The 62,115-nt window shown below is 47.7% G+C and overlaps 3 protein-coding genes across 8 annotated transcripts; 2 read left to right on the top strand and 1 right to left on the bottom strand.

Moving 5' to 3' along the window:
- MPP3 (membrane palmitoylated protein 3) lies at positions 3,573-31,284 on the top strand. Of its 3 annotated transcripts, none has more exons than XM_018065185.1 (20): positions 3,573-3,637; positions 3,950-4,026; positions 4,844-4,900; positions 5,144-5,262; positions 5,430-5,507; positions 6,746-6,826; positions 7,072-7,209; positions 10,790-10,871; positions 12,372-12,457; positions 14,211-14,285; positions 17,794-17,990; positions 20,376-20,440; positions 21,934-21,954; positions 22,521-22,562; positions 23,986-24,150; positions 24,246-24,326; positions 25,634-25,727; positions 26,249-26,357; positions 27,940-28,062; positions 30,206-31,284. In XM_018065185.1, exons 3-20 carry the CDS (start codon positions 4,876-4,878, stop codon positions 30,380-30,382), a joined length of 1,758 nt encoding a protein of 585 aa, XP_017920674.1. In that variant the 5' UTR covers positions 3,573-3,637; positions 3,950-4,026; positions 4,844-4,875; the 3' UTR covers positions 30,383-31,284. The 3 variants fall into 3 exon arrangements, with proteins under 3 accessions (XP_017920674.1, XP_017920676.1, XP_017920675.1); XM_018065186.1 differs by having other exon boundaries at positions 3,586-3,766; XM_018065187.1 differs by lacking the exon at positions 6,746-6,826.
- On the bottom strand, positions 28,381-44,558 carry C19H17orf105 (chromosome 19 C17orf105 homolog). Of its 2 annotated transcripts, none has more exons than XM_005693906.1 (6): positions 44,356-44,558; positions 43,734-43,804; positions 43,357-43,475; positions 42,283-42,406; positions 41,722-41,778; positions 28,381-28,564 (listed from the first exon to the last, which is right to left on the bottom strand). In XM_005693906.1, the coding sequence occupies exons 1-5, from the start codon at positions 44,477-44,479 to the stop codon at positions 41,722-41,724; spliced, it is 495 nt and encodes a 164-aa protein (XP_005693963.1). In that variant the 5' UTR covers positions 44,480-44,558; the 3' UTR covers positions 28,381-28,564. The 2 variants fall into 2 exon arrangements, with proteins under 2 accessions (XP_005693963.1, XP_005693962.1); XM_005693905.1 differs by lacking the exon at positions 28,381-28,564 and adding an exon at positions 41,098-41,216 and having other exon boundaries at positions 44,356-44,507.
- On the top strand, positions 45,937-59,275 carry DUSP3 (dual specificity phosphatase 3). Of its 3 annotated transcripts, XM_018065182.1 has the most exons (4): positions 45,937-46,144; positions 49,301-49,527; positions 55,549-55,781; positions 58,636-58,723. In XM_018065182.1, the coding sequence occupies exons 1-3, from the start codon at positions 46,020-46,022 to the stop codon at positions 55,752-55,754; spliced, it is 558 nt and encodes a 185-aa protein (XP_017920671.1). In that variant the 5' UTR covers positions 45,937-46,019; the 3' UTR covers positions 55,755-55,781; positions 58,636-58,723. The 3 variants fall into 3 exon arrangements, with proteins under 3 accessions (XP_017920671.1, XP_017920670.1, XP_017920673.1); XM_018065181.1 differs by having other exon boundaries at positions 45,938-46,144; positions 55,549-59,271; XM_018065184.1 differs by lacking the exon at positions 55,549-55,781 and having other exon boundaries at positions 45,942-46,144; positions 58,636-59,275.

Below are 62,115 nucleotides of genomic sequence, written 5' to 3'. Positions count from 1 at the left end.
TCATTGCTGTGGCTTCTCTTATTGTGGAGCAGCTCTAGAGTACAGGTGCACGGATTTAGTTGCTCCACAGCATATGGAATCTTGCTGGACCAGGGATCGAACCAGTGCGCTCTGCATTGCAAGGTGGATTCTGGTGGTCCCCACTGGACCACCAGGGAAGTCCCTTAATTTCCTTTTATTGCTAAATAATATTCCATTGTATGGTTATATCACATTTTCTTTATCCCTTTATCAACTGATGGACCTTTGGCTACGATGAATAATACTGCTTCAACATTCTTGTATAAGTTTTTGTGTTTTCATTTCTCTTGGGTATTTATGTAGGAGAGGATATATATTTTTAAAAGTTTTTGTTTGTTTGCTTACCTTGCCACACACCTTGTGGGGTCTAAGTTCCCCAGCCAAGGATCAAACCCAGGCCCTTGGCAATGAGAGAGCAGACTCTCAACCACTGGACCATGAGGGAATTCCCTGAAAGATATATTTGAAAAATCATATATGATTGCCTTTGCAGAATCTATGGACATAATAATATGAAAATTTCACTTTTTATTCTATTAATGGATTACCTTATATGGAGTTAACAGATTTTCCAGATATTAAGCCATTTAATTTCCAAGTATTAAAACATTTAGAATACACTCTATTTGAGCTTTTGTATTATTCTTCTGGTGTTTTGGGGACATTATCAGCTAATATAGTTTTTAAGTTAGTTGCTCAGTCATGTCCGACTCTTTGCGACCCCATGGACTGCAGCCCACCAGGCTCCTCTGTCCATGGAGTTCTCTAGGCAAGAATATTGGAGTGGGTAGCCATTCCCTTCTCCAGGAGATCTTCCCATCCCAGGGGTCGAACCTGCATAGCAGGCAGATTCTTTACCCTCTGAGCCCCCAGGGAAGCCCAATATAGTTTTAGGATTTTTTTTAAATAAATGAGACTGGTATCTAGGGTTGATGTATGTGTGTGTTGCTTTCTTTGGCAGGTTTTGGTATCAATGCTATGCTCACTTCATAAAAAGAATTTTGAAGATTTCCTTCTATTTCTATGTTCTAGAAGAGTTCAGGATAACTGTTCCTTCAATGTTTGGTAGAGTTCTTCTGCAGAACTATCTGGTGCTTTTTGAGGGAACAATTCTTTGACATCTCCCCTTGTATAATAATAATAATAATAATAATAGTAAGCTGAGTTTCTGGGCCAGCCAAGTCAAGGCCTCTGAGGGCAGTGACAACATCAAGATCACAACCCCACAAGAATCAAACAGTATGTATTTTTCATGTCTTCCTTCTTTCACCTAGTATAATTTGTTTTGGCAATCACCCATGTTGTTGCACTGTGGGGATAATCTTTGAATAATGTTGATAGTCTCTTTTCACTGATGAGTCAATATACCACTGTAGGATGTACCACAATTTATCCAGGCACTTGTTGATGGACATCCTTAATTGTTTCCCATTTTTGGCTATTATGAATAAAGATTTTACTGAAGATTCTAGTACAGGTGTTGTAGACAGAGATTTTATTTCTCTCAGACAAATATCTCGAAGTGGAATTGCTGGATCATGGGAGAGATGTATGCTTAACTTTTTGAAGAAGTTGCCAAACAGCTTTTGGAAGTGACTGTACTGTGAAATACTTGTAACATAGCAGTTTGGGTTTCAAATTCTCCCAGTCCTCACGTGTTCCTCATTCTAACCCTCCAGTGTATGCAAAGTGGTACCTGCTTGTGGATTACTCTGCATTTCCCTGAACACAAATAATGTTGGTTGAGCACTTTCTCATATGTTTGCTTACTGGCTGTTTATACATCATCTTTCGTGAAGCGTGTGTTTATATCTTTTGCCTGATTTTTGGTTGGGTTGTTTATCCTTTTTATCATGGAGTTGCAGGAGTTCTTTGTTCAGTGTACAAATCCTTTGTTATATATAAATTATGAGTAGTCTGCTGCTTGCCTATTTATTTTCTTGACTGTTTTTTTGATGAACAGAAATTCAAAATTTTGATTGTCAGATTTTTTTTGAGTCCATGCTTTTTATGACCTTTCTAGGAAATCATCGGCTTCCAAAAGATTGAAGATATGCTTCTATTCGTTCTTCTAGAAGCTTTCTCAATTTAGTTTATGTTTATGCCTATGGTCCCTCTCAAATTGAACTTTGTACATGGTGTGAGGTTGGGCTTGACTCCTCCATCCCAGAATATCTAGAATTTTCCAGCACATTTTTTGGTGCTCATGTCAAAAGTCAGCTGCTATCTCTCTGACTAAGCATCCCTGGTAAAAACGTTTCTCAAGTAGTCTTTCCATACTCAAAGTGAGGTCCTAAGACAAGAAGCATCACATCACCTGGGAGCTTGTTAGAAATGCAGCATCTGGCACCACGCCAGCCCTACACAACCCCCAGATGATTTGTAATCACATTACATTTTGAGAAGCACTGGTGTAGATAATTTTTGAGGAAGGAGGGGAAATGTGATCATGACATATTCTGCCACTGACAGCCTCCCCAGGCACCGCGGGCTGCGGGGGCCTGTAGATCCATTTCCTTTCCATGAAGAAGCGCTAGACGGACTCCTATGCTTAACCCCTGCGTCCACGCTCGGGGTGCATGCTGCGTGCTGGGGGCACGGGGAGGGGGCTCAATGGCCTATTCCTCACTCTCGGATACCCACAACCACGGGCTCACTCATCCCGCAGCTCCTACCCTCTCCTCCAGACGCGTCCTTTTCCCTGAGCCTCAGTTTTCCTCAATCACATAGCAGAAATAATAATGGTCTCTAGCTCAGGAGTTAATGCGATTCGAAGTGGTCTGAGGAGTATCTCGGGCACAGAGACAGCACAATAAAAGTCAGTGATCGCCAGGGCTATTTCAGAGCAGGTCCCCCAGGAGAAGCCCCTGCACACGAGCCGCGGTTTCCCGGCAGATCCACCCCCGCCTACTACAGAGGGGCAGAATCTAGCCTTGCAGCCTTCCCGACTCGACTTCGCCTCTCTCCTTTCTCCGCTCCCCCAGGGCCCGCGCACCGATAAATCTTTCCCAGCATCGTTGTATTGTTACAGCGAGTTGCCCTGGCGTCTGACCGGTCCTTCTTTCCGGGCCTGGGAGTCTCTCAAATGCAGGATCCCTGCCTGGGTGCTCGCGGAACCCCCAGCCCCTGGCACAGCGCCTGGCACTTGGAAGGCGCGCAATAAATGTTTGCAAAATCGAAATCTGTGTTAAGCAAGCGTCCACCTTTCAGCACTCGGTGTGTGTGTGTGTCGGGGGTGGGGGGAGCGGGGGTGGGTAATGTGCGGGCTACGGGGGCGGAGGGAAGGCTGGCTGTGTGCCCTGGTTGGGGACACAAGGCAGGGAGCTCCTCGAGGCTCGGGTGGGAGGATACGGAGGAGGGGGTACAACGCAGGAGAGCGAAGCCCGGGCCGGCAGGGGACTGGCGGTGCCAGACGCGGCGTGCGCCCTCCGCCCCTCCCCCTCCCCCCACGCGCCCCCTTCCCCCTCCTCCTCCCCACGCCTCGCCTCCTCCGGCTCCGCCACCCCCGCCCGCGCGGCCGCGGCAGGGAGGGGCCGGGAAGGCGGAGCCAGCGGCCGCCGAGGCTCCCGGCACCCGCGCGGCTCCGGGTCTGGAGCTGAGATCCAGGCTCGCCCAGGTAGGAACCGGCGCGGGCGATGGATCACGGACTCGGAGCCGTAGGGGCCCGGCAGGAGGGGAGGATGGGCTAAGACCCGCCTCTCCTGCACAGGCAGCCTCGCGACCCAGGGAACCCCCCCTCAGCTTGGTGAGAGCGGGGGTGGGGGGGACTCAGTCCCCGCCCCTCCGTCCCTGGCCTCCTCTCCGCGCCCACCCCCTCCTCCATGCGCACCGCTCCTTTCCTGCCGGCCCGCATCCTCCGAGACAGCCCCCAGCGTCCCCCAGGTCCTGCCTCGCCTTCTCCCAGCCGCGCTCCTTGTTGGTCCCACAGGTTCCTTCCCAAAGCGAGCCGGAGTCTGTGCTTGGCTGCCTGGGGGAGTTGGGGGCACAGCTCGAAGGAGCCAGAGGGTGAGTCTGGCGTAGGGGGGCGGGGCGGTGGCTGGAGGGCCGGGGACCATTCTTCTGCGTCTTGGTGTCCGCGGGACTCGGGCGGGCGCTGTGGGGCTGGCTCCATGTTTGCGGAATGAATGAATCATTACTCTTCCTTATCCCCTTCTGAAGGAGGACTTTTTGAGATCCACGTGCTGCAAAACACGCTGGGGGGCCTGCCGAGATAGGGCTCCCCCCGCCGGCATAGTAGACACGACTCTCCTCTCTCCACCTCCTCTCTACGCTCTATTTTGGGGGCAGGATCGCTTCTGGTTGGGGCTTGGGAATGGTGGGAAAGGAGGGGCTTGTAGGCCCAACCAGGTACTTGTTGACAGTCAGGAGACTTGAGAGAAGCCCCTTTAGAAGGCCACAGAGGAGGGGGGAGCTGTGGAGGAGAGCACCCGCTGTCAGGTAGGGACCACTTCTCGCCTGATAACCGCCTGGAAGGGCCAGTGGAGTATAGATTCTAATCTACAATTTACTGAACGGCCCTCCCCACAGCCTCTGTTTCTTCATCAGGTAAATGGAAATATTAATGTCCGTTCCTCAGGGCTTTGAAGAGATTAAGAAAAATGTCATATGAAATCACCAGGACAGTGCCTGACACATTGGGAGCACTCAGCAAGCTTGGTTTTCTTTCTTTCCTCTCTGAAAAAACTGAGTGGAGAATTTGTTCCCATCCCTTCTGTCCCCGAATTGGTCATGGACAGTCGCAGTACACGTGTAATCACTGTTTGTTGAATGAATAAGCTTGCCAGAGTTTCACATCCCACCCCATCCCCTCTTTTTCTCCCAGAATCCACAGACAGAGATCGAAGCAGCACAGACATGCCAGTGCTGTCTGAGGACTCCGGTGAGTGTCTCCTGGGGCCGGGCCTGCCACAGTGCTGAAGACAGGAGCCTGCCCAGCAGCCCAGGGCAGCAAAGAAAGCAGCTGCTACCGGTGTTGGCTCGGAGCCCTGGGAGTGAGAGCTGGGGGAGAGAAAATGTGCCCCCGGCAGGGCTGCCGTACTGTTGGAGGGTCTGCTCGGGGTCCCATGGGGCAGGAAGTAGCCACTGCGTTGGCTCTACTGTGTTTTTCTCACTCTGTCCTCAGGTTTGCATGAAACCCTGGCACTACTGACCTCTCAGCTGAGACCTGACTCTAACCACAAGGAAGAGATGGGCTTTCTGAGGGATGTTTTTAGTGAAAAAAGCCTCAGTTATTTAATGAAGGTAAAGTCCTTTCTGCCCCAGGAAGGTCTTTCCCTTATGCTGCCCTCTGAATGACCTGGTTTGCAGCCCCAGGCATCCTCACAGCTGTGGGTGGGCTGTGTGACATCCAGGGTACATCTGGGCAGTTGTCTTGGGAGGCCGCAGCCTGAGTTCAGCTGTGTTTGCAGATTCACGAGAAGCTTCGCTATTACGAGAGGCAAAGTCCAACCCCTGTCCTGCACAGCGCTGTGGCCCTCGCCGAGGATGTAAGCCCCCAGTTTCTCCTTCTGGCCTCAGCCCCTCTCCCACCCCTAGCTCTTTCATCTGGCCTGCTTGCCATTGCTTAGCAAGGGACCATCAGGGCTCAGGAGCCCCAAGGTGAATAACGTCTCCTCCCCTTCACCTCTTCTCTGGGCCTCCTAATAGGCAGGGAGAAACTGGTGAGCCTTGGACAGGGCCAGGGGCCATGGCGACATGGTGACATCCACTTACTGTGTGTTCCCGAGAAAGTCTGATTTCCCAGCTGTGATGAGAGCAGTTCCCAAACAGTTGAGGGCTGGCGACAAGAACAGGTCAAACATGCACACTGCATATCTGTGCTTTGTGGAGGCCCAATATGAAGTCCTGGGTCCAGGGACTTGCAGCTTCTTGTTTTTTGTTGTTGGTTTGGCTGCTCCTTTGTGATTTGTGGGGTCCACCAGGGATTGAACCCTGGGCCTTGATTGCTGGGCCCCAGGCAGTGAAAATGCCGAGTCCTAGCCACTGAACCACCAAGGAATTCCTAGGCTTCTTGTTTTTTAAAGGAATCTTTCCTTGTTTCTTGTGGACCTGTCCTTTGTGTCACACGATTGAAAAAGCTGTCCTGGTTGATTACTAAAGCCAGTTTCTGAATAAAATCATGTCACCCCAGCGAGGGATGGGGGGCAGATTCCCTGCCTTTCTTGCCCGTGAGATGCCATTAGGAGCAGCTTAGGTTGCCAGGCTCCTAGGCTTAGCACTGCCTCTAATATTAGCTCTGTGACCCTAAACAAGTCACTCAACCTCTCTGAGCCCCAATTTCCTCATCTGGAACATAGGGTGAGGGTAGAGACAGAGAGCTAGATAAGCCCAGGTTCAAGTCTTGGTGGTGCCGCTCACTACCCTGGGGACCTTGGGCAGAATATTTAATCTCTCTCATTTACTTCTCACCAGTGAAATGGCTAAATAATAGTACCTGCTCCATCTAGTTTGTTGTGAGAATTAATCCACATGAGGCAAACAGCATCCAGGAAAGCCTTCATAAATTAGCTCCCATTAGGATTAGCCTATAGAGGCTTCTCATGCTCTCTGAACCCTGGAATGACTTCCCTGGGAGCCGCAGTCCTAGAGTGACTGAGGGTCCAATGCCCCCTGGTGCTATAGTCGTGGCTAGGGGGCCCAGGGAGCAAGGTTTCCCCTTGGGTGACTCCCAGGAGGCTCGCAGCACCTGCAGCCATCTGTGGCCTTCTCTCTCCTTCCCCTGCAGGTGATGGAGGAGCTGCAGGCTGCCTCCGTGCACAGCGACGAGAGGGAGCTGCTGCAGCTGCTGTCCACCCCCCACCTCAGGGTAGTCACACCACAGTCCCTGCCTACCCATGCATCTGTGTCTCCCGGGATGGGGATAGGAGGAGTGCTTGGCCGTGAAACTGAGGAAAGGAGATTTCTGAGTTAGGGTTCCTCAGCCTAAGTGTCTGGGGAGGTCGTCTCTCTGGCATGAGATCTGGGACCCCAAACCACTGCCCCCTGGCCAGGTCCCCTGGAGCCCCACGTGCTTTGGAGGCTAGCCCTTCTGTTGTCTTGCTTTCATGACAGGCCATGCTCATGGTACACGACACAGTCGCCCAGAAGAATTTTGATCCCGTTCTTCCCCCTCTGCCTGATAATATCGACGAGGATTTTGATGAAGAATCAGTGAAGATTGTCCGCCTGGTGAAAAATAAGGAACCCTTGGTATGTGGTCCTCACCTCTCTTCCCCATGCTCTCCCTGTTTCCCACCCACTCACTGAGAAACCCAGGAAGGGACCCCCCACTGCAGTCTTTGGAGTAAGTGATGGCAGCTTTGTCAGGGCTGCCACTAGTCCCTGTGACACCACTGTGTGCAGAGTACTCCTTTCTCTGGGTAGATTCAGCCTCCCTTTGCTGTGGCCAAGCTCCTTTGTGCAGTCGAGAACCTGCACAGCTGTTCAGGGCAGCCCTGATCATCACGCTCTGAACCAGAGGTTGGCAAACTATGATCCAACAGCCAAACTCAACCCAGTCAGTGTTTTTAAATAAAGTTTTATTGGTGCCTGGCCATCCAGTTCACTTAGGTGTTGTCTGGGGGCCCCGCCTTTACATGGCAACAGCAGACTCAACGGAATCCGTGTTGCCTGCAAATAGGAAAACATTTATACTTGATCCTTTCCAGAAAAAGTTGGCCAACCTCTGTTCTGAATTCTGAGGAAACCCAGGGTAGCAGCCATTCTTCTTTGCAGCTGACAGATTGTTTCATTTTGGTCCCGGTTCAGCATTGATTTATGGAGCTAAGGGACAGGTTTGTTTATTAGATGGAGGGAAGTAGCAGCAGTCCAGAGAATTGAGGGCGTGCCCTAGAGAATACCACAGCTGGCCTTCTTCACTGTCAACTTTCACCAAGTGACCTCAGATGAACCACTTCTGCAAACTGGCCAGGGTTCTCCTCTGCTTTTGATTCTTTACTTTCAAAACGGGGGCAGTCATCCAGCTACTTGGCAAACACATCGTGAACCCTCCTGTGTGCCAGGCACCACATTAGGTGCGGGCACTTCGGAGAGGGTTAAGACTTAGTCCTTGGGGTTCCCCGGTGGCCCAGTGATTAAGACTCCATCCTTCTAATGCAGGGGCTGTGGGTTCAATCCCTGGTTGGGGAACTAAGAACCCACGTGCTCCATAGCAAAGCCAAAAAAATTAATAGACTTAGTCATCACCCTCTGAGAGTTTACAGAAGGTAGTAACTGGGATGTCCTGGAAGAGGTGATACCCATGCTAAATTTTTTTTAAAAAAAGAACAGAATTTTTCCAGAGGGAAGAGGGAGAAGAAGGGCATTCTATCAGTAGAACTGCATGAGCAGAGCCATGGGAAGGTGAACAGCATGGTAGATTCAGGGAACTGGCCAAGTTGGAGGTCAAATGTGACAGAGGTGAGGCCAGATCATTAGGAGAGCGTAAAGACTGGATTGTCACCCACAGTTGCTTCCCTGGACTCTGAAGGTAGTGGGGAGCCACTGAAGGGTTTTAAGTAAGAAATAAAATGGTCAGATTTTCAGTTTGAAAGATCATCTTGGCTATGAAGTAGAAAGTTACCTGGAGGGTGAGACCGGAAGCAGAGGACTTATTTGAGAGTGGGGGCCAAATACATATGGTTCAGAGACAGAGCTTGACCTTGGTTTGTGGGAAGAGGGAAGAGGAATCCAAGAAATACATCAGAAATAAAATTAATGTCACTTTGTGACTGCCCCAGTTTGGGCAGGAGTCTGGGGAGGCATCTTGGATATAAGGCGAAGGTGTCCAGCTGGGATGACAGGTGGGCAGTGGGACCATGATTCAAAAGGGGAAATAAAGAGAAACTTAGGATCCATTGAATTCAAGAGGCCTGGGTGCCTGCAAGTGGAGATGTCCAGGAGATAAAGGCTTAGGTGTGTAGAGATGCAGACTTGGTAGCTGCCAGCATCCAGAGGGGTTATAGTCCCACCTGAGAGGCTGAGACCACCTGAGTGAAGCGTGTGTAGAAAGAGACAAGGAGAGGACACGGGCCAAGTGCTGGCCCTTTAATCAACATTTATAAGACAGATATAGGAAGACTCAGCCAAGGAGACCAGTTGATCACTGAGAAGTACTGTGAGAGAAGTGTCACCAGGGCCCAGGCTAAGAGAGCATTCCAGGGAAAGGGCAAATCAGAAGATCAGAGAGAGGAGATTGAGTGTGGTGATGGACATGGCAACTCGTGGGTCGCTGATCCTTTTGCTGGTGCACTTGAGGCCGGCAGGGAGTGAGTCAGAGCAGGTGTGTGCTGCCTCTTTGAGAAGCTTGCTCCAAAGGAATGGAGACTGGCATCCACTGGATGGGGCTGCCACATTTTTAATGATGGGACAGGCTTGATAATATTTTTAGGACCAGGAGAAGGAGTCACTGGGGAGGGGGCATTGAGAATGCAGGAGAGGGAGGGAGGGAGATGGAGGGACCAGCCTAGCCAGGAGGGTCCCCTCTGCTGACGTGGGGAAGAGGAGGAGAGGATTGACAGAGATGCTGGCAAGTTTGATGGTCTGAGGGGCAAGAAGCCACAGGGTTCTTAGCTGCTGGTCTCTCTTTCCGGCAACATTCATTTTATGGATTTCAAATGAAGTTAATGATTAAGTGTGCCAGTGTGTTTGCACTTACAGCCAATAATTAGTGGTTAGCATGTATTGAACACTTGTGCTTTGTCGCTCAGTTGTGTCTGACTCTTTGCAACCCCATGGACTGTAGCCTGCCAAGCACCTCTGTCCATTGTGATTCTCCAGGCAAGAATACTGGAGTGGGTTGCCATGCCCTCCTTCAGGGGATCTTCTTGACCCAGGATCGAACCCAGGTCTCCCACCTTGCAGGCAGATTCTTTACCGTCTGAGCCATGAGGGAAGCCCATGAATACTGGAGTGGGTACCCTGTCCCTTCTCCAGGGGATTTTCTCAATCCAGGAATTGGACCAAGGTCTCCCGCATTGCAGGCAGGTTTTTTACCAGCTGAGCTACCAGGGAAGCCCACATTGAGCACTTACTGTGTACTAAGTGCCTGGCCTGCGTTATCCTTGCAACAACCCCTAGAGTCAAATGCTTTCCCACACCCCAGAGGAAGCAGTCGCAGAGAAGATGAGGGGCTTTCTTGCTAAAGGAAGGCCATTGTTCTTAGTAAATGACAGAGCAGATTCAAACCCAGGGCCATCCAACTTCTGACTGCTGCCCTGCCCCGCCACAGCCTAGCCTGCCTGGTGCACGAGAGCTCGTTAGTGCCCTTCTCATCCTAGACATCATGTCTGCCGTGTTTTGGGGGCCAAGTCCTGGTCCCAAAGCTCCGCCTGGGGCATAGTTGGTTCCCCTTGGCAACAACAGAAGGCCTGGTAACCCCGTGATTGGCTCAAGGCAGGTTGAGAATTTGCTGGCACGTATTCTCCTCATGATTAAATGTCTTTGCAAGAGGCAAGGGCTGTGATGTGATAGAGAAAACACTGCATTTGGCATCCCAGAAAGCTGGGTGACCTTGAAGGTGCTTACCTTCTGTGTGCCCCTGTCGCTTACCTGTCACATGAGGCTGTGACAGCGTTACAATCGTGCTTTGTTTAAAGTGCTGTGCTATACTAATTTGAGATGTTGGTTTTATTTTGTCCTCAGTGTGGCAAGGTGCCTGCTGGGCTGTCCCCCCTGGGGTGGCAGAGGGAGGAACAGGGGTGGGAGGGGAAGGCTCTCTCTGGTCCAAAGAGTCAGAGTCTGAGATTCGAGGCTGCTTCTTAGGGGCCTGCCTGCTCTGTCTCTGATGCAGGGGGCCACCATCCGGCGAGATGAGCACTCAGGGGCTGTCGTGGTGGCCAGGATCATGCGAGGGGGCGCAGCAGACCGGAGCGGTGAGTGGCATCAGTGCCGGCCTGGCCACGGCCACGGCCATGGTCCCCCCAGCCTTCCTCCTTTGGTCTCCTTCCCTTCTCCCACTGGCTCGCCTGTTCGGGATGTGTTTTACTTTCTGGGAGTGGGACTGGAATTCTCTTCTCCTTCCTAAGCCCAGTAGAAAGTTTATTTGTTTGAAAATAGGTCAGGCATGGAGTCCTTTGAGGGTCATCAGGAGGGTTTGTGCATTGGCTTAGCCTGGGGATTGTGGTAGTTCAACTTGGTAGGTAAATCCTAACTAGAGAGCAAGACACCCTTTCCTGACACCCTAGATGCCTTAGCCAGCCTCAGTTACCATGGGGAGCGTGTTCATGTCCCAGATTTGTTTGAGTAGAAAACAAGTTAAGAATCACTGTTGTGAAACAGGCTCACAGATTTAGAGAACAAACTTATGGTTACCCGAGAGGATGGGCGGGAGAGGGGATAGGAAGTCTGGGATTGACATGTAAACACTGCTGTATTTACAATGGATAACCAACAAGGACCTACTGAATATAGCACAGGAAACTCTGCTCAGTACTCTGTAATAGCCTACATGGGAAAAGAATTTGAAAAAGAATAGATACATGTATGTATGTAACTGAATCACTTTGCTGTATACCTGAAGCTGACAACATTGTTAATCAACTATACTCCAATATAAAAGAAAAAAGAAAAAGGAAAACAATCTTTGGTGCGTGGGAGAACTAAGTTGGGAGGCAGATCTCCTGGGGTAGGGGAGTGTTGCCCCCCAAAATCTGGGGACCATTGTGGTGGGAGCCCTAAGACCAGTGCATCCCATTAACAAGCACAGAAATGGCCCAAGTGTCTTGTTAAAATGCAGATTCTGACTCAGCAGGTCTGGGGTGGTACCAAGACTTCTGCAGCCCTTCCTGCATCCTGGGTGATGCTGCTGCTTCTGGACTGGTGTCCATGTTGAGTGGCAAATAGGGCCCCATATGCAGAGTTGCTTGTCATTAAAGCAGAGGCCAACAGACAGGTGTGTCTAACACTCTTGACTCCATCTTCTCTGGTGCCCTTCAGTTTTCCTGTAACATTGGAGAAGGGTGTCCTTGGAGTTATGTCTGTACACCCAGGCAGGGGAAGAGTTAATGATATTTTTAAAGAAGCAGAGGTGACAGCAGAAAGAACATAGGCTTTCTATAGCCAAGTAACTGCGTCTGTGCACTGGCTCCATTATTTCTTAGCAGTGTGGCCTTGGGCAAGCTGCATCGCTTTTCTGAATCTCAGCTGACTGTTTGTAAACTGGGGGGTTTCACCAGGCTGCTGTGAGGCTGTGATTCAAGGTGAGCCACCCAGCACACCTGGGGATAAGTTCATCCCAGTCCCATCCACTACCTTTAAGCCTTGAATCTCCCCTGCTTTGGTTCTGTAGGCAGGTGCCAGAGGTGCCTAAAACTTCGCGCTCTGGGAACCTTGGCCCCCTTGCTGTGCTGACGGTCAGCCCTTGTGTCTCCTAGGCCTGGTCCACGTTGGAGACGAGCTCCGGGAAGTGAACGGGATCACAGTCCTGCACAAGCGGCCCGACGAGATTAGCCAGATTCTGGTCCGTACTGTGCGTGAGCTGGGGGTGCGGTGGTTCTTCAGAGACCTAGAGCAGGGCGCTTCCTGGAGCCAGGGCTGATCTAGCCCAGTCTCCCTGTTTTCATGGGGAGACTGCAGGCCTAGTGACCTTACAGTGTGCCCTGCACTGGGGCAGGGGTGGGGTGTGTTGGGGACAGGAGGAGGGGAGTGCCCAGACCGCCTGCCTCTCTCAGACTCTGTCTTCAGCACAGCCATTCTCCCTACCCCCAGCCTTGTTTCCTGAGGACCCTTCTAGAAGAGCCTCTTGAAAGGGTCCCCTCTTCTAAAGAGCTGAGGAACATAGAGTAAAAGGCTGTAGCACAGGAGAGCAAGGGCTTTGGGGTCAGCTGGTCCTGGGTTAGAATCTTGTCTCTATCACGTTACAACTGTGCAACCTTGGTGGTGGTGGTGGTTTAGTCGCTAAGTTGTGTCTGATTCTTTTGTGACCCCATGGACTGTAGCCTGCCAGACTCTTCTGTCCATGGGATTTCCCAGGCAAGAATACTAGAGTGGGTTGTCATTTCCTTCTCCAGAGGATCTTCCCAACCCAGGGATTGAACCCAGGTCTCCTGCATTGGCAGGTGGATTCTTTACTAACTGAGCCACCAGGAGTGTCTTGTGTAACCTTGATGGACAAGTCATCAAATCATCAAGTTTTTATTTCCTTTCCTGTTCAATAGGGGTAGGGATGGTTTCTCAACCAAGGCATGGTTAGCATTAGGATGTAAACATCTGGAAGAGGGCATTGCACTTCACAACTGCGAGGGGATTCTAGGGTAGCCAGTGCTGGGATGGAAACAACCTTCTCAGTCCATTCTGGGAATTGAAGTCAAAACTGAAATTATAAAAAGCCCCTGTCATAGTTCTGACCTCTATAATCCTCAGGCATCCTCTTCCAGCACGACACTGTTTGCTAACTTTTAATGGTTTGGGGGGTTGGAAATGGGATGAGATCTAAAGTTCAGAGGCCCACTCTTTAAGGCCCTGACTACAGGGGACCCTGGTTGCAGGCAGACCCTTCAGTCTTTCTGCCCCCTCTCCTTTTCCCCTGGTTCTGGGCACCAGCGTCCCATGTTCCAGAGTGAGGCTGGATCAGGGACAGTATTGGGTGAGATGTGCTCTAATGGGCCGACATGTGCTTCCCCATGGGCCCCCAAGTGGGGTGCAGGATCTGTCTCTGGTAGAAGGGAGGGGGACCTGAGATTGGGGAAGATGCAGGTCAACAGGGAAGTGCTGGTTGGGAACCAGCCCCAAATCAGGCAGGAAAGAGGAAAATGAAATTGAACGAGGATGTGAAAATAACCCAAGAGAAAAGAAGGGAAGTGCTTGAGGGCACTAGAGGTCAGGAGGGAGAGAAAGAGCTGTATTTGTTGTATGCATTGTTCTTAAGTTCTCATTTAGAATCTTCTGGGGACTTTCCTGGTGCTCCAGTGGTTAGGACTCCATGCCTTCAATTCTCCAGGGCCCAGGTTCAATCCCTGGTCAGGGAACTAAGATACTGCAAGCTGTGTGGTGTGGCCAAAAAAAAAAAAAGAGAGAAAAGTGTTCTGTCCCTTTGTCCCATAAAAATGCTTGAGTTAATTCATCTGGGTGCCACCACAGAAGGGCAGGTCATAGGGGAGGCTGCACATCCAACTTTCCTTCTGCATGTGAGTTTCCAGATCAGGGAGGTAACATGTGATGTCCTCAAGGGTTAGATCTGGGAGATGATATGGTCATGTGCTGTCTCCTTTCAGGCGCAGTCCCAGGGATCCATCACCCTGAAAATCATCCCAGCCACCCAGGAGGAAGACCGCCTAAAGGACAGCAAGGTATGGGGGAGCTGAAGGCAAGGGAGTGGGCAAGGAGGGCGGTGGGGGTGGCGGGACTCCAGCCCTGTCTTTGAAACAGTCACTCGGGAGGAGATCATCCATCTGGTCCTCGGAGCAAGTGCTCGGTAGAGACCTGTAACTCAGTCACCAAGTGATTCATTTGTTTGTACCCCATCTCTTCTAAACAGGATTTGACGTAGCTTGCTAATAAAAGACAAGATTCTTCTAATTGAAGTAGAAAAGCCAGGCCATGAAGAGGAGGAGAAGATACCAAATGTTCCGGCTTCAGGCCCAATTAAGTAACTGCCATTTGTTCAATTCCTGGTGGAGCCTACCTTTGGTGGGCACCTGCTCTGTGCCAAGCGCCCTGCCAGATGCTGGAGACCAGGATGATTAGTAGCTTAGTGGTTTCCTGATTCAGTAGGGGAGGCTGGGGACCCAGTGTCTCCTTGAAACGTGATAAGTGCTTCAGGAAAATTCTGTGCAGAGTTCTCAGTTCAGTCGCTCAGTTCTGTTTTACTCTTTGTGACCCATGGACTGCAGCAGAGTTCTAGGCACCTTTTTTTTCCCCTGCATTGGGTCTTCATTGCTGCATGTGGGCTTTCTCTGGTTTCAGTGAGCAGGGGCTACTCTCTAATTGTGTTTCACGAGCTTCTCATTGCAATGGCTTCTCTTGTTGCAATGCATGGGGCTCTAGGGCTCAGTAGTTGTGGCACATGGGCTTAGTTGCTCCGAGGCATATGGAATCTTCCCAGACCGGGGATCGAACCCATGTCCCTGCATTGGCAGGTGGATTCTTAACCACTGGACCACCAGGGAAGTCCCTAGGCACTTTGGAAGGTGGCACATAATAGGAGGGCTGGCAGTGAGCCTAGAAGAGGGAGAAGAGAAGGGCGGGCAGAAGGGTCTGCATAAGTGGGGGCTCACAGACATGGCAGAGAGGAGTATGAGGTCCATGAGAAAGTGCACTGTGTGGGCCTCCAGGAGGAGGGGGTGGTGTGCTGGTGAGGTGGGTTAAGGCTCTGTCTGAATGGCCTTGAATGCTTTGTTCAGAGTTTTGGCATAATCCCTGCTTAGATTTCAGAAGCCCACCCCGATGCAAGGATTCGAGTGCAAATTGTCTATTTGGCAGTGACCCCAGGAAACACCAGAACAGGGTTGGGGAAGGGAAGGCAGCCAGTGCAACAAAGGGTGTCTTCTCAGCAAGTTACCACCGCAGACAACCAGAGCTTAATCCTGCTTCAGAATTCGGGGTCCCCTGTAGACCATGCCTCCTCCATTCCTCCTAACAGTTGGGAGAGCTGGGGAGGGGAGAATCTAGACACCAACTCTCACCAGGCTGTACCCCAGGGGTTGATTCCCAGCAGTTCCTCCCTGCTGAATTAGGGGGGAGCAGATCCTAGTGGCTGGAGGAAGTCGTTAGGCAGTCAGGGTGGGGTGCACTGAAAAGGTAAGGCCCCTGGGGAATATGGGAAGGCACCCCACAGGCCAAGTAACAGCCTCAGAGGCAGTGAGAAGCTCCTAAAGGTATTTAGATTTTTGGTGTTCTTTGCTTGTTTGGTTCTGAGAGGGAAGCGATGGAAATCACATTTGTGTTTTACAAAGCTCCCTAGGGCAGTGAGTGGAAGAGGGTGGAGATGGGGTCCAGGGCGCCTGGTAAGAGTCTGAAAATTAGGAGTTAGTTAGTTATGAGATCCCTGTCCTCATAATATTAATATATGGCCAGAAAATTCATACTATTGACTAACTGGTAGGAGTTGTAAAAGCCCAGATGAGAGATTATTAAGCCCTGAGCGGAAATGGTGGTAGGGAGGATGGAAGAGGCATTACTCTGACTTCCCAGTAAACTTGGATCTGAACTTTCTGGCAGCCAAGGCAAAAAGGAGAACATAATGAATTACATACTTCTCATGGAAGATGGAAGGAAGCATGCTGATTTTTCAAGAAAACTAATTTTCCGCCCCCATCTCCCAGGACCAGGAGCAGGAAAGACAGGGCATGAAAACACTTGGCATAGAGTAGGTGTCAATACATAATTTGATGAATGGCAATTAATAGCAGACAATGTCTGACAGTTTTTTTATGCAAATGAAGAAATCATCTTCATATGACGATTTCTTATTTGCGCCTTCAGTTGAATCCCAGGGCACACATAATACCTGATGGAAGGTTGTTCTTCCTGGGACACGCTGGTATGGTCTCCGTATGCAGCTTCTTCAGGTTCTAACTTGATACAGGGAGAGGATTTGGTTTTCCTGGAGGACAAAATGGGTAGCTTATCTCTTAGTCCATCCTTTCTGAATATTTTTCTTTCTGAATATTTTCTCTTATTTTTCTCTCTGAATATTTTTCCTTGGTCAGAGCTGGCCTTCTTTTGAGTGCCTGGGAGCCTGGTGACATGTATGGCTAAATGAGGGTCCCTGTCCTCATAATATTAATATGTGGCCAGAAAATTCGTACTATTGTCTAACTGAATCTCTTTTGCTTGTCACCTAAGGGATTTGGATTTGTCTAAGGAAAACCTCTGGCCTTTTTTTCCCCCCTATTTTGCTGTTAAAGCAATTGGGCCATAATGATTTGGAAGTAGGAATAAATAAATCCATGCCACTGATTTATAGAAGAGAATGAAGAAATGGGACCCAATGCTATCCCCATCCTGTTCTCTAGAGGGATGGCTTCTGGGTACAGAAGAGAGCTGGGGGTTGGCCAAGTATGTGACTCATGAGGTAGGACTGAACTGTCAAAGACATGACTGTCAATTACCCACTGAAAAGTGACGATGAAGAATCCGTAAGAGTAGTTTCATTGATATTTGTGTTCTTATCAAAACATCTAGACTACTTAGTTAACAGATGGCTGCTGACATCATTAGGGGCAGTTAGCATATCAGAAATAACATTTGAGTTAGAAATTGTGCTTGCCTTTGGTTTTTTGCTCCCAAGACTAGTGGTTGCTTTGTGTAGGCTGAGAGGCTATTGTAAGGACAGCAGGTCAGGTTAATAAGGAGATGTTTAGGTTGGAAAGGGAAATCCGTAAATCGTTTTCTGATTCTTTCTTTTTAAAATAGCTTAGCAAGTTGATGGTTTTTAAAGCATTTATGTATTTATTTGACTGCACCGGGTCCCAACTGCAGCCATCGGGATCCTCCTTCCTCTCTGCAGCCTCATTCAGGAACTTAGTTGTGGCAGGTGAACTCTTAGTTGCAGCGTGGAGGATCTAGTTCCCTGACCAGGGATCGAACCCAGGCCCCTCGCATTTCAGAGGGTGGGTTCTTGGCTACTTTACCCCCCAGAGAAGTCCCCATTTTTTTGATTCTTGATGGATTTCCCGAGTGGGATATTAAAAATGATTGAACAACAGTAAGAAAATAGGTGTGGTGGGTTTCTGATTAGCCTTCTATTCTTGACACTGCTTGTTCTTCCTAATTGTGAACAGCCTCCTTCGGCCTTCCATGTGGCATAGATATGTCAGTGCTTTCAGGCTGTCTCACCTAGCTCCTCCCTTGCAGGTGTTCATGCGGGCCCTCTTCCACTACAACCCTCGGGAAGACCGGGCCATTCCCTGCCAGGAGGCAGGCCTGCCCTTCCAGCGCAGGCAGGTCCTGGAGGTGGTGAGTCAGGATGACCCCACGTGGTGGCAGGCCAAGCGAGTGGGGGACACCAACCTTCGAGCTGGCCTCATCCCTTCCAAGCAGTTCCAGGAAAGGTGGGTCTGGGGCGTGTTGTAAGGGGGTGTGGTTCTAGAGTGGCCGGAGGTGTAAGTACATGGCAGAGCCCCAAATCTCTGCTAGTAAACCCCGGGGTGGGGGTGCCCACACGGTGTCCTTCTGTAAGCAAAGTACCAGTGTGCTTGTGTTGGCTCTTCTCTCATCATCAGTAGTGATGTCTGTTTGAGATTTTAGTCAGTGTATATAAATCTGTACTATTAAATTAATGTATATTTTATAATGCCTACTAGGGCAAGTTGAAAAATAAAATATAAAAATACAGGAGAGGAGGGTAAGGAAAAGAAAATTACCCAGTCTCACCACTATCTGCTGCTGCTACTGCTAAGTCGCTTCAGTCGTGTCCAACTCTGTGCGACCCCAGAGACGGCAGCCCACCAGGCGCCCCCGTCCCTGGGATTCTCCAGGCAAGAACACTGGCGTGGGTTGCCATTTGCTTCTCCAATGCATGAAAGTGAAAAGTGAAAGCGAAGTCGCTCAGTCGTGTCTGACTCTTCGCGACCCCATGGACTGCAGCCCACCAGGCTCCTCTGTCCATGGGATTCTCCAGTACTCTTGCCTGGAAAATCCCATGGACGGAGGAGCCTGGTGGGCTGCAGTCCTTGGGGTCGCGAAGAGTCAGACATGACTGAGCGACTTATCTAAACAGCATGATTTATTTCCTTCCTGTGCCTGTTATGTGAGTGGTGCATATAGAATTTGAGGTCTTGCCTTTTCTTCTTTTTGGTGACTTAACATTTTGACGTGAGCATTTCCAGCATTACTATAGAATAATAGTATTTATTCTATACTATTAATTAATAGTGAACAGTGTGAAAGTCGCTCAGGGTATCCGACTGTTTGTGACCCCATGGACTATATAGCCGGCCAGGTTCCTGTGTCCATGGAATTCTCCAGGCCAGAATACTGGAGTGGGTAGCCATTCCCTTGTTCAGGGGATCTTCCCAACCCAGGGATCAAACCCAGGTCTCCCACATTGCAGGTGGATTCTTTACCATCTGAGCCACCAGGGAAGCCCAGTTAATCGCAATATAATATTAATTAATGGTAATATAATATTTCATCAGGAGATGTACTGTTTATTCACAGGCAGCAACTATGGTTTCTGCCCTGCAGGAGCTGACAGTTTAGCTGAAAAGTCACACGTGGTTCAGACGAACAGTTCATATAAAATGTGATGGATGTGAGGAGGATACCAGGTCTTAGCAGGAGGACTGGCCCTAGTCTGGGCCAGCATGGAAGGCTTCATGGAAGAAAGGTCATACCTCAAGTGACTTCTCTTCTTCCCTGTGGCTGTATGTTGAAGCTCTCTTCAATGTTTCACTGCTACAAGGCTATAATAATTATCTTGCACATAGTCTGGTCCTCGTATTTCAAATTGATTCCTTAGGCTGGATTTCCAAAAGCGTAAACCCTGGGTCAGAGGGTGTGGCATTTACACCTGCAAAGCTTCTCCTGAGATTTGGAGCCCTCTTCCATTTTGGGGGTGTGGCATGGCGCTGTATGTACAAACCTCAGGGTTCATCCATTTCAGTGGCTCTCCTGGTGTGGTCCCCAGGTGTATTAGCGTCCCCTAGGAATTTGTTAGAAAAGCCAGTCCCTGCCTGGGCCCTGCCCCAGACCTGCTAAATCAGGGCCAGAGTCTGAGCTCTACGTTCTAACAGATATTCCAGGTGATTCTGAGGGGCTGGAGTTTGAAGACTGCTGCTCTGTTTCCTCGGGGCAGCCTCAGACCCATCTGCGTCTTTGGCTTCACAGGTTGTGGGGGAAGGCACTCTAGCTGCATTTAATTGTGGAAATCTAGACACCTCCAGGAGCCCTGGGTGTCAGCTCAGAGATGAGGCCTTGGAAGCTGCTTCTCCACTGAAGGCCACATTGAATAAAGTGCCAGGCTGAGCTCTCCATTGGGCTGGGGAGAGGGTGGTTAGGGCATTAAATTAGAGTCGCTTTCACCCTTGACTTCTCCTAAGAGTCGTCCTGCTGTTTTCTGGTTTCCTCAGAGATGGGGAGGCCGGGTGACTGTGGAGAAGGGGCTTCCTTTCCTTGAAAATCAGCTTTGGGACAGTAACAACCAACCACTGATCATGGACCCTGGGCTCTGCCCCCTCTGTGTGTGAATGACCACCTGAGGCTGGGCAAGCATCTCTCAGAGCAAGAAGCTTAGTTTTTTCCTCACGGACCTGTGAGCACCTGTGCAAATGTCCCTCTGCACTGGACTCAGTGTGAAGCCAGGAGGCCCTTGGAGTGCCAGGCTGTACCCCACTGTGGGATCCAGGCCTTGGTTTCCCTGAGTTTTCCAGAAGGTTTCCTCTGACTGGTTCTCTCACCCAGCTCATTGGCCTGCCCATCCCCTTTTGTCCCCATAGGCGACTGAACTACCGGAGAGCCGCAGGCACCCTGCCGAGTCCCCAGAGCCTCAAGAAGCCCCCCTGTGAGTAGTCTGGCAGGATGGCACTTCAGGGAAGCAGTTCAGGGAGGAACTGGGGTTAGGACCCTAGGACCCTGGGACGTCATGTGGGGAAGAAGCAAGCGCTGGGCTGGGGTGGGTACTCCTGTCTGAGCTCTCAGACCTCCTGAGGGAGGAGGGGCTGGGGAGAGGGGTGAGGAGGAAAAATGGGGGTAGGTGGTGGGGAGCTATTCCCTGGAGAGGAGCTACTATATTGAGGGCCCATAGATAGCACTGCAGGGCATGGTGATGCCGCTTCCAGGATTGTGTGCAGACTGTAGGTGTGTGTTGTGTTGTGTCTGTGAGAGGCTCCACAGCTTTCCTTAGATCCCCAAGGGGCCCCCTGAACCTGGCAACGTAAGAACCACTGACGCTGGAAGGGGTTGGAGATGGCTGTGAGTGATCTCACCCTCTGTGTTAGCAGCCAGGTTTGATAAATAAAAGAAAAGGACTCCCAGTTAAATTCAAATTTCAGATAAACAATGAATCGGTTTTTAATATAAGTATATCCCATGCAATATTTGGGACATTCTCATGTAAACACTGCTACATTTAAAATGGTTAACCAACAAGGACCTATTATATAGCACATGGAACTCTGCTTAAGGTTATGTGGCAGCCTGGATGCGGTGGGGGAGAGTTTGGGGGAGAATGGCTACATGTATACGTATGGCTGAGTCCCTTCGCTGTTTATCTGAAATTCACATTTAACTTAGTGTCTTGAATTTTACCTGGGAATTTTACTCTGTGCAGCCCTTACCTTTTACAAAACACTTTCACTTACCTTCTTGCCTTGTAATCATCACAACAGCTCTGGTTCCTAGTGGAGTCAGGGTCATCCTTTTTTCCAAGATAGTTAAACAGAGGCTCATGAGGTCAAGGAAGTGGGGTTGGGAACAGGGTCCCAAAGCCCCCAGGTTAGAGCCCCTGGTGGTGAAGAAACGTCAGGGGATGGCCTCTCTAGCAGGGGGTCGAGAGTGGGGCTCGGAACCAAGTTGGGGGGTTAGAAACACACCGGGTGACTGGAGCGCAGCTGGCCGGCTGCCCTGCTCTGTGCTCTGCCATCGTCTGCATCTGTGTCTGCCCAGGCGAGTCTCAAACCCCAGAAAAGCGGGAGAGGTCCCGGTCCGCCACAGACACCCTTCAGCGAGCTGCCCCCTGGGCTGTGTGGCTGCGTTTCCAGACTTGCTCTCAAGTCGGAGGGGCTGCTGAGTACATTGGCCCTGAGGCCGCTTACTTAAGCCAGTAATGAGCGGGCTTTCTTTGGGCCGCTAATGAGACACACACCGGAAAACTAATTAGAGCAAGTCTTGGTTTAATAATGCACCGCAGCTCAGATCACAGATTTGTTGGAGGAGAGAAACAGGGGACAGATGGAGGGCTCCTGAGGACCCGAGGCTGTTGCTGCCTCTCGGTGGCGGGGCCTCCCGGTTCCCCTCTGCTAACGCTGCTCCATCTGTCTTTTGTGCAAACCGCAGATGATGAGCCCTGTGACAAAGGTAGGCCTGGTATTTGTCCCCTGTGTGCATGGACAAGGTCCCTTTTCTGTAGACTGTTTGAACAAGCCCCTTCACCCACTCCTCCTGGGGGGCGGTGCCCCTCAGGCACCCCTCCTGGCACCTCACTCCCGGCTCTGCCAGCCAGACCGATCTGCTCCTTCAGGCGTGCAGAGCTGGTGGGGACACGGGCCCAGCCCTCCCCGGATTCTGGCTGGGCTGGTCACGTGACCTGCCTGGGCAGCGGGCAGGAGACAGGAGGGCAGGGCAGGACTAGTGTATCTCTCCTCCTTATCCTCACAGGCCCTAACTCAGAGGGGCTGAAATGGGGCCTGCTGACCCCGAACCCTACCAGGTCTGGAAGGGCTGTTTGTGGCCTAAGCATGGAGCACTGGGTGAAACAGAGGAATTTGTTCACCTAGGGCTGACTGGAACATGGCATTTGTCCCAAGCCCCTCTGAGACTCCATCCCAGAGGGTCCTGCCTGGCTACCTGTGGCCAGGTACCTCTGGGCTGGGACGTGTGTCCAGCCTGGCTCACCAGCCTCCCTCTCTCTGTTTGGTTCCCAGAGACCTGTGACTGTGAGGGGTATTTCAAAGGACACTACGTGGGTAAGTAATGGGGGCTCTCCTCCACCCCTGCCTTAACACCCCTCTCCCACCCACGCATAACCTAGCCCATCGTGGGCTCTTGGGTCAGGGAGAGGTGACTGAGACCCAGGAACCCCTCAAGAGCAGCTGAGTCTGTGGGACCTACATTTCCCTTCAGTCTCTGTTAGCCAGAGGCCAAGCTGAGCCTGCCCTGGCCCCGGGGTCCCCAGCCTGCCCCCAACTTTCATCCAGCCACTGGGAGCAGCGCCCCAGACAAGGACCCCTACCTTAGTACCAATTTTATTATTACCATAACCCCAATTGTAGCTTATTCAGTGCTTCTTCCACCCCTATACGTCCGTGGCGCCTTTTACCAGTCTCCGAAGTACCTTTGCTTCTTTTATTTTGGTAAATCTTTTCAAAGGCCTTTCATTCAGGAGTGATTTCAAGCTTACTGAAAAGCTGTGAGAATTGTACAAAGAACTCCCATATACTCTACACCTTGGTTCACCAGACGTTAACACTTTTCCGTATTATCTCTATCATTCTCTTTTTCTGCATAAACACATTTTTAAGACTATTAAGTCTTTTTTTTAATTTTTTTGGAGTATTTTTGGCTGCCCTGGGTCTTCATTGCTACACATAGGCTTTCTCTAGTTGCGGCAAGCAGAGGCTACTCTCTCGTTGTGGTGTGAGGGCTTTTCACTGCGGTGGCTTATCCTGTTGTGGAGCATAGACTCTAGGTGCATGAGCTTCAGTAGTTGTGGTGATTGGGCTTAGCTGCCCCGAGGCATATAGGATCTTCCCGGACCAGAGACTGAACCCATGTCCCCTGCCTTGGCAGGCAGATTCTTAACCACTGCACCACCAAGGAAGTCCCACATATACACATTTAATCCTCCACCCTGAGTCATGTGAGAGCTAGTTGCGGCCATCATATCCCTTCACCCCTAAATAGCTCAGCATATGTTCTCTAGGACAAGGACATTTTCTTATAATCTAGGGCTATTATCAATTCTGGGAATTTCTTATATATATATATATGTATATATATATATTTTTTTAATTTATGCTGTTCGTATCAACATTTTCGCCGTTGTCCCAGTAATGTCCTTTAGAGCATTTCCCCGACCCAGGATCCAATCTAGGAGCACCCGTTGCTTTTGTAGATTTGTGTCTCCTTTCATGGATGGGGGAACTGAGGCTCAGAGGGGTGATGACTTGCCTGAGGTCAGTCACATGCCAAGTAAGATAGTAGCCTTGAACCCTAATTTTGGGTGCCAAGTGGTCCCCCTTTCATCGTATTACTGTGCATCCTGCAGCAGGAGGTGGTTGGGAGAGGCCAGTGGGTCTCAGTCGCACCTCCAGGTCTGACCAGGTAGAGAAAGTCTCTAGGGAGATGCATGGACAAATACCACGGTGTCCCCCTGCCCTTCTCTCCAAGCTGGTCTTCGGAGGAGCTTCCGGCTGGGCCGCAGAGAGAGACTGGGAAGCCCACAGGAAGGAAAGACGTCTGCAGTAGCCGAGTCTCCGGAGCTGCCGACTTACGAGGAGGTGACCAGGTACCAGCACCAGCCTGGCGAGCGGCCCCGCCTGGTGGTTCTGATTGGTAGGTGACATCTCCAGAGAATGGGCTGGTTTCCTCCCTGACGGGGAAGGGAGGGAGCCCAGCTGGAACCTGGCAGCCTTCCTCTTGTTTCTCAGGGTCTCTGGGAGCCCGACTACACGAGCTGAAGCAGAAGGTGGTGGCAGAGAACCCTCAGCACTTCGGTGTTGCCATTCCACGTAAGAGGGTCCGAGTGTGTGTGTTTGTGTGTATGTGCATGCATGCACATGTGTGTGCACACGAAAATTTCTTGCGGCCTTGACTCCAGCAGCAGTGACTTTTATGCTGGGTTTTGAAGAGTAAATAGGAGTTTTCCAGGCAGAGAAGGACGAGTTCTCTATATCAAGGGAACAAATGCAAAGCTTTGAAGATGTGACCCAGAGTAGCAGTGTGAGGGAGTGAGGAGCTTAGTGTGGGTAATTGGTGGGGTATGAAGCTGAATGGGAGGCTGGGTTGATCAAGAGGGTCTCATATACTCATCTAAGGTGTTTAGAATGTAATCAGTAAGTGAATAAAAGTATTAACGCAAGCACATGGTCACAAGTGACCCTAGCAGCTTTGCCAGAGGTTGGACAAAGAGGTCACACATTAAAGTGCAGAGCATCGCCTGGGTGGCTGCCCTCTGAGACCCCTTCTTTTCTTTCAGAATGCTCTGGAAAAAGCTGTGTACTGCTTTGAGTGTGTTCCTTGTTCTATGGGGAATCTGATTTTCCCCAGAGGTGTGCACCTTTATTATGGAAATCAGAGGGAAAACACTATGTGCTTTAAAATTGTGTAAGAGCCACCTGTGCAGAAACATCCAGTCCATAAGGGGACTGTCTGTCTTCACATCTCCTTTCCTCTCAAAATGAGAAATAATTGAATAAAGAATTAAAAGCATACAGCAGGGTTATCTGAGTTTTTGGCTCTTTGGCTCTCAAAAAGGAAAACAATTAGGAGGGACTTCCCTGATGCTCCAGTGGCTATGCATGGGGCTGGGTTCGATCCCTGGTCAGGGAACTAGATCCCATATGCTGTAACTGAGAATTTGCACGCTAAAGTGAAGATAGAAGATCCTGTGTGCCACAACTAAGACCTGGTGCAGCCAAATAAATAAATTAAAAAATTTTTAAAAAGAGGAACAAATGGGAAATTAAAACTTAGAGGACTAGAAATTCTTTTAGCAATTCTTTTAAAACCTGCAGCATCAGTGAGGCAGTTTTGCTGAGTGGTTAGGGGCATACACTTGGCCTGAGACAGTGTGTTCAGCCTGGCTTTGCTCCCTGCCAGCCTTGGGACCTCAGAACGGGGCTTAACCTCTGCACCTCTCAGTTTCCTCACCTGCAAAACTGGGGCCTCCTTTTGCCTACATCCCAGCACACAGGGACCCTTGATGAAGGGAAGTGGGTGTTTGTACACAAATCAGCGATGAACCTCTGAAAGGAATGAGAGCACAGCCTTGCTGTGACATGACATCTCTGCCCAGTGGTCCTTCTGTCTTCCACAGATACCACCAGGCCCCGGAAGAGCCATGAGAAGGAAGGAGTAGAGTATCACTTTGTCTCTAGGCAAACATTTGAGGCTGACTTGCATCACAACAAGTATGTCATCTTGATGGGCCAGTGGGGCCTCCGTGCAGCTGTGTGTCTCTTCATCTGGCCAATCTTCCACTTGACCTCCTGGGAAGGCTTCCCGGAAAAGGCAGAGAAAGTGGGGCGGGGGTGGGCGGGGGTGGTAGCCGTGGTGGGCCATTGATAAAGAATCCACCTGCAGTGCAGGAGACCCTGGTTTGATTCCTGGGTCAGGAAGATCCACTGGAGAAGGGATAGGCTACCCACTCCAGTATTCTTGGGATTCCCTTGTGGCTCAGCTGGTAAAGAATCTGCCTGCAATGCGGGAGACCTGGGTTCAGTCCCTGGGTTGGGAAGATCCCCTGGAGAAGGGAAAGGCTACCCACTCCAGTATTCTGGCCTGGAGAATTCCATGGACTGTATAGTCCATAGGCTCACAAAGAGTCAAACACGACTGGGCGACTTTCACGTCATATTTACCTTCGGTGCGAACTCAAGCGAGCTCGGGAGCCGAAAGCCTTTTTTTTCCTCTCTGATGGTTGGTGTTCTAGGTTCCTGGAGCATGGTGAATATAAGGACAACCTCTACGGAACCAGCCTGGAAGCCATTCGGGTTGTGATGGCCAGACACAAAGTTTGTTTGGTGGACGTGGAGCCAGATGTGAGTTCCTGGGGCCAGTTAGGGATTTCCCGTTAATGGAATTTGTAAACTCGGGGGCTATACATTTTATAGAACATTCAACCTCAGTGCAAGGGCTTTTTATTCCACAGCAGTGAATGTTAATATCTCTTTGGGTCTCCTTGGGACTCTGTGCTTCCACTGCAGGGGGTGCAGGTGTGATCCCTGATTGGGGAGCTAAGATCCTGCATGCCACGTGGTGCAACCAAAGCAAACAAAACCCCAAACATCTCCTTGGGTATCCCTTTGACTAATGAAAGCTTTTGTACCCCAAATGTGCACCTCTGTGCAGAAACTCCCTCAATTGAAGGGACCCTCTTGGTGGCCCACAGACCTGGGATAGATTGCATGCAGTAAGTCATGCAGCAGGTGATGGCACCAACTGGTCCCTTAGATGTGACAGTCAGGGTTGTTGTTTAGTTGTGAAGTCATGTCCGGCTCTTTGTGACCCCGTGGACTGTAGCCTGCCAGGCTCTTCTGGACAGTCAGTTAGATATAAATGCATCAATGAAAGCTGGGCCACCCCCTTCCCAACTAGGACAAGTGAAGTCAGTGGCTTAGAGGACCACTGAGGGAGGCAGTCAGGAGAGCAATTTGAAAGGGAAAATGGCAGACTTGACCTTGTGAAGTGTTTCAGAAACATTTCCAGTCCCGCACACCCCGCAGGGGCTTAACCATCTTTTTCACCTTGTCTTTGAGAAAAACTTCTAAGCTTTGAACTCAGTCTGGGCATTTTTTCCCCCTGTGTGGAAACAGAGTTCTGATTTTATCACATAAACTGTTATTTTACAGAGCTAGACTTGAAACAGATTCCCTAAAGCACCTTATGTCCAGAAAGGAAAATCCTCACTAATTTGAACTTCCTGGGAGTTGGTAGTTGAAATTAAAATAGTCTGAATTTCAAAAATTTTTTGAGAAGTGATTTTATGATTTGGGTGGGGGAATGCAAACTGTATACATAGCAGTTTAATACCAGTGTGTCCGAATAGAGGCTCACATCATAATAAAATGAGCTAATTAACAGGACAATTTGCATATGGAAAACCTTTTAAAGTCTTTACAGTTTATTTCAAGGGATCTCTTAATCTCTTCATTTGCTTAACAAACTTTTTTTTCTTTGAATATCATAAGGAGGCGGCCTGTGTGATAGCACAAATTTTGCATTAGTCCAAATTGATGACGTCTGACTAAATAGATACACCCATTGAATCCTGCTGGTTTTTCCTTCAGGAGTAGGCAGGCAAAGAAGGGTGTATGAAGGCTAATTAGAGCTTGGGGGAGGGTGGGCAGAGATAAGAGAGATGGCAGCTCTTGGAACTGAGGCTTTGGAACCTCTACTCAGCGAGTGAGCCTCCAGGGCCCAGCTGAGCCCAGTGTCATAGTGATGAGTGGGAAAATGAGCAGGTGGTCTGCGTGGCTGAAGTCAGTTGTCATATGATCATATAGTCAGGACCTTTGCCATTGGGGTGATGTGATGAGGCACACCATTATTGAGCATTCGAGAAATATATTTCACAATAAAATATTCTCGAAGTACATAACATTCCTGAACTTTCTTTTTCAGGCACTGCAACAACTGAGGACCTCAGAGTTTAAACCCTATGTTATATTTGTAAAACCTGCAGTTCAGGAAAAAAGGAAGACGCCACCCATGTCTCCAGCTTGTGAGGACGCAGCAGCCCCACTTGTAAGTTTTCAAGGTGATCATTTCATCTCCCAAGGCCTAAAAGGGCCTGTTACAGCTGCATGTGGGCAGACGTACCTTCTGCATGAGACCATCTTTCTGTTTTTGCCTGTTGCCCGGACTCAGATGTCATGTGATGATTGGAAGGCTTAAGCTGGGGCAGCTGGAAGCACCACCTGATTCACACAGGGGTGGCTTAACCAGGGTTTCCCACCCTCCACCCCTTCACATGAGCGTCCTCTCAGGAAATAAGGGACTGACCTCTTTCAGGCACCTGATCTGAGTGTGACAAACCACAATAATTTGTTGAACTCCTAAGTTAAACCCGAATAATTTTTAATTGAAACACCAACTTCAGGTCCAGAAAGCTAATCCAAGATGGAGGCAAGGGGCAGCAGGGGGAGTCTTCCCTACATGCTGCTCAGGGCTGAGGCTCTCTTGCTGAAGCTGCAGGTGGTTGAGTTCCACCTTTACAGGTCAGGAAAAGGGTTCAAGGGATTGACGGCTGCAAAACAAATGTCACACGTTTTACTCCATTACAGATTTACTTGAGTTCTTCCAAGAGACAGATATTTATTAGGAAGATAGAGGGATTTAGGGGCCGAAAAAAAAGAAAAGTCCCTTCTATAATTTCTCGAATAGATACATGCTTCCAGGATGAACCGTGAGGGTGCCCGGGGGAGAGGAAACTCCAGAAGTGGTGGACAGGTCTATAGGATGTGCGTGTGTAAGGGGTTGGGAAAAGTAGGATGTTAGATCCAAGGACAGCAGTGGGATGCTGCAGGGTGCTTTTGAGTAGGAGAGGAGCCCTGCAAGATACCGTAAAGAATTGGGAAGCTTGGCCCAATTTAATCTATTGGGTTGGCAAAATAGTTTGTTTGGGCTTTTCTGTAAGATGTTATGGAAAAATCTGAACGAACTTTTGGGCCAACTCAATAGTTTTTTTTTTTTCCCCCTCCTAGGGGGTTAGAAGTGAGGAGAGGAAATCATCTCAGCCTTCCTGTAGGTCTCTACTATCTTTGCGGTAGCAGGCAAAAACTGTTTCCTAGCCCTTTAGAACATATTTTCTGAAAGCACGGACACTGTCACTAAAGAAGGAATCTGGTTTTGACTGGTGACAGAAGAGGAGGAGGGAATATTCTGGAATGTCGTTTTAGGGGGAGACAGCTCACGCACTTCCATGACAGAATAAAAACACTGAGCCCTAGAAGCAGAGGAGAGAAGGCAACAGAGGATTGGAAAGGGATAGAAAGGGAGGTGGGTGAATGCCGGTGATAAATTTCACTTTGCAGTTTTACTTAAGAGTGGATCCTGCCACTTTCCTGTCTTCCAAAACCCAAGTTCATTGTCAGTGAACTACCTGCTTGGAATTTGACTTACTAGAGGTATTTCTGAATGAAGATTCAGACACTTGCATAGGTTGGGGGAAGGGAGGGCTCATTGGCTGTCTATGCTTTAGTGTTAGGTGTCAGGAAAGCAATCTGATAGAAGTCAGGTATCCTAAGGAAATGGGGCATTGGGTCAGGGTTGTCTCAGACTTTCTTAAATAGCTCTCCTTTGTCTGCTATGCAAGTGGTTGGCTCTGGTTTGAGGAAATGAAAAGAAGAACTGAGTTCTACAGGGTGAATTAAGATATCCTCTGAGGGCATTCAAATTACTTCTTTTCCTTTTTACCCTCATTGATTCCAGAAATGCTTGCTCGGCTTTTGTATAGTGAATACTATTTATGGTTCTTTCCTGTAATTATTTTAACCAAATTGCCATGTGCCATAATTGTACTATATTGGAAATACCTTCAGACAGAAGTGTGATAGTGGCAGATATATACACACAGATAGACTCAGCATCTCCCCAGAGCACTTCATATCGGCTAACAGGTCGTCAGTAGATATCTTCTGAATGACTGAACAGTGATTATGGCTACAATTCATGAACTGTTCTTGGATGTTGGATAGGCTAGCATCACTACACCCTTGTGTACCTAGTTGGTTCTTGTGTACCCAGCTGGTTATTCAAGGGCCATATTCATGCACTTATCGCCTATAAATTAGAGACTGCAACACTGCCCATGACAAAGGTTGTAGGTCCATTACTTGTCAGGAGGATAACAACCCACTTGTTCCGTAATTACCCCTTTTCCTTGCAGGATGAGGAGCAGCAAGAGATGGCCGCCTCTGCCTCCTTCATAGACCAGCATTACGGGCACCTGGTGGATGCTGTACTGGTAAAGGAGGACCTCCAGAGTGCGTACAGCCAGCTCAGAGCGCTCTTAGAGAGGCTGAGCAAGGACACTCACTGGGTACCTATTAGTTGGGTCAGGTAACTGTATCCTAGAACATCCAGGTTGGAGGGGACCTGGAAGACCACCTGGCCCAGCCTACCCCATGCTACCATCAAGGAATCTCAAGTGAGAGGGGCAGAATTTTCCATAAACTCCATCCTCAAGAAGAGTCTCTGTGGGAAGTCTTGTTTGTCATTGGTTTTTGTCCATTGCTTTTCACTGCACTCCTTTGGAGCAGAAAACATGAGTCAAAAGGGGGTATATATCACAATATAACACATGTCATTCATTAAAGTATCACAGGCAAGTTGACCCTGATTCTCTGTACCAAAGTTGAGTAGCCACTGTCTTTTAGCGGGGGAGGTGGTGGTGAATGTATGCAGTACCAATTTGCTGAGATAATTTAAGCTTTATAAACAGACTGACACTTCATTTATTGGGCTTTGTCCAAAGCTGAGTTGTTTTACCCAAGAGGACTTAACATGCAGTTGAAGTTTGCCTGTCTTCAGGCACTAAAATGTTGACCTTTTTAAACGTTTTGAAAGTTTGTGTTTGCCTGGCAATGGAAAATGTGGCTCTCTGCCCTCTTGAATAGTGAGCATTCACAAACTTTTTTGACAGACTAAGGTGTGCTTCCCTGTCACCCTGAGTTATTGTACATTCTATGGTACGGTGGTGTTTGCAGGGACTCTTGTGGAATGTAAGGCTGCTTGTGCCTTTTCTATATGTCCTCAGACTCCAAAAATTCACCCTTGCTTGCTTTATTCTGTTCTGTCACTTGTCTCTCTCGCTACTGACAGTTGCCCTGGTTCTCACTTGTCCCTTCCTTCAGATTATAGGAGCCCCTGACATGCTAGGTCATGGAAAACCAGATGATCCCCACACCTCCACCCCCCACCCCCATCAAATCTATGTCTAAACCGCAATAAATCAGTCCGAACCGTCAAAATCTAAGTATATAGACTCTGAGTGTGGGCCTGATGGGTTGTCTCTGAGCAAAAGTGTTTAATATCACAACACATTTGTGATACATCTTAGCTTCAGAGAATTGTATTTCTTTTTAATAGCCAATGTATATAAACCTTTACTCTGTGCCAGGAATCTACACTAAGGCCTTTACCTACATGACTTTGACAAATGCACCAAGCCTATGATTTGGTGTTCTTTTACTTTTTGGCCACACAGCATGGCTTGTGGGATCTTAGTTCCCCAACCAGGGATTGAACCGGTACCGTTGTCAGTGAGAGTCCTAACCATTGGACTGCCAGGGAATTCCTTGATGTAAGATTCTTATCATCCCTATTATACAAATGAGAAAAACAAGGCTAAGAAAAAAGTTTAAATAATGTGTTCAAGTTCACACAGCTTTATAAAAATGGCAGAATCATAATATTAGAGTCCAACTCTAATACCAGTGATGGTCATTAACCACTATACTGCCTCTCTTTTGTGGCCCCATAACTGGGGCTGCCTGTTAAGCCATTGACTTAGAAGTGAGGAATGTGCTCTCAGCTAGAATTTACAATAATATGCAGTATGGCTGCAACTTCTAAGACTTGAAAGAGGCTGCTTACAGCTCTTGAAAGAGCTCTTCCTCATGAGAAAAAAGGAGGCGAGGTAAAGTGCAAAGCACCAGGGAGAAGATCTGCTGCCTGTTTAGAAATTTCCATTTTGCCTTCTTACACGAGGATACCTTTTCCACTTTCTATTGGGTTGGCCAAAATGTTGGCTCAGGTTTTGCCATTACAATGTTGCAGAAAAACCCAAACAAACTTTTTGGTCAACCCACATAGCTCATAAACCTGGTAGGTCCACGGAACAGGATCACATTCTTCAGACCTTTCTAGCAAAAGGATGAGGACCTCTTTGTATTTACAAAGTACTGGATTCTTACCAAGTTAAATTAGTCTTAGCTGTTCCACATAGAACTAGGTGGGGAAGGCAGCTGCTTTTTGAAGCTGAGTGGCATATACCAAGTTGTGTATATTATACAGGAGAAAGAAAAAAGTAAACATGTTAGGCCCTTAGTCATGTCTGACTTCTTTGTGACCCCATGGACTGTAGCCCGCCAGGCTCCTCTGTCCATGGAATTCTCCAGGCAAGAATACTGAAGTGGGTAGCCATTCCCTTCTCCAGGGAATCTTCTGACCCAAGGATCAAGCTCCAGTCTCCCACATTGCAGGTAGATTCTTTACCTCTGAGCCAGCAGGGAAGCCCCGTTATACAGGAGAGGATTAAAATCAGCCCTCAGGCAAAAAACATGTAAGTCAAAATTACTCTTGAAAAGTCCTCTAGGGTGGCCCCTTGGTGGAGATCCTAACCAACTCTTAGCAAGGCTCAACTGGGTGGTTTTTCCCCTATTGTAGGAGCACAATGGTTGAATAACAGATTTTTTTTTTTTAATTTCAAACAACTCAGCATTTTCTTATGTTTAATATTTTCTTAATGATTTTCAGATGGCTATTTCATCTCTTCATCTTTCTCTTCATGTGTATTGTGAAGCAAGGCATTAAAATGTGATGCCTGCTTTATTTCTGGTCTAAGCAACCTCCTCACCCCAAAGGCAAACTGTGTTGACAGCTGCTTGGCTGCTACAAAATCTGTGAGGGTAGAATGGATAGGGCACCAGAGACAGGTCATTTGTAAAGTGTTTCTGCTGTTCATAAAAATAAAACTGTTGTATTTTTTTAAAAACCACAAACCTGTTTACAAATATATATTGGTGGAATGTATATAAATTCAGCTCCTAGTCCCATTCTAGCCAATAGCACTTAAGTTCCGAGCCTCTGGGCAAAATTTTTGCATGTTTGTCTTTCTGGGCCTCACACCAAGAAATCTACTTATTTTATACATTTCACTATGTCCCTTTTCTCCCACTTGGGCCCTCAATGGCTGGTAAGGTTTCTGCTTGTATCTCCAACCAGAGAGAATATGGTGAGCTCTGGAGGGCTTTTTTCTAGGTCAAGAATGTTAGACAGGCAGGGCCAATAAGCTGCCACCACGCACTCTTACACCCACAGCAGACATCACTAATTGATAATAGCACTCTCTTGCTGAATGTAGATATTGCTTTTGGATATCTGGTCTCAACTGAGCAGAACTGGCAAGTGAATTAATCTTGTTTGCCATCCTTGATCCAGCAATTTTAACCTTCTCTGTCATCCACTCCACTCCCTGCAGGAAGTGGATTTTTCAAAATTACAACCATCTGTCCTTCACAGACAGTGCTTAGCTTTGTTAAACACTGGCCGATTGTGCTTTTACCATTGAATACATACATGCTTTAAGACATGTGACTCATCACAGTTTTGCATCCACTTATGCAGAGTTACACCATTTATGCCACCAGTCACAGGATCACGTGTCAAAAAAAAAGAAAGCATTTGTTGACTCTTTTATTAACTACTGACCAGCATATGCACAAAGCCCTCTTGAATCATATAGTTTAGAAACAATAAGCAGCATTTCTCTATCTGGTGTAGTCAATATGAATCTATTTTTTTTCCCTGTCCTCTGAATACAGTCTCAAACCATTGCTTCCTTTAAAAGTCAGGCCTATGGTTTCAGAGCAAGATGATGTAGAATCATTTTTTCCCTCCTCCTCAACTCTAAATCTGGCTTCCCTGGTAGCTCAGTTGGGTCTGAGACCTAACTGATTCCTGAGTCGGGTCGGGAAGATCTGCTGAAGAAGGGATAGGCTACCCACTCCAGTATTCTTGGGCTTCCCTGTGACTCAGCTGGTAAAGAATCTGCCTGTAATGCAGGAGACCTCATTTCAGTTTCTGGGTTGGGAAGATCCCCTGGAGAAGGGAATGGCTACCCACTCCAGTATTTAAGCCTGGAGAATTCCATGGACTGTATAGTCTATGAGGTCGCAAAGAGTTGGACATGAATGAGCAACTTTCATTTTCGCTTTCAACTCTAAATGACTTCCCAAGTGGCACAGTGGTAAAGAACCCACTTGCCAATGCAGGAGACACAAGAGACTTGGGTCTGATCCCTGGGTTGGGAAGATCCCTTGAAGGAGGAAATGGCAACCCACTCCAGCATTCTTGCCTGGAACATTCCACGGACAGAGGAGTCTGGCATGCTACATTCCATGGGGTTGCAAAGAGTTGGACACTACAGAGCACACACGTGTGTACACACCACCACCACAACTCCAAATACAACTTAAAATCTTAGGAATTTATTAAAAAGACAATGATAAAAGGACTCTGAAAGATGGAAAGAAAATGGGTTGAGTAGGGAAACTCAAGATTTGAGGAACAACAATGTGGTGGCTTTCCTGGGTTTTCTTTTCATCTCCCACACCCAACTGAGATATGGAAAGGCCTACAACCCAGAACCACCAATAGCACAGACAGGGAAGGAAAAAGAATGAAAAAACTGGAGGAAGGAAGGAAGAGAAAGAAGGGGGGAGTGAGGCAGGAAGAAAGAAAGAAAAGTTTGCTTTTTCTGCCAAAGGACAGGAAAGGGGAGGGAAAGAAGCCTGGAAGAGACCTACCAGGGAGCCCCAGCCCTAGCTCCACACCAGGGTACCAGCAGGTGGCCCAGTTCATTCATAGCAGGAGTGAAGCCTATGTCTCCCTGCCTTCCACCCAGTGAAAAAAGGAGACCCAGGCCCAGCAATGTCTGCCCACCCCTCTGCAGAAGGTAGCCCAGCAACACTGTGCAGCCCAGGGAAGCACATTCCCACACTGCAGAAGACACCAGAAGGGACTGAGTGGGAGTCCTGGCAGTACCCAAAGAACAAGCAGACGAGAATAGCATTGCAAAGGCTCAGAAAACCATGCTTCATTGAAAATAAGACACGTAAAAGAAGCAGAAATTTATACCAACACCTAAACTGGACTACTATCTGCTATAATAGAAGATTTAAATAGGATTAAGAGACCCCTAAGATAATCACCCAAATATCCAGGATACAAGATAGAAATGTGATGAGATATTACTCATCATAATACAAATCAAGAAAACCCCAATCTAAATAAGAAAAAAAAATCAGCCAATACCAGTATGATATGATTCAGATGTTGGAATTTAATAAGAATTTAAAACAATTGTAATAAAAATGCTTTAACAATCAATAACAAATTTTCCCTAGAAAAAATTTTAAAAACAGATAATCTTACAAAGAAATAGAAGTTATGAGAAATAACTATATGGAAATGATATAAACATAAAGTTATTGAAAAATTGAAAACTCAGATGGACTCAGTAGTAGAGTAGAAGTGACAGAAGATCAAATCAGGGCACTTGAGGACAGATCAATAAAATTTACGCAACGTGAACAAATAACTGGAAAAAAGCATTACAGACAAAAGAGTTAACACTTGTATCATCAGAGTCCCATAAGGAGAAAGTGTGGTGCCAGAAAGTACTCAAAGACATAATAGCCCCCAATTCCCCCAGTTTGGTGAAAGATATAAATCTACAGATTCAAGAAGCTGATAAGCTCAAAATAGGGTAAGCCCAAAGAAATCCATACCAAGATACATCATAATTAATCTCCTGAAAACTAAAGACTAAAAAAAAACCCCAAAACCAAAAACTTAAGAAGAGGGAGAAACAACGGGAAGGAACACCAACGCAAATTCTATTTTAATATTACTTTAAAGGAAACTCTGCAGGCCTGAAAAAGTGACATGACATTTATCAAGTGCTGACAGCAAAGACTCGCACTCTTGAATCCTAAATGTGATGAAACTATCCCTCAGGAATGAAGAGGAAATAAAGACATTCTTCAGTAAAGGGAAACTAACATAATTTCTTGAGACTAACTCTTAAAGAATGAGTAACAAAATGGCAGAAGCTGGGACATTCAGAAAGGAAAAAAACAACTGAACTTGTAAAGCTAGAAGTAAATAGGTTATTCTTCACCCCTTGAGTTTCTTTATCCATATTTTCTGGATAACAAAAGTTATGTCACCATCTGATGCAGTGTTCGGTGTATATAGAGGAAATACATAAGATAATTATATTCTAAAAGTGAGGAAGATATTGGCAGAGTGGATTAAAAGAAAACATAACCTGAACTTCCCTGTGGTGCAATGGATAAGAATCCACCTGTCAATGCAGGGGACACAGGTTCGATCCCTGGCCCAGGAAGATTCCACATGCTGTGGAGCAACTAAACCCACGCACCACAACTACTGAGCCAGAAATCCAGAGTCCAGGAGCCTCAACTACTGAAGCTCCACGCCTAGAGTCTGGGACCCGCAACAAGAGAGGACACCACAATGGGAAGCCCTTGCACCACAACAAAGAGTAGCCCCTGCTCTAGAGAAAACAACTAGAGAAAGTCTGCACAAAGCAACAAAGACCCAGAGCAGCCAAAAATAAATAAATAAATGATCCAACTATATGTCCTTTACAAGTATACAAAAGTAGTTGGAAAGGATGGAAACACATATTATGCAAACAATTTTTTTAAAAGCATAATTTTAAAAGGCTATATTATTATCAGATAAAGTAGACTTCAGAGAAAGAAAATTACTAGGGACAAAGAAGAACATTATATAATGGTAAAAGAATCACTCCACCAAGTAGACAGAGCAATCCTAAATGTGTATGCAACAAACACCAGAGCTTTAAAGTACATGAAGCAAAAACTGACATAGCTAAGGACCTCCCTGGTGGTCCAGTGGTTAAGAATCCATCTTCCAGTGCAGGGGACATGGGTTTGATCTCTGGTCACAGAACTAAGATCCCACATGCTGTGGGGCAACTTAGCCCACACACTGTGGCAAGAGAAACCTGAACACCTAAACAAGAGAAACTCTCACACACCACAACAAAAAAAAACCCACATGCACTGCAGTGAAGACCCAGTGCAGCCAAAAGGGAGAAAAAAAAAAAAAAAAGACAGATCTTAAAGAAGAAATAGATGACTCTACGGATATAATTGGGGGATTCAACACTCTACTCTCAGCAACTGATAGAATTAGAACAGAAAGTTATCCAGGGCATAAAACAACTGAACACCATCAATTAAGAGGATCTAATTGACATTTATAAAACACTCCCCTCAATGGCAGCACAATATACATTCTTTTCAAATGCCCATGAAATATTTACCTAGGTAGGCCATATTTACAAATTTAAAAGAATTGGAAATATAGGGTATGTCCTCTGACCATAATGGACTCAAATTCAGTCACAGAAGGACGATAGGAAAATCTCCAAATCATTTGAAAGAATATCTGGTATAACCTGAACAGTTCATGGAAACTTCCTAGAGAACGGATCACTCTCTTTATAAGTAATGTATAGGTGTTGTCCAGATAAAGGCATAGAACTATGGATTTTTTGGCTAGAGGGGAAAACAGATGAATGGGATGAGAAGAAAACATGTCTTCTGTTAGTTGAAAAAGGCAAGGAATGATGAGACGTAAGGTTGCAGGCTAATCATGGCATCTGGTCCCATCACTTCATGGCAAATAAATGGGGAAACAGTGGCTGACTTTATTTTTCTGGGCTTCAAAATCACTGCAGATGGTGATTGCAGCCATGAAATTAAAAGGCGCTTACTCCTTGGAAGGAAAGTTATGACCAACCTAGACAGCATATTAAAAAGCAGAGACATTACTTTGCCAACAAAGGTCCGTCTAGTCAAGGCTCTGGTTTTTCCAATGGTCATGTATGGATGTGAGAGTTGGACTATAAAGAAAGCTGAGTGCCGAAGAATTGATGCTTTTGAACTGTGGTGCTGGAGAAGGCTCTTGAGAGTTCTTTGGACTGCAAGGAAATCCAACCAGTCCATCCTAAAGGAGATCAGTCCTGGGTGTTCATTGGAAGGACTGATGTTGAAGCTGAAACTCCAATACTTTGGCCACCTGATGCGAAGAACTGACTCATTTGAAAAGACCCTGATGCTGGGAAAGATTGCGGGCAGGAGGAGAAGATGACAGAGGATGAGATGGTTAGATGGCTTCACCGACTTGATGGACATGGATTTGGGTGAACTCTGGGAGTTGGTGATGGACAGGGAGGCCTGGCGTGCTGCGGTTCATGGGGTCACAAAGACTCGAACATGACTGAACAACTGAACTGAAGTGAACTGAAGGTTACAGGCATTTGTCATTTTTGTGAAATTCTAGTATCTGAACTAGGGGAAAATTCCCTAGTCTAGCAAGAATGAGAAGCACAACCCATATTCAAAACTGGAAAAATGCAAATACTCTTCCAACCTCCCTTGCAGATAAGGAATGGGAACATATGATCTAAGTTACACCAATCAGATACACACCTTCACTGACTTGGAGTTTAGAGCTAGTGACACAAAGACTTCAGATCAATGAGCACTTAGCAGGTCAGGAAGATCCAGTTCCATTCCAGGTAGAACAAGGGCAACTGTGTGAGCTACAGCACCACAGACCAATTCTACACCAAGACTTGGGGCATTGTTCCTTGAATGTGCTGCTTGAAGCTGGGTGCTGCAGTTTTCTAGCAAATACTGTTAGCTATTTCATTCAATAAATTATATATTTTTTCACTAAAATCAGACAAAGTCAGTTTACATTGCTTGAAATAAAAGTTCCTGTTGATAGAGGCTTCTGAGACAGAAGGAACAAGATCGTGAGGGGCCCATAGTGTGTAGGCCACATCGAAATGTGTGGCTCATTCTGGAAGGAATGGCAAGCCATTGAAGGTGTGAAGCTAGAAAGTGATATGGGCGTATTTTCCCATTAATAATACCAGTTATAAATCACAAATGCCTGAAATGGGCAGTAGTACATACAAAGACTGAGAGGATGGGTAGATTTAAAATAGGCAGGGAAGAGGAAGGGATGAAAGAGAGGGAGTAAAGGATGACTGCCAGGCTTCTCACCAGGATGTCTAGAAGAAAGGCTCCTCAGAATGAGATGAACTAGAATCAGTTTAAAATTGAACTTGTATTTGCACACACTGGTTTTTTTCTTTAAACTTTTTATTTTGAGGTAATTGTACATTGACATGTGTGAAAGAAATAATACAGAGAGATCCTGTGTACTTTTAACTCAGTTTCCCCAGGTGGTAGCCCTTGGCAAAATACACACAGCCAGGAGATGGGCATGACAGAGTCAAGATACAGAACAAGCTCATCATTGATGAACTGAATGCCATCGAAATTTAAATGCTTTACATTGTGAAAGATGAAAAGACAAATTACAGAGAAAATATTTTGCAGATCACATATCCAACACCAAGGACTTGGGTGTAAAATGTGTAAAGAAATCTCAAAATTCAATATTAAAGAGAGCAACCCAATTAGAAAATGGGCAAATATACCAATATTTTGCCAAAGAGCATATGCAGAGAGCAAATAAACATATGAAAGATGTTCAACTTCATTAATTATTAGAAAAATACAAGTTAAAACCACATGAGATGTTACTGCACATGTTATAATGCCCCAAACTAAAAATGGCAATAACATCAAATGCTGATGAAGATATGAAAAAACTGGCTTACTCATTGCTGGTGGGAATATAAATGGTATAACCACTCTGAAAATGGTTTTGTAATTTCTCTTAAAATGGACTTATCATATAATCCCATAAGTACACTCTTGGGCATTTATCCCAGAGAAATCAAACTCATTTTCATGCAGAAACTTGTGTATAATAGTGGAGAGCAGCTTTATTCATAATGGTCAAAAAACTAGAAATTACCCAAATATCCTGCAATGGGTAAATGGTTAAATAAACTGTGGTACATTCATCCCGTGGAATATCACTCAGCAATAAAAAGGAATGAACTATCAACACATGCAGCCTGGATGAACCTCAAAGAAATTCTATGGAGTGGAAAAAACAATCTGAAAAGAATGATTACATACTGCATGATTCCATTTATGTAACATTCATGAAACAAGCATAATTATAGAGATGGAAAACAGATTAAGAATTGCCAGGGTTTAGGGCTGGAGGAAGAGGCTGGCTGTGGCCAAAAGAGGTGGTACAGTATTTTCCTTAACGGTACAGTTAACTGTCTTGAAAGTGTTTGTATTAATACAAAGCCACACTTGTGATAAAAACAGCATGGAGTTATACACACACACACACAAATGAGTGCATGTATAAGTGGTGAAATTTGTGTATGCTCTATAGATTGTACCAATGTCAACTTTCCTGGAGACACCGTACTATATTTAGATAAGATGTTAACATTGGGGGAAGCTAGGTGAAGGGTGCAGGAGGCCTCACCATACATTTATTTGTAACTTTCTGTAAATCTATTTTAAAATAAAACATTTATTTCTGATAAGAACATATAAGATCTCCTCTCCTTCAAAATAAAACATTTAAAAAGGCTCAAAACCAGCATGACCAATCCCAGAAGCCATGTAACATTGTCTTGTCATGTGTTTTGAGATATTTTTGACATTTTTGACATTTTTGACATTTTGCTTCTCCCTACAAATGAGCAGAGTCCATGAAAATCTCACTGAAGCATTCTTTTCCAATCCTGGGTATTCACAGAGAAACTAATGGTGTTTTTCCTCTGTGTTGTCTGTTCCTCATGTGCTTTTTGTTTTCCATTTCCACAGAGCTGAGCTTGTGGTTGAATCATTTCACTCAACCTATTCTTCCTGCCTGGGGTGGTAGTAATAGTGTATGCTTTAAAAAGCTGTCACTTTCTCTCATTAAGACTTTTCATAGCCCCCAATAAAAGTGCTTGTTGGATCTCTCCTTCTGCCTGTCCCATTCTGTCTCCATTTGGGGATGGAACTTAATGCCTTTGGGTATTTTACATGTAACTTACTCATTTTATGTTCCAAGCTTTATTGTAGCATCCTAAGATTGAGCATTCAGCCACTTAGGAGTGCCTTGAAATCCTAAGCAGCTAAGAAATCCTAGGGCCTTCTCTTGTCTTATCCATGGTGAGTAACCTTGCATTCAAGGAGAGGAGAGGGAGAGAAATGGAGAGCCATCAATTATACAGAATTATTCTTTGAAAAGCCCGAGTGTCCATTTATCCTTCTTCCTAGGGGCAGTGGCAGGGCAGGGGAACTTAATCATTACTAATAATATGAAATAATACAAAATGCCAACGCAATAGTACTTTTGAACAGTGACAGAGACCCGTAATATAACTTCAGCATAACATTAAAGCCACGAGACCTCCTGTTTATGTCTTACGGAAACAAATCACTTCCCCTTAGACTCACATAAAGCCTCAAATCTGGTGACAAAAGGCAGTCATTTCCTACTTATATGGAGAGAAGAAACAAAAATGGAATCTAGCTCCCAAATGGTTGGCCAATCAATATTACAGAAGAGCAAAATTCACCCCTTGGTTGGGCCCCTTATTCTCCATCTACATGGGTTTTAGGGCTTTGGCATCAATTGTGATCACCGTGTTCTCTGATAAAGAGCAGCCATGTGGAGACATACCTATTTATCTCGGGAGAGAAGATATCTGGTTGTATTTCTGATATAGCGTCTTGAATTCTTGAAGGAAAAAAAAATCAGAAAGATTTATGTCAATGCCCAGGTGCTGGTGTGAAAGTTGAAATTCTAAATACTATGGGTCTTAGAAAAGGCTTACAGACCAAAGCCAGAGAGTGGAAGTTTATAAAAACACTGTGATGGCTTTTTTCCCACCTCTTGCAGGATTGTCCCTACATGAAACAAATCAACCACATACTGAATTGTATACCCTTCATCTTCTTTGCTTGCTCATTCAACCTAAATGAATTAAGGGATGAGGGAAGATGTTACCAGATATTTTCTGAAGCTGTCACATAATGGCTTTGCTACCAAGATGTCCTTAGCTGGTGAAAGGTTTGCTCCTGTTGTTAGCTTTGTAGGCTCTGGGCAGTTTTTCTTTTACAGATTGTTACATTCCTCATGATTTTGTCCTCCAACAATCAGGGGTCTCTCCTGAGACTGACTCTCCTCTGAACACAGCCAGATTCTGTGAGTGGATAAAACTATCACAGAGTACCCACGTGCCTGCCAATCTAACTCCGACGACTTGCGGTCATAGTGTGGTTTGCGATCACCAAGCCTCTTCAGAATGCCCTGGTTTTCCACAGTGATTCTCACTAGCTCCCGGTTCCTTGTTTCTCTGTTTAAGCTGGGAAAAAAAAAAAAAATCCTAAAACAGGTGAAGAATAAAATTCTCCTTCCAGATTGGAGTGGAGAAGATGAAGTTATGATGTCAGAAATTCAGGCTGCCTGAGTGCAGGGAGCCTGCTGTTCCACGGAGCCCTGAGAACCTATTGAACCAGACCGCATTCTGGGAAACATGCAAAGCTTTTTTAGGTTAAGGCCAGTGGTTCTCAGCCCTGCAGCCTACTAGAAGATTCTACTTTATTGGTCTGGGATGGAGCTTGGGGATTAGCATTTTGCAATAGCTCCCCAGGCATTCTTATATGAAACCAGGATTGAGAATCTCTGGTTTAGGTGATGAAGATCTTGTCTACCCAGAAATCACAAATAGCTGGTAATAGCTTTGGTTCACCTTACTCCCCTCAGCTTTCAACCTGGTTTTAAATACACAAGGATCAGGAAAGACATCTTGACACTCTCCCCTACTCACTGACACACAGAGATACACACTCATCTTTTCTTGCATATATTCCGTTTGTAGCCCTGATCAGACTTCATAATTATTTGCATAAATGTCCCCTCTCTCTGACCTTGTGTTTTTTGAGGTCAGGAAATATACATCTCATTTCACCTCGGTATGCCTGGTACTCAGCACATAGTAGTTGCTCAGCAAATAGTTCCAGAAACAATTTTAAGAATGCTATATTAAAATCCCAGTTTTCATCACCATTTTACAAAAGTGCTTTCCTGTGACAAACTCTAAATAGGACTCCAAAGAGTCTCTTAGGGAATAAAAGTTAGCTCTTTAACGTTAGAGAAAGGTTCTTGTTTGGGGTGGTTTTCTTTCTCCTTAACATGGTCTCTTTGGTTATCCCTCAGGATAACTTTCCTTAAGTATGTGTCTAGTACTAAAACCCAACAAGCGGGAAGTCAGTTTTGACTTTCAGAAAATGAAATGAAGAGAAATAATACTACCTCTTGGAAAAATATTCGTTCCAGCAATCCACCTTGGCGGGGCCTCGGTGGGCATTGGCGATTTTTTGACACAGTTGCTTGTTTTCATATTCAATTTTGTCGATTCTCTTTTGTTCACCCTGGTGAGAAACCCCACCCCACCATGGTGACATCATCACTACGTGGTGCTCCCTCTCACAGTGGTGAGCATCCCCCTCCTGTGGGATTATGGGAAAGGGGCAAACTGGGGGCTACAGTGGAGACTAAGAGCAGGGCTGAGGAATCCAGGGGTGGTGTATGGAGAGGAGGAGGAAGTAGTGGGTATTTAGAAGGCTCTGGGAAACTGAACCTCTTTGGGACATAGAAAAGGTACATCTGCAGATGGCAAGAACAAATACCTGTAGTTTGCTCAATTTTAAGATGTGATGTGTGTGCGCTGCTGGAGGTTTGGTATCAACAGTAGGCTTCACTGGAGAGGAAGGAAAGAGAGCAATGTTATGTCACAGGTATCCTGTTAGTAGCCTTAGAGACTCTGCTCACATTCTACACAATGACACTGATGAAAACATTACAAGCTTGAATTCTGAACCAATTCAGTTCAGGGATTCTGGGTTAGTTGACTTTCCCAAACTGACATCTTTTGAAGAGTTTTGAGCAGACATGAAAGCATGATGAGAGCTGAGAAAAATAAAATTTACAGACAGAAATGTTCCTTGAAGCTAATGAAAGAGCCTTTCTCCCACTCTTTCCCAATATGACTAACCTGGCTACTGAATGCTGCAGTCTCATCCTCTGTCTAGCTTTTTGGCTTGAAAGAGCTTAAATGAGTGTTTCCATCAAGGGAACTCCCTGGTGGAAGATAAATTTTGTCACTGACGCTAATGTCGTCTTGATCAGACTCAGCAGATAAGGCCATATCATTGCAAAGCTGTGTACTGCTCTGGTTTACCATCAATATCTCTTAAGGTGAGCTGTTTCAGAATCCTAGTCATAGTGTCCAGTTTAAATTGCCCCACATACCTATTTGTATTCTATTCTTATGAAATGCGTAGTGGCCAAAGTCCAGCTTCTTCCTGAAGGATGTGCTCTGTCTATGATTAGAGACAATTACAGGGTAGGCCAGATAATCCAGGGAATTGTTCATCTTCTCTTCCTAGTCTCACTTCTGAAATGAGGCACCCAGGCCTCTAAGTACCTCTGTGAGGTACTTAGCGGTCCATGATGGGTTGTCATAGTTACCCAGTTATGACATCAGGGACAGGTCCCCGGGGAAGAAAGAGGAGCAGTGGAGCATGCCTGCTTGTCCCCGGGCTTCTCTTTTGAAAGTTAACCTAGGTCCAAGTCAAGATGGGGACTGAGGCTCAGAAGATTTCCCACCTGCCTGGAATGCAGGTGCCACCAAAGGCAGCAGGAAAAAGTTTGTTGTCTGGAAGGGGTGGGAAGGCATGAGGTGGTGGTGGTGGGGTGAGGTTGTTATACACCTTGGGCTTTAAGTGTAGTCTCCACTGCAATGGTTTCCCGGAAGGTGTGAGACTACAGCTACTGGAGATATCAATACAAGATCCTTAATGACAATTTGATTCAATGTCTTCATTTTGCAGATGAGGAAACTGAAGTCCAGAGCAACAACCAAACTGCTCTAGAGAAAGTTAGTGGCAGAACTGGGCTCCGGATGTGGGTTTTCTGAATTCCCAGCACCACAGTTGCTCTTTGGAGGGTGTGGAGATCTGCCATTTTCATGCCAATGGAGGAGGATGGTCATTTACTGGTAGCCGGACCTCAGTAAATGATGAGTTGCTGACATCATGTGGCTTGTAGTGGGCTGGCAGCTGCTCTAGGAGGTGTAGCGCCTAGAGGGTGCGCTACACGTTTGCTGATGGAGGGAGAACACCTACCTAGTACTCACTATGCAAAGCTTGGGCGCTTTCCTGGAATGTTATATTGAATCTTTCAAAAGGCCCTAGGAGTTAGGTGCTTTTATTACCCCCATTTTTTTTTTCAACAAACAGGCTCAGAGAGGTTAAGTCACTGCCCAGGGCCAGAATGCCATGCTTGTTTGCATAGAGCCCAAGCTTTAGGCTGGAAGAAATGTGCCCCCGAGTTGGGCTTCTCAGCCTTTAACCTTCGTAGGGATCCCCAGCAGGGCTTGTAAAATGCACATCCTCCCTTAGCAGGTCTGAGCTGGGCGGCGGGGTGGGGCGGAGATTTTACATTTCTGACCAGCTCCCGGGTGAAGCCAACGCTGCTGGTCCGCAGCAGGCAGTCAGAGCTCACAATCGGAACCCGGGTGTCCCTGTAATCCTGAGAAAATTAAGCGACACTTGGGTGTACCCCCGGTCAAGAAAAATTTTTATTGCGCCCTGCATTTAGTCCAGTGGAGTTACTGCACGTCCATGCCTCAGGGGGGGGTGGGAGGAGGACTCTCCGAAACTCCAGGGTGGCAGCATTTCCGCCCCGGATTCAGGCCCAGAGGTCTTTCCCCGCGTCCCCCGGGCGCCAAGCGGCGCACATACTTCCCGGAGCTGAGCGCGCCTGGGCGCCCGCGCTTCGCCGCTTCCCGCGCCTTGCGGGCCCGCCTCCGGGGCGGGACGGGGCGGGTCCCGGCTCCGGAGCCCCCGCCCAGCTGACCCGGCCGCTCTCCCCTCGCTCGAGGCTGCCCGGGCGTGCAGGGCCCTGCCGCCGCCATGTCGGGCCCGTTCGAGCTCTCCGTGCAGGATCTCAACGACCTGCTCTCGGATGGCAGCGGCTGCTACAGCCTCCCGAGCCAGCCCTGCAACGAGGTCACCCCCAGGATCTACGTGGGCAACGCGTGAGTCGCCTCCCTCGGGCCCCGAGACGCCCCTCCAGCCCCTGCCCGGGGCGCCCCGCCCACCCGAGGGCTGGGGTGGGGGCGTTGGCGGGAGCGGGTGGGGGGAGCCGGGGCGGGGTCGCTCCTCCGGAAGCCGCGGCCGGGGCTGGGCGGGGGCTGGAGTCACCGCCCACCCTTCGTGCGTGGGGCGGAGGGGCTGGACCCCGCCCCATCCCAGCGCTGTCCTTCCCTTCCCTGGGTGGTGGAGAACCGGGGCCGCTCGGGCAGCCGGCGTCCGGCCCGAGGCCTCCACCCTCTAGGTGCTCGGCCTTGGGCGGTGTCGGGGCGACCAGGTTCACTTAACAGGTGGCCCTATGTCGCCCGACCGGTCTCCGGCCCGCGCGTCATGTGACAGCTGCCTGGTTCTGCAGTGAGGTCACCGCGGAATGTCTGCCTTCGCTGCCATGGCAACGGGGTGACGTCACAATTCGGGCGTGGAATTTTCCCGGCGAGGCAGGCTTAGATCGGAGAATTGACATATCCCAAACTTGGGGGTTCAGAGATCTGGGCTCACGTTTGCTCGCTCCTTCCCCTACCTTCCACTTAGAGTTTGATTTATCTAGAATTCTAGAACGACCCAATTTATGATAAAACCCTTGAGGACCCGAGCCATCACTTAGCAAAGGCTGCCGACCTTCTCGCCACCAGGAAATGCATTTATTATTTATCACTTAGGAGTTCTTACCAAATCGATTTTCTCATTTTCTCATAGTCAAACTACTAGTAAGAATTTCTCAGCAGCAGGAGATAACTAGTGATAGCCATTCTGAGAGGTGTTGAAATCTCAGCCAAAAGTAAAAAATAGATTGCCATGCCTGTGTAGCCTCCGGAGGGCACAGGAGGTTGGATTGGATTTTCATGAGACCCTGAGGCCCTAAGCTCCGTGGGCCCAGAGACCGCAAGTGTAACCCGGTTCTCTCCTTTTTCACAGGAAGAAATGATGGCCCAGAGCAGGTGAGGGCTTGTGAGGTTAGGGTCAATATCTTGTTCATGTCTGTATCCCAGGTCCTGGACTAGGACCTGATGCTTATTTTGCCAAGGACTGCCGCAAAAATGGGGGTCATCACGGAACTAGGGGGTCTAGAAGTCAGGTCCCAGCTTCATGGGGGCGAACCTCGTCCATCTATCACTCATTCACCATATGGAGCATCACTGGTGTCAGGTACTGAACAAGGTTCATTCACAGTGTGTGTGTGTTAATTGCTCAGTTGTGTCTGACTCAGCGCACCTATGGACTGTAGCGTGCCAGCCTCCTCTGTCCGTGTAATTTCCCAGGCAAGAATGCTGGAGTCAGTAGCCATGCCCTTCCCCAGGGGATCTTCCCAACCCAGGGATCGAACCTGGGTCTCCTGCATCGCAGGCAGATTCTTTACCATCTGAGCCACCAGACAAGCCATCATTCACAGTAGTGATGGTAAAGTTGTTAAATGTTGACTTAGTATTTGAGAAGGAAGATGAATGGCAGTGACTCTTCAAAGTTAGTTATTTTAGAGCCTTTTTAATGAGCAACTTTACAGTTGCGTGCAGTGTCCTGATAGCTAACAAAGGGTACCAGAATCTCATCCAGAGTCCTCAGTAATTGCCGAGTTCTGAGAATAAGCCCCTTTCCATCCACCCAAGCAGCAAGGGGCCTTGCACTCTTGGAAACCCTGCTCTCTTGGGCAGTTTGGCTCAGTCAGCTGTCACTACTTCCAAGGTGGAAACCAAAGATGTGACCATCTGGTGGTGGTCAAGGGTGGCACGTGCCAATGGCCACTGTAGAAAACACATCCCTTGCCTTTAAGCAAATCTGACCTTGACACAGGGGCATGGGGAGTGCTCCACCGGGAGGATTGACTGAGTACCTATTTCTCCCCTACCCCTTGCTGTCAGGAGTGCTTTAACAAAATCAGGGCCCCTGATCAGGGCTCACAGGGCAGAGTGAAACCTGGAGGAGCCCTGTTTTCTGCCTTGTGAGATTTGTGGTTGATGTGGGCATGAGAAGCAGAGTGAGGGGGAAGATAGAGCAGGCCTTGTGTCAGGAGAAAAGAGGCCTCCTCCCAGCCCTGCCATGCAGCAGCCCTTGCGAGCATATGCACGTCCTTCGTCTGTCCTGTCGGGCCAGAGCTGAAGCTCTGTCCTTCCTTCCTCCCAGGGCTGATGTGACAGGCAAACAAGATCACGCAGGAGAAGGCCTTGTGTAAAGTGTAAACTGCTGTTTGAATTGGGACGTTGTTGTGAGATGAAATAAAGCAGCCCTTTGACTATTCAGATCGAATGTTTTGTAACCTCCACTGGCTCCCCAAGTGCTTACTCACCCAGGAAAGCTTCAGAGACGTGGCTAGTGGACTATAGCAGGAAGGATTCCTCTAGGGGATGGAAGGGGGCTGCTGCACTCTGTAATCCAAGGAAGAAGGCTGCTGGGCTGTGCTGATTTCATTCTTCACTGATTCACCACATACTCCTTCAGTACCTACTGTGTGTGCCAGGTACCAGAGCACGCGCAGGGCATACGGACATGAGGCAGACACGGTTCCTCCATCAAGGAGCTCACAGGCTGGACATCTAAACAAATAAGCACGATCAAGCATTAGGATAGTGGCCGTGACCACGGTGTCAGGCTCTGTCTATAGAACAGCTCATTTAACGCTAACAACAGCCCCAGGAATAGGTACTGTTATCATCCTCATTTTACAGATAGGGAAACTGAGGCATAGAAAGGTTGAGTGACTTGTTCAAGCTTAGTAAGTGACAGGGCTGTCTGGAGTCTGGCTCCGTTTTTAGCCTCTTGGTGGTATCACCACCACAGGATCGAGAGCACAATGCTGGATGAAGGGGAGATCAGGAAATGCTGCCAAGGGAGGTGAGATATGAGAGGGTGCACCTTTATGAAGAAGGTGGAGAAGGGCATTCCAGGTAGCGGGAACAGTGTGGGCATGAAAGCACCCAGGCTATTTGCGGCAGGTAATTGGAGCTGGCTGGAGTGAGGGCAGAGGGTCATAAGCTGAGGCTGGAGAAGCCAGCAGGGGCCAGAGCACGGAAGGTTCCTTTCTGAGCCAAGAGTGTCTTCTCCATCTTCCTCCCCTGAGGGCTGCCAGGTAGTCAGTTGATCCTCCCCTGCTGCTGTTTCCTGTCCAGGTCTGTGGCTCAAGACATCCCCAAGCTGCAGAAGCTGGGCATTACCCATGTCTTGAATGCGGCTGAAGGCAGGTCCTTCATGCACGTCAACACCAATGCCAACTTCTACAAGGACTCCGGGATCACCTACCTGGGCATCAAGGCCAATGACACACAGGAGTTCAACCTCAGCGCCTACTTTGAAAAGGCGGCAGACTTCATCGACCAGGCTCTGGCTCAGAAGAATGGTAAGGGACCTGCCACCCAGGAAACAGTGGGAGGCAGCTTTTTTTAAAATCAATTTTTATTGGAGTAGGGTTGCTTTACTGGGAGGCAGGTTGAACTTGACTTTTTTAGAAAACAAGCACATGACAGGCCTCTTCTTGGAAAACCTGATGTTTTCTGGCTCTTGTGTGAATGGCCGAGAGCTTTGGGTCTCTCTCTGCTCACCTGGCTGCCTGTTAAGTGACCACACGTGACATAAGGTATGGCAGCCTCGGGACCCTTGTGTTTGCATTGACTTTGGCCGAGGGTTGATTGCCAGCCCTGCTCCCCTATTCAGGTAGCTGCAATAGTGAAGATTTATTATTTTCTGTGATAAAAAATCCCGAGGTGACCAGCTCCAGGGCTGGTTGATGGGTAGCTCTCTGGTGGCTTCAGGACTTTTCTGCCACCCTCAGTGTTGGGGACTCCCCTGATGGTCCCAAGATGGCTGTGGTAGATCTGGTTACCCCCTCCCAACAGGATAAAGTGCAGCGATAGATGAGGCCACCATCTCTTCCTCATGTTTCTCTTTGTTCTTCTTCTTCTTCTTCTTTTTTAATATTTACTACCTTATTTGTCCTCGCCAGGTCATAGTTACAGTATGTAGGATCTTCAGTCTTCTCTGTGGGCACGTGGGGTCTTTAGTTGCAACATGTGGGATCTTGTTCCCTGACCAGGGATAGAACCTGGACCCCGTGCTTTGGGAGCACAGAGTCCTAGCCACTGGACCACCAGGGATGCCCCTTCTCTTTTCTTAAGAACAAATAAAACAGCCCCTAGAAACCACCCAGTGGAGTCCCCCTCACCTCACTGGTGAGAGCTGGGTCACATGCATTACCTGGCTAGGGGAGGGGGGCAGCCCTGATTGGCTTAGGCTGGGTGTCAGCAAACTTTGGCCCAGTTTTTAAATGCTTCCTGCAGGTCCAAAATATAAAGCAGGACCAAAGCAGAACTGCTAGAATGCTGGCTGTCAGGTGAGGCATGCCAGAGAGAAATCCTAGAAGGCCAGAGGGCAGACAGCAGCTGAGCAGGCTGGGCTGCTTGCCCTTTCTGCTTTTAGCTTGATTCTGTCAGCGACTGCCTTTACCTTCCTGCCGCTTCCTCCAGCCCCTTTCTTCCCCACCCAAACCTGGCCAGGGGGAGCGACTCCCACTGAGGCATGATCAGCCCTGTCCCCCTGATTCTAGCCTGTCTCTGCTGCCCTGATACTACTTGTCCCAGCAGCTTCCCCACAGCAATGATTTCCAGTGGACAGAGTTTACTAGCCGCTGGTTATCACACAATTGGGGCCCAGGAGGGAGGTTTGATTGCCTGGGATATCTACAGTCTTTATCATCAGGCCCTCTGTGGTCCTCCCCAGCCTCGTATACATCACATGCCTCCTCTCCAGCTATACTGAGCTCTGCTGTAGACAAGGATGAGGGGCCCAGTTAAGGGGCTGGATTTTGCTCTCCCTGTATATCCATTGGTCATTCATTCAAGGAACTTAGAGCTCCCTGACGGTTTCCTCTTTCCATGCAACTGGGAACATACTCTGACTGTGTGTGACCTCCTGCCTTAGCCCATGTGGGTTGGGTCATTTGTCTGGAGGGATCTCTCTGCATCTTCCTGACCCATCTCTGGCAGACCCTGCCTTATGCTTGAGTCCTGGATGTAGTGTCCATTCATCCATGAAGCCTGCCTGCGGTCTGAGTCCACTGTGTCCATTGTCTGTCTCCCTAGCACCTGACATAGATCAGGCATGTAGCAGGTACACTGGAGTACTGAACCAGTGACAGGAGATAATTCCATGGGTTCTAATGCCCAGTGGAAATACTTATAGGATTGATTGGTCAAGTGAGCCAATAGAAATACACTGGCCTCCAACACTGTGCAGGGCTCAAGGGAGCTGGGGGCCCATCACTTTGGGGTGGGGGAATTGGCCAGGGACCCTCAGAGAAGGAAGCAGTCATTTCCAGCTGGGAAGATCAAGGGAGACTTCCTGGAGGAGGTAGTGTATGGGCGGGGCCTGGAAGGATGGACTTTGACCTCTCCCCTTGCTTAGTGGCTCTGAGTTCTGTGCATGCTGAGTATGTTCCAGGTTCTAAGTAATGAGGCAGCTGCTCTGCAGAGGGTCCCATTGCCAGGACGGGAGCAGGGAGAGCCCTACTCTGAATACTTTGGGTCCATTGGCCAGAGAGTGACTGGGCAGGGAAGTGGAGAACTCCCCATTTCTCCCCTGAGAGCATTGGGAAAAATAAGGTTATGTTTTGGGGGTAGGGTCATGGGAATAGAAGACTGTCTGACTCTGGGTCAGCAGGTTTCCTTCACAGTAATGCCCATGCAGAGGTGTTGGTGGGGAATCATTCACTCAGCTGATCAGCAAATATTTGTTGAACACTTAGTGTATGCTGGGAATTGTAGGGTATCCAGAATCAATACCCTATAGTCCTTGCCCTTAAGGAACTCACACTCTGGCAGAGGAGGGTTGGTCACACAGGGCTGGGCTGCTACAGAAGACAATGTACCAGGTGCCAGCAGAACACTCGTAGTGTTGGCTCACATTTATCTATTGAATGTTCATGTCTGCCAGGCGCTAGTCTGAGGCTTTTATTTATCTCTTCCCTGAATCTTCAGCCATCTTGGGCCATGGGTATATTAGCTCAGATGAGGAAAGTGAGGCACAGTATTCTTAGGTGGGTCATAGGGTGATAACCAGGGTATTGGCCCAGGTTCTCTAGGAAAACAGAACCAGTAAAATATATTATTATTTTAGGGGATTGGCTCATGTGATCATGGGGCTGGCAAATCTGAAATCTGTCGGGCAGGCTGGAAACTGAGGCAGGACTTCTGCAGACAGAATTCTTTCTTCTCCAGGAAACCTCAGTTTTTTGCTCTTAAACTGATTGGATGAGGTCCACCCACTTTATCAAGGGTGATCTCCTTTACTTAAAGTCAACTGATGGGAGGTGTTCATTACATCTACAAAATCTCTTGTAGACTAGTGTTTGACCAAGCAGTTGGGTGTCATAGACAAGCCAAGTTGACACATTTAACCATCACAACCAGCAAGTTAAAATTTAAACCCAGATTCCCATGACTTCAAGGATTGGGGTTCTCAGTCCTTATGCTGACAAAGGAAATAGTTGAGCTGGGGTCTTAAGGATGAATAGGAGTTTGCCAGGTTGCCAAGAGGGAGAGGGTGTTCCAGGTAGGAGGAACAACATGAGCAAAGGCACAGAGGTGAGCATGAATAGCCTGGAAAGGTGTCGGGGCTGCGGGCAGTTAGCCTGGTGAGTAACGTTTTGGTGGCTAGCCTACTCAACTAATGGTGACAGGTCACATTTATATTGGAGAAAGCTCCCTCCAGCTGTTGTGTAGGTTGGCGGAGGGTGAGGGTGGAGGGAAAGCTTAGTTTGGAGGTGAAGGGGCAGAGGTGAGAGATGATGAAGACCTGAACTGAGCGCTCTGTGTGAGGAGAGAGTAGGGATAAGAGAAGCCAAGGCTTCTTGCTCAAGGGGCCTCCCCACTTTGATAAAAGATTGGGGGAACCTTGTTGATGATGCTCTGGCCTCTCCTGACCGTCCCTTCCTTCCTTCGTCCAATGCTGGGGATACAACAGGGAGCAAAACAGACAGGCATCCCTACCCTCGAGGAGCTTACATTTTGGGGGAAGATGACAGTAAACAAGTGAAAAACATGTGTGGCCCCTGGGGAGGGGGCGACTCAAGCAGGGAGCAAGGGGATGACAGGGTATAGGGAGTGGGATTGTGGCTCTCTAAAGGTGGGCAGGAAAGACCTTCCTAGGACACTGGAGCAACACCTGGGAAAAGAGGTATTGCAGGCAGGCTCCAATCCATGGGGTCGTGAAGAGTCAGACAGGCCTGAGCAACTAAGACGTTCACTTTTTGCAGGCCAAGGTGCTGGCTGGCTGGATTGGAGGGAGGAGGGGAACGAGGAGATGATGTCAGGCAGGGGGAGGGGACGGATTTAATAGTCTCCCTGGTGGCTCATACCGTAAAGAAGCGGTCTGCAATGTACATTGGGTCTCTTACATTTGATCCCTGGTTCAGGAACATCCCTTGGAGGAGGGCATGGCAACCCACTCCACTATTCTTGCCTGGAGAATTCCATGGACAGAGGAGCCTGGCAGGCTGCAGTCCTTGGGGTCGCAAAGAGTGGAACACAGCTGAACAACTAACACATACATACATTGTTTTGACTCTGTGTTTGTATTTGACATTCACGGTCCTTCTATTTTGAAATGGTTTTGTTGAGGCATTAATTGACATTCCCTAAACTACACATAGTAGAGTTTGGTAAGTTTTGACATATGTATACATCTCTGAAGCCATAACTACACCCAAGATGGTGAGTTTATCCATCACCCCACAGATTTCCTTCACCTCCCTTTGTGACCTCTCCCTTCTGCTCCTCTCTCTCCTCCATTCCCAAGTAACCACTGATCTGCTTTCTATCACTAGACATTAGTGTACGTTTTGTAGAGTTTTGTGTAAATGGAGTTGCACAGCATGTGTGCTTTTTCGGTCTGGCCTCTTTCACTCAGCATAATTCTTTTGTTTCTTCCATGCTGTTGCCGTAGCAGGAATGCCTTTTTAATGCTGAGTAGTGTTCTGTTGGATGGACATTCCATAATTTGTTTATCCATTTACCTGTTGATGGACATTTGGGTGGTTTTCATATTTTGCTTTTGCTTGAAATAGAAAATTCATGTAGGTTAGTACCCATATCGCAGTGTGTAGATCAGTGCACTGCACACACCCGTGTTTTTGTTGTTCGGTTGCTAAGTTGTGTTTGGCTCTTTGCGACCCCATGGACAGCATGCCAGACTTTCCTTTCCTTCACTATCAGCCCCCGGATCAAGAAACTAAACCTGACCAGCACCCCAGAACCCCCACATGTTCCTCCCAGTGTTGCGTCTCCCACCTCCACACCACTATCCAAACTTCTAACCGCATAGTTCAGTTTTGCTGGCCCCTTTTTTTTTTTTCAGTTTTGTCTTGGCCACACCTCACAGCATATGGGATCTAGTCCCCTAACCAGGATTGAACCCATGCCCCCTGTAGTAGAAGCCCCATGTCCTAACCGCTGGACCACCAGGGGATTCCCCTGACTCTTCTACTCTGTGAGATCATGCACATCCTGTTTGTGTGTTTCATCCAATTTGTATCTGGGAAGTTGTAGACTGTTCAGACTTAGTATTCATCTACTTTTCTGTTGACCAGCCTCTGGGAGTTTCCAGTATGGGGCTATTGTGACTAGTGCTGCCTATGACATCCTGGTGGGATTCTTTTAGCAGACGTGTGTTTGCAGTCCTATCTGGCGTGAGTCTGGGATGGAATTGCCAGGCCCTGGGGGATGCACATGGTCAGCTTGAGTAGATCCCATCACATGGTTTCCTGAAGCCATGATCCCCTCCCCAATCACGGTAGCTCAGCTGGTAAAGAATCCACCTGCAATGCAGGAGACCCTGGTTCAATTCCTGGGTCGAGAAGATCTGTTGGAGAAGGGATAGGCTACCCACTGCAGTATTCTTGGTCCTCCCTGGTGGCTTAGCTGCCTGCAATGTGGGAGACCTGGGTTTAATCCCTGGGTTGGGAAGATCCCCTGGAGAAGGGAATGGCTACCCACTCCAGTGTTCTGGCCTGGAGAATTCCATGTATAGTCCATGGGGTCACAAAGAGTTGGACATGACTGAGTGTCTGTCACTCTCTTTTTCACTTTCCCCAGCCACAGATCAAAGTCCTAGCAAAGCGTCAGACATGACTGCGCAACTATCACTTCTCCTTTTCACTTTCCCCAGCCACAGATCAAAGTCCTAGCTATGCTCCACATCCCTGACAGTGCTTTGTGTGTTTCATCTTTATCTTTGCCATCTTAGCCATTCTGGTGGGCCCAGGATGGCCTGGCAGTGTAATTTGCATGTGCATGTCCTGGGAAGAGTTTTGACTAGAGTTGAGGTGTGGCGGGCCAGCCCCAGCTCATCACGTCCCCGTCTCTCACAGGCCGAGTGCTGGTCCACTGCCGTGAGGGTTACAGCCGCTCCCCAACCCTCGTCATCGCATACCTCATGATGCGTCAGAAGATGGATGTCAAGTCCGCCCTGAGCATCGTCAGGCAGAACCGTGAGATCGGCCCCAATGACGGCTTCCTGGCCCAGCTCTGCCAGCTCAATGACAGACTCGTCAAGGAGGGAAAATTGAAACTCTAGGGCGCCCCCACTGCCTCTTCTCTAGAGGTCAGACGGGGGTGGGGGTCCCTGGTTGTGATGTCACAGGCTGCCATGTTTAGGAAACACAGTGTACCCTGCTCCCAGCATCACCAGGCACTTGCCCACACGTCTGTCCCAACACGGCCCTGGGCCGCTTTTCCCCTGGGAAGCATATAAAGAAGCTTGCTGAGGAGGGCGTCCTGCTCCCTGGCGTGTCCTGTGCCTGCAGTTTATGACGTCCTCACCCTGAGGTGGGGGCCCAGAGGGGGAAGGCCTGCGACAGGCGTGCTTCTCCTGGACGACCCAGGGAAGAGGTCTGTGGAAGTGCAAGGCCTGAGATGCTCACAGGGGCCCCTCCTGACCTTCCCCACCCCCTACTCCGAGCCCCCACCCCTGGGCCCTTTCCTGAGTGGGACTCTGTAAAGGAACTATGCAAATGTGGGCCCCCTCCCCCCACTGTGTCTGTCTCCCCCGAATCCTCACAGCCGTCCACGCTCTGCTCACAGAGACACGTCATGAGGTCTGAAGTTGGCTGGGGTCAGTTGTCTGTGGGTGGAAATGCTCATCAAGTAACTGCATTTTGACGATTTCCTTAGGATTAAAGATATCGAAACAAAGAGGCCCTTGTGTGGGCAGACACATCCCCCTCCGTGAAGGACTCTCCTAGATCAATAGTTTGAAAAATGTGACTCCTTAGAAGGCTTGAGTTCAGAATCCGCCTTTTAGGGATACTCGGCTCTCAGTCCGTTGGTCCGTTAGAAGAGTAGTTCCTTAGGCAGGGTTTTATTTTTCTTTTTTAGAAAACAGGGTGTTGAAGTCCAGCCTATTTAAAAACCCCACCATTTGGAGAATTACAAGGGTTTTGTCCTAAATTATAGTGCTGGCGAGCCCAAGCCACTCGTGCTCACTGCTTTTTGTCTCAGTTGCTATTCCAAGAACAGGAGGAGGAAATTGGCCAATTATAGCTCGTGTGTTGTGTGTGTGTGTGAGAGCAACATAGCCAGTGGCTGGACAAACAGGGGGTTGAACGGGCCCAGGCTCACACCCTGCCCACTCACAGGTAGTTCTTACAGCTCTCTGCTGCCAGAAAAGGTCCTGGAGCCTTGGGAGCAAAAATGACTCAGCCAGGCAGAAAGGAAACATGACGGAACGTCCAAATGGCACCTTTATGGATGGTAGAGCAAAGAAACGAAAAGAAACAGCCCTTGCAAGGACTTTTTAGGATGATGTTGGAAGCCATGAACACTCACACTCACACGTGTGTACACATTTGTCAGAACAGAGGAGTTTTGGTTTGAACACAGTCTTGTTAGCACTTGGGATAATTGTCATCAGGGCAAGTGATGTGGTACCGTTGTCTTCAGGTTTCCTAATGGCAGAGAGGTGGTCCTCAGCTCTGCCCCCTGGCCCTTAGCACATAGATGTTTGCTAAAAGTTTGTGGAATTAAACTTTTTTTTTCTTTTCTTGAGTACCAAATATATGCAAGGCATTGCTCTGGTGGGTCTATCAAGCTCCCAGAAGCCTGACTTGGTGGTAGGATCCCTTGCAAGGATTTGCAAAGGAGTCTTACCTGAAATGAAATATCAGGGACTTTTGTTGAATATTTAAAATTCAGTTTTAAGTTTCAATTCAGGCAGTGGTTCTGACCATGTGGAGGTGGGAAATGTGCCTTTTCGAGAATTGACCAGAAGCTTCCAGCTAGGTGGAGGAGAGGCAGGTGTGCCTTGGGGCTTAACACCCAGGGGTAATGATCTCTAACTTGACAGAAGCAGCACCGCCCAGCCTGGCTGTCCCCTTTGCTGCTTGACTACAGCAGCCCCGAACAGACTAGAATCTGTCTTCTTTTTCAGATACCAGGCTGCCCCCATAGACCCACCCAAGTGAAATGGCCTTTTCCCCCACTGTGTCCCTCACAGAAGCCAGATAACTCTTCTACTTCATCTAACTTGATCCTCACAATAACCTTATTAACTTGGTGTGGGGCTCCTTCATGTATTGGTACCTTTAAGAAAGGGAACTGGGGTTCAGAGTGATTAGGGATGGGGTGCTCAGGGCTTCCCAGCTCAAAGGCAGAGCTGGGGTGGAACTTCAGGTTGACTGCTCTCTGAAGCTGAATTCTTCCTCTCCTACTACTCTCCTGCTCAAGAAATGAGCCCTCGGGAAGGTCTGGGTGCACTGTGCGTGCTGTTGACCCAGCCCCCATGCACGAGGCCAGTTAGTTTTGTAGCCAGAGGACAACAGTTCAAGCTGTGTCGCTGGCGGGGGGGGGGGGGGGGAGGGAGGGGCGGGGTGCGGGGGGGGGGCCTGCTGCAGGAAAAATAAGAAGTGTGGGTCCCCAATTGGGTTAGGACGTGTGGCTCTTCTCGGAATCACGTAGCATCCCTAAGTCAGAGCTTTCTGCTCCACTTCCGGAAGAGGCTCAGGAGCTGGGGCTGGGGTCCCTCTCCCACGCCCAGGCGGTGGTCCTCACACAGGACAGCCTCAGCTACACAGGACCTTTTGAAGGCCTCTTTGTGTGGGGACATGTTGTAGAAAAGGCCATGGGAAGAATTACTGCCGTCACTTAGGGGCTACTCTTCTGCTGATAACTTGGGATTTCTTCATAGTCTTTAGTCCCAGAAACCCTGTATTTCCTTCACGAGATGTGGCTCCTACTTCTTTGAGTAAAAACAAAATCAACTTCTGTTGTGTAAGAGCCAACACATGCTCATCTGGACAGCTTCCCCCTCTGCCACCGGGAAGTGATGGAATAGGAACTCAGGGTGCCTCTCTCCCCTCCTCTGACCTGGTCTCTTTCTTTGACTGGGAGACCCCCATCTAGACCAAATGAGAGCACCAAATGGTTTTCTTCTCAGTTCTGAAGCAGTACATCTTCCACAGGCTGGTCTGTTTCCCTGCCACTCCAAGTTAGCTGGAGAGCAGAAGTCACCATCTTTCAAGCAAGGGGACTAAACTTGAAGACCTCTAAGGTCCCTTTTGGCTCTGACACCATCGCGTTGTTACAAGAATCCCCATTGACTTGGACCACCACCTGGAAATTATAGGGTGTGTAACAACATGATGACCAGCAGGTGGCGCTGTGTTCCACTCATGGTGATGGATGCTTGGGAAAATGTTGGTGCCTTTTGTGTCACGATGTTAAGATGCTAATGTTTTAATCGAAATAAGCACTGATCTTAAAATATGAAGATGTTAGCTTTTCTCGCAGGAAATTTTCTGTCATAAAACTGGCATCAAGAATCACTGAAGAGCTGACAATGATGGCCCTTCCAAGTCAAGATTTTATCCTGATTGGAAAGAGAGGCCATCTCCGGTTGAGAGAACAGATTGGTTGGAAACTTAACTTACCTGCTGTCAGCTTTTAGGGTAATTTGATTGTGAAAGCATCAATTTTCTGGACAGAAAAGGGAAAGGTATTAAACTGGTTTTTAAAAAAATAAGTTTAATGTCTGTCATATCACAAATCAGTGTTAAAACACTAAAACTGTAACCACAATAAATGTCTTATATTATGAAGAAATGGTCTTTTTTGTCCTTCTTATCATAGTTGATTTTCTTTTATACTTTTATGCTTAGCTTTTATGTTTGTTTTTTCTAATGATCATCACTTAAAAATTCACCCTCCTGATCTAGTTATAGGTTCTGTGATGATTATATTCATGTACTAAATATTTATTGAACATCTCCCCAGTACCAGAAAATTCCTGGCTTAGGAATAATCTTTTTATTTAATTTTTAAGAATTCCAGCTTTATTACTGTGTAACTGATTGGAATATTCTTGATTGGAGTGGCCCATCACCGCCAATGAGGCAGGTAAGATTTATGTTCCTAAGAAAGGGGATAGGGGTGAGTCTCAGGGTCATCTCACATGAAGATGACGGCGTGGCATTTTAGGAGTTGAGTGATCCTGCAAACGGGCAGTCCCTAAACATCCCCTGACCCTGGATGTTTTATAAATTCCTCCATTAGCACTAACTATTTTATAAGAAGCATTGCTTTTTCTCCCCCTCTGAATAAAAAACTGAGAGAAAACTGGGTGACTTTCCTCTAGACAGACAGAGCCTGGGCAGAAAAAGAGCCTCTCTGGTCTCCAGCTCACCATCTACGGCAGGAGGCAATTAGACTAGCTCAGTATTATCAAACCTCTTTGGCAACCTAATCTTCATATTTTGATACAAAAGCACTGATATATAAAACGGGTAACATTTTTAAAGTGGAACTTAAACATTTTAATTTAAAAGGAAATATTGTATAGGAACAGTAATAAATTCAAATAATACAAAAAGGTTTAGTAAACCTTACCCCAAACCTTCAATATCTCTCCCTCAGAGGAAGCCAGTTCTAAGTATATCCTTTTAAAAAAGTGCCACACGTGTGTAAGCGCACATGTTTGGACACATGGGTGTATGTTGTTATTGTTTAGTAAACTAAGCTGTGTCTGACTCTTGCCACCCCATAGACTGCAGCCTGCCAGGCTCTTCTGCCCATGGGATTTCCCAGGCAAGCATACTGGAGTAGGTTGCCATTTCCTTCTCCAGGGAATCTTCCCATCCCAGGGACTGAACCCGAGTCTCCTGCATTGGCAGGCGGATTCTTCACCACTGAGCCACCAGGGAAGTTCATGTGTGTATGTAGATATCCTTTTCCCCATAAATGGAAAATGTTCTACACTTTGACTTTTTTTGCTAAACAATATATTGTACCCTCTGTTTCTTATATTCCCATTCATTTTACCAGCTACCTAGCATCCATTGTGTACAGACAAACTGTGACTTCTGTATCCTGTTATTTTAAAGGTCCAGTCTGCTTTAATGAGCACCAAATATAAAATGAGACTCATGAATGATAATCACAGTGTTTTATCTGCTTTGTATCCAGTTAATTTCTGTTGTCCGTTGGGGTGGAACAGTGTCAGGCACAGCCTGATACTCAGAACTAAGGAAGGATGTTCTGTGCTCCCTTGTGTAATTTCATGGGTGTGGAAATGTCCAAGCTAACTTAGATAGTCTCTGAGCTATGGCTTCCTGAATTGATGATCCCATTTATAAGAAGTTCAAATGCATGAAGCCTGCATTTTTTAAGTCTACATCAAAATGAGTTAATTTGCAGGCAATACCATGAGTGGGTCATCTCCAATTCATTCAAAGCAGATGCATACCACATTGTTATAATGTGTGTATTTATTATGTTTTTATTTATTTACTTAGGCTGGTCATGTGGCTTGTGGGATCTTAGTTCCCAAATCTGGGATTGAGCCTGAGCCCTTGGCAGTGAAAGCACCAATTCCTAACCACTGGACTACCAGAGAATTCCCTATTATATTTTTAACTAATTAAAATGTACATGATTTTTAAACCATGAATCATCTCTGCGGAACCTGAGGTTCTGGGGGATCTGGTTTGAAGGCCCATGAACCAGAGGACTGCATATAGCGCCTGGGGGGCCACCCTGAGGAGGAGGAGGAGGGCAGAAAGAAGGGAAGGAGTTGCTTCTAAGGGGATAGACGTTTCCGAACACAAAGGGTGACAGTCTTCTTTGATCAACTTTATTAGTCAGGCCCCGCTGAACTCTTCTTCAGCTAGGCCTTCCTTGTCTTTTAGACTTATACGGTCATCTCTGTATTATTTCATTTTAGCAAGAATCCTGCCAAGTCAGTTTAGCCTGAATTTCCCATCTTCCATATCTGGTCACCTTCAGTACCTGATCAGGTGTCTCACCCCCACCATCTCCAAGTGATGTCTGACCACCCCGGCCTGCCTTCAGCAAGAATCTCGTTAGGTTCCTTTCGCCAGAATCCTCCCTCACCCCTGATGTGTCCTCTTGGTAATTTTCCATTCACTGACCCCCCCACCCTGCTGTTTGGCTATAAATTCCCACTTTCCTTGTTATATTCAGAGTTGAGTCCAATCTGTCTTCCCCACTACACAACCCCATTGCAGTGGTCCCTGTACCTATTATGATGGTCCCCGCCTCCGTCTTTACCTTTCTTTCTGTTTTTTGGCTGTGCTAGGTCTTCGTTGCTGCGCATGGTCTTTCTCTAGTTGCAGCGAGTGGGGCCACTCTCTAGTTGCAGTGTGCGGGTTTCTCATTGCAGTGGCCTCTTGTTGTGTACGGGTTCTAGGTGCGCAGGCTTCAGCAGCTGAGGCACATGGGTTCAGTAGTTGTGGCACATGGGCTTAATTCCATGGGATTTTCCCAGACCAGGGATTGCACTGAGTCCCCTGTACTGGCACTCGGATTCTTAACCTCTGGACCATTAGGAAAGTCCCTTATTTATCATTTGAAAAAAAGGATTTACAGAGAGGGGCCTTCCTGCAGGCAAAAAGTGGAAGTTAGGTTCTGGGGATGACTCAGGGCCC

The sequence above is a fragment of the Capra hircus genome, chromosome 19 (assembly GCF_001704415.2).
Source record: "Capra hircus breed San Clemente chromosome 19, ASM170441v1, whole genome shotgun sequence".
Taxonomy (NCBI): domain Eukaryota; kingdom Metazoa; phylum Chordata; class Mammalia; order Artiodactyla; family Bovidae; genus Capra; species Capra hircus.
Note: the sequence above shows the minus strand (reverse complement) of the source record. Positions and strands in the feature narration are given on the sequence as shown.

Bases quoted from the DNA above. Each gene is read 5' to 3' on its own strand.
- MPP3 (XM_018065185.1), top strand. From the start codon at position 4,876: ATGCCAGTGCTGTCTGAGGACTCCG. The intron at 12,458-14,210 runs GTCCGTACTGTG...GTCTCCTTTCAG, and splicing joins ACGAGATTAGCCAGATTCTG to GCGCAGTCCCAGGGATCCAT. The intron at 24,327-25,633 runs GTAAGAGGGTCC...TGTCTTCCACAG, and splicing joins CTTCGGTGTTGCCATTCCAC to ATACCACCAGGCCCCGGAAG.
- C19H17orf105 (XM_005693906.1), bottom strand. From the start codon at position 44,479: ATGAACAATTCCCTGGATTATCTGGCCTACCCTGTAATTGTCTCTAAT. The intron at 43,805-44,355 runs GTATGTGGGGCA...CTTCCTCTCCAG, and splicing joins TAAGAATAGAATACAAATAG to TGAAGCCTACTGTTGATACC. The intron at 43,476-43,733 runs GTATTTGTTCTT...GTTTCTCACCAG, and splicing joins TAAAATTGAGCAAACTACAG to GGTGAACAAAAGAGAATCGA.
- DUSP3 (XM_018065181.1), top strand. From the start codon at position 46,020: ATGTCGGGCCCGTTCGAGCTCTCCGTGCAGGATCTCAACGACCTGCTC. The intron at 46,145-49,300 runs GTGAGTCGCCTC...TTTCCTGTCCAG, and splicing joins AGGATCTACGTGGGCAACGC to GTCTGTGGCTCAAGACATCC. The intron at 49,528-55,548 runs GTAAGGGACCTG...CGTCTCTCACAG, and splicing joins GGCTCTGGCTCAGAAGAATG to GCCGAGTGCTGGTCCACTGC.